This window comes from Thalassophryne amazonica, chromosome 8, assembly GCF_902500255.1.
Source record: "Thalassophryne amazonica chromosome 8, fThaAma1.1, whole genome shotgun sequence".
In the NCBI taxonomy this organism is placed as follows: Eukaryota; Metazoa; Chordata; class Actinopteri; order Batrachoidiformes; family Batrachoididae; genus Thalassophryne; species Thalassophryne amazonica.
In genome coordinates, this window is record NC_047110.1 from 36583619 (window position 1) to 36655707 (window position 72089).

Sequence of the window (72089 nt, forward strand, 5' to 3'; positions counted from 1 at the left end):
GACCCGGGGACTGGCCCCAAGAACAGACTGTACGTCCCACCAGAGGCAAGAGCTGCCGTATTGGACTTCTGTCACGGGTCCAACCTCTCCTGTCATCCCGGAGTGCGTAGGACCGTGGCAGTAGTCCAGCAGCGCTTCTGGTGGGTGTCCCTGGAAACCGACGTCCGGGACTACGTCCAGGCCTGTACCATCTGCACCAGGGGCAAGGCAGACCATCGGAGGACGACGGGACTCCTCCAACCCCTGCCAGTGCCTCATCGCCCCTGGTCTCACATCGGCCTGGACTTCATCACGGGCCTCCCGCCGTCCCAGGGCAACACCGTTATTCTCACGATAGTGGACCGGTTCTCCAAGGCGGCCCACTTCGTGGCCCTCCCGAAGCTCCCGACAGCCCAGGAGACGGCAGACCTCCTGGTCCACCACGTCATGCGGCTGCATGGGATACCATCGGACATTGTATCAGATCGTGGTCCCCAGTTCTCTTCGCAGGTGTGGAAGAGTTTCTGTAAGGAGCTGGGGGCACCGTGAGTCTCTCGTCCGGGTACCACCCCCAGACCAACGGCCAGGCAGAGCGGGCTAACCAGGAGTTGGAACAGGCCCTTCGCTGCGTCACCTCCGCGCACCCGGCGGCCTGGAGTCACCATCTGGCCTGGATCGAGTATGCCCATAACAGCCAAGTCTCGTCTGCTACCGGCCTCTCCCCTTTTGAGGCATGTTTGGGGTTCCAGCCCCCATTGTTCCCGCTGGTGGAGGGAGAGGTCGGTGTGCCCTCGGTCCAGGCCCACCTCAGGAGGTGCCGCCGGGTGTGGCGGACCGCCCGCTCTGCCCTGTTAAAGGCCCGGACGAGGGCCAAGACCCATGCGGACCGCCGACGTTCCCCGGCCCCCACATACCAGCCCGGGCAGGAGGTGTGGCTGTCAACAAAGGACATCCCCCTCTGTGTGGACTCACCCAAGTTAAAGGACAGATACATCGGACCATTCCCCATCCTCAAGATCATCAACCCGGCCGCAGTGAAGCTCCGACTCCCGGCTTCACTGCGGATCCACCCTGTCTTCCACGTGTCCCGTATCAAGCCACACCACACCTCGCCCCTCTGTGCACCTGGACCTACGCCGCCTCCTGCCCGGCTCATCGACAGGGAGCCTGCTTGGACGGTCCGCAGGCTCCTGGACGTCCGTCGTAAGGGCCGGGGGTTCCAATATCTGGTGGACTGGGAGGGGTATGGACCTGAGGAACGCTCCTGGATGAAGAGGAGCTTCATCCTGGACCCGGCCCTCCTGGCCGATTTCTACAGACGACACCCGGACAAGCCAGGTCGGGCGCCAGGAGGCGCCCGTTGAGGGGGGGGTCCTGTTGTGTGGGCCGCTGAAGAGGAGGTACTGCTGGCCCACTACCACCAGAGGGCGCCCTGCTTGGAGTGCGGGCTCCAAGCACGAGAGGGCGCCAGACCCAGAGGAAGTGACAGCTGTCACTCATCACTCCAGCTGTCACTCATCTACACCACTATATAAGCCGGACTGCAACTCCACCTCCCCGCCGAGAAATCGACTACCAGTACCAAGGTAATTTCTCTGCTGACTAATACGTTGTGTCCTAATCTGAACTTCTGTTGCAGCCGTTTTCCTGAAGTGTTGCCTTGTCTGGAGGATTGGCGTTTGGTGTGACAGTGACGGCTTCACCTCACACCCCATCCCAGATAAGTGGTTGACCAGGAGCTGCACGAGTGTGTGTGATTTGGAGGTGGAGGTGCTCCCTCCTAACGGTGTCTGGACTGTGAATTACTGAGTGTGCGGACTCACACTCACACATCTTATCTCTGCTTTCTGCCAGCAGTACCAGGGTCGACAGCCGAAGACAGAGGCCACCTGGGGACTCGGGACTTGGCGGCTCCGGTGTTCTTCAGACCGTTGGTGGTGGAAGCCGTGTGGGACGTGGCTTCTCTCTCGTCGGGCGTCTTCTATCTTCGAGCCTGCCCACACGTCACCTGGTGTTTATTGACTGTGAAAATTACGACACGTTTCGTTGTGTATTATCACAACATTAAATTGTTACCTTTTGGCTTACTCATTGTCCGTTCATTTGCGCCCCCTGTTGTGGGTCCGTGCTACGACACCTTCCCAACACTGCTGGCGTCAAAGCACCAGTGACGCACATCAAAATGTAAGTTCTGTTGTTTATAAATGAATAAAATATCAGATGACAAGGATCTATTTTTGCCATTATATAATACAAAAAAATGATTTTTTTTTTTCATTCTTTCCATGGAACAAATTCTTTCCTTCACCTCATGAAATATTTGTGCCACTGAACTCATTAAAAAAATTATTATTTGTATACCATGTCACTGAATATGTCTTGGACTTCATTTACATCAATTATGAAGAGTTACAGACAGTATGGTACTATATGGTAAATCTGTGTCAAGTCAGTAGTTCTTAATAATTGCGTGACCATGCTGGAAGTAGACCAGTGAGGGAAAGCCACCAAGAGAACCGTGACCAACCCCCCCCCCCCCCCCCCCCCCCCCCCAATATGGCACTTCTTGTGTATGACTAGGTCTTAATTAGTACTTGGCTGGGATATCACTTCTCTATCAGGAAGGGCATCTGGTGTAAACCTTGTGCCAAATACTAAAGCAGTTCTGTACTGGATCACCCGCAGTGACCCTGAGAAACTGGGAGCAGCCAAAAGACAAACGACAACATGCTGAGATGAGCTGCACCAGACCTGTGCGTAATGATCCACAGAAATGGGTTGGATTAACTCTGGGTGATTACAATGAAATTGTAATCAAAGTCTCAATTAGACTGCAGCTACAGTTAGATTACTCTCACACGGGGGCTGATTTTGTGATCTGTTAATAAATATGGAATTAAAAGTGATTATCTCCCTCTCCCTGAGGAAAAACCTATGTGTGTTTTCTGTTGGCCCAAGACAACAGGTCAGACATGATATGACATCAGGTACAAACTGAAGAATGGCAGCTTGCAATAACAATTAATGTCTGATTCAATTTAGTGTTCAGTATGACTTTACGTGTACACACGTCCATTCATTTGAAATGTTTTTAAATAGCTGAATGTTAGTTTCTGTGTTAATACATTTTGATTCTGAGCTTTGACTCATGCAATGCACATGGTAACACACACGTGTGAGTGTGTGTGTCTGTAAGGGTGGGTGGGACACACGGGGAAAGACCGAAGGGGCGGAAATTGAGGACATCTTGGGATAACACATGATGGCATCATTGCAAACTGGACCGCTGACCTACAAAACACTTTAGACTTCCCCACTCCTGCTCTAACATCCTTTTACTCACCAACCTCCAAAGGTTCTTGCAGGAAAGAAAGCCCTTCAGATGAATAATGTCCTCAAATAGCTTAATACTTTTCACAACCATGGCATGCAACCAACTGCTCAGTTTAAAAAATAAACCTTCACATGCATTCAAAAGGCATATTTTTTATGTATTTATTTTTGTCAGTCTATACATACAATATTCTGAATTATATCATCAGATATATATAAAGGCAGGCAAATAATCAGATGCATTAACTAGAGGTGGGCGATACCAGGAATTTTGGTCTTGATCCAATACCAAGTAAAGACAGGCCCAGTATCGCCGATATCGATACCGATACTTTTTCATATTTAAGCTTCATAGATCCAAAGGATCCAAAAGACCTAGGATAGCTTTTCGCCAAACATTGTATGTGACAACAAAATACTTTACAATCAACATTTTTTTGTTTAAAAAAAAATATATCACTCAACACAACTTAAAACAAAATCTCCTGAGGTAGAGGGCTGACAAACTACAATACAACAAAATTAACACACCACAACAAATACTGTAAACAGTTTCAAACTTATTCTGTTTTTCAATTCAAACAATACAATAAAATAATACAAAAAAATAAGGAATTTCTTCCCTTCAGTGCACTTCTCTTGAGTATCGATGTTTTTACACGAGGATCGTTCAATATCAATACCAGCATTGGTATCGATATTAGCGATATTAGGATTGATCCACCCACCTCTAGCATTAACCACCACAAGGCACCTCAGTCACCCACCATTTAAATATGTGTGTTTGGGCCCTGGAATAATGTGACTGTTTTTTTGTTACCCGAGGCCATCGGGTATTGCGAAGGCTTCCCATCCTTCCTTCTGTCTATGCTCAAAATAATTCCATTCCTATTACTTCCAAACTCTTGAAATTCACAAGGAACATTCTTGGGACACAGACCTTGGACAAGTTCAAAGATGTATTTTAAGAGGTTAAAAAGTCACATTCTCTTTCAATCTGATCTGTTTTGTTTTTGAGTGACACGGGTGACAGCCAATCAGAGTACAGCTGCACGTGTAGTGACTGACGTCACGGTGCAGCTGTACTGAGCTGTAACTAGCTGTAACAGCTGTATAGACTAGTGACTCACTAGTCTCTTTAAAACCACTTCGTTTTGTGTGTTTACATTTTTCTCATATATTATGTAAAAGCTAGCAAAAAATAAACACTGAAAATGCTGTTTTTGTAACCTAGTAACACCTCTGAACTTATTTACAAGACATTTTGCTGAGGTTAGCATGGCGTCGCCATTTCCTGGTGTAGCTACTTGCTGACAGCTTTGTTTCTGCTATATTATGTAAAAGCTAGTAACAAATAAACACTTCTCAAACTGAAAATGTTGTTTGTGGAACCTGATAACACCTCTGGAGTCATTTACAAGACTTTTTGCAGCTGTTAGTTTGTACACTAACCTTCACTAACTCATAGCTAACTTCCTATGGAGTTAAATTTGTCTCATTAATAACTGCCAATGCACAGAGGGTGATCAACAAATATTCTTTGATTTGCACAACATGAACAAATGATGATTTGATTTGAACATGTACAAACTGTATGTAAGACAATGGGATCTTAATAATTAATTAAAGAACTACAAATTATAATGCTATGGCTGGGGGTATTTTAGCATTGCATTATATTTTTGATTTTACTATTGTTTGATATTCAGTTTTTCAGGGTCCCATAAAATAATGGGGATTTGAAATAGTTCTGGTCTCATTGACAGCTGTGTTAACTGGTGTTAACATAAACATTGTTTTAGTGTTGAAAGACCAGTATTTTACGGAAGCATATTGCATTCACTGGATTAAAAAAAAAAAAATTCAACCGCGGATCTTGTAATTACAAGAAAAGATCTCATAATTACGAGAAAAGATCTCATAATTACGACATCAGGATCTCGTAATTACCATGGGCGCAATTTGGTGGGGGATAGGGGGGACATGCCCCTCCCACCTTTTCAACCAGGGGGGACAGAATATGGTATGTCCCCCCCACCTTCTGACATATATGTGTGTACTTGAAACATGCTATGCCAGTCCTATGTGCAAACCATGTCAGTCTTATGTGCAAAACCATGTCAGAATAGTATCTTTGTTTCTGCAAGTTTGTATTTTTAGCAGCATTGACTTGTTTACAACACCTGTTTCTTGTTTAAAATAAAATAAAAATAAAATAAAAAAAATAAATAAAATAAAAATAAAATAAAAATAGCCTGATCTTGTAATTACGAAATCATGATGTTGTAATTACAAGATCATGAGATCTTTTCTCGTAATTATGAGATCAGTTGTCTTTTTTTTTTTTTTTTATCCAGTGAATGCAATACGCTTCCGTAGATACGAAAAAACAGAATGAAAAAAAATCACTCTGATTTTTGGATGCGAATAAACTTCATGAACAAACTCTATGAATTGAATTGAGTCCAATTTAACTCCATATAACTCCTGAACTATATTTAACTTGTCTTTTCTGGTCTGATTACTGCACACAACAAAAATTCCCAACACCTGCATTGCTTCAGAAAGCTTTCGAGAGACCAGTTTTCACGCTTCTGTTCACAGCTGAGTGAAAGCAGGCTGAAACCAGAATCATCCTCTGTGCACATGGGTCCCTGAAAATAGGGAATTGTCTGAGAGTTATAGATGAAACCAAGTAATTATTCATTCTTTTTTCTGCCACTTGTCCGGGTTGTGGTGGAAGTAGACCAAGCGGCTCATTCCACGCTTCCCTATCCTTTGCCAAGTCCTCTAACTTGTTCTGGGGGTCCGGAGGGATTCCCGAATCAGCTGGGAAATATTATCCCTCCATTGTGCCGTGGATCTTCTGTGAAGCATCCTCCCAGGTGGACATGCCTGGAAGACCTCCCTAGGGAAATGACCAGGGAGCATCCTCAGCAGATGCCCGATTCTCCTCAACTGGCTCCTTTCAATAAAAAGAAGCAGTGTCTCTACTCCAAGTATCTCCCAGATACCCAATGAAGGAATTTCATTTCTACTGCTTGTATCTGTGACCTTGTTCTTTCAGTCATTACCCAAAACTCATTACCATAGTTGAGGATAGGAGTGAAGATAAACTGGTCTCACCTTGTGCCTCAGCTTTCTTCACCATAGCAGCCTGGTACAGCATCCACAAAACATCAGATACCGCCCCAATCCGTCTATCGAGCTCACATTCCAACTTACCCCCATTCGTGAAACAAGACACCAAGATACTTAAACTCCTACACTTGGGGCAGTAACTCTCACCTAACCCAAAGAGGACAACCCACTATTTTTCAACAGATGGCCAAAGTCACATATTTGGGGGTGCAGATTCTCATCCAGATCACTTTACTCTCTGCCTCAAATCTGCTTAGAACGCATCGGAGGTCACGACATGATGAAGTCAACAGAACTACATCTTCGGCAAAAAGCAGAGATGCAGGTCTGATGTCACCAAACTGGACACCCTTCAGTCACTGACCGCGCCTTGAAATCCTGTCCGTGAACATCACGAACGGGACTGGTGACAAGTGGGAGCCCTGACAGAGTCCAAAACCCCCTGGGAGCAGGTCAGATGTAATGCTGAGAATGCAAACATGATTCCTACTTTGGTCACATAGAGACCACCTAATTATGTGTGACCCATTAAAAATAGTCATCATCTTAATCTATAATGTATACAAGTATAATTGCTATTTACAGCCCCATACCTGTGTCAGGTGGAAGGGAGAGAATAATTTGAGGCACTGGAGACGGATTCACACATGGTTTTATAATTCACGGTAGTCAGATTCCTTTGGTATTTGTACATTTTTTTTGTCATGACCAGTGTGGGTATAAAATTTTGGAAATATCATGTCTTAAGTTTTAATATGTCACAGCCATGCTTATTTTCCTTATATATGGCTTTATAAGCGTATTATTTTAACAAAATGTACTTTTATTGCGCTCTGAAAGAATTTCAATGAAATGACAGACTTCAGCAATATGCATTGTAACCAGTAGGAGGCGACTCATTACAACAGTAAGACAACTTGCAAATAAAACAGTTATAATTACATTTACATGACTTATACTGGACATCACACGAAGAAAATGCAGCTATAGATTAACTATAAGTCTACATCACAAATTTAGCTGCAAAATCCACCAGCTGCAACAATAATATATATATATATATATATATATATATATATATATATATATATATATATATATATATATATATATATATATATATATATATATATATATATATATATATATATACACAGTGAGGAAAATAAGTGTTTCAACACCCTGCGATTTTGCAAGTTCTCCCAATTAGAAATCATGGAGGGTCTGAAATTTTCATCTTAGGTGCATGTCCACTGTGAGAGACATAATCTAAAATAAAAAAATCTGGAAATCAATGTATGATTTTTTTAATAATTTATTTGTATGTTACTACTGCAAATAAGTATTTGAACACCTGTGAAAATCAATGTTAATATTTGGTACAGTAGCCTTTGTTTGCAATTACAGAGGTCAAATGTTTCCTGTACTTTTTCACCAGGTTTGCACACTGCAGCAGGGATTTTGGTCCACTCCTCCATACAGATCTTCTCTAGATCTTTCAGGTTTGGAGTTTCATCTCCCTCCAAAGATTTTCTATTGAGTTCAGGTCTGGAGACTGGCCAGGCCACTCCAGGACCTTGAAATGCTTCTTACGGAGCCCCTCCTTAGTTGCCTTGGCTGTGTGTTTGGAGTCATTATCATGCTGGAAGACTCAGCCATGACCCATCTTCAATGCTGTTACTGAGGGAAGGTTTTGTTTGCCAAAATCTCACAATACATGACCCCATCCATCCTCCCTTCAATACGGTGCAGTCGTCCTGTCCCCTTTGCAGAAGAGCACCCCCAGAGTATGATGTTTCCACCCCCATGCTTCACAGTTGGGATGGTTTTCTTGGGGTTGTTCTCATCCTCTAAACATGGTAAGTGGAGTTGATTCCAAAAAGCTCTATTCTGGTCCCATGCCTCCTCTGGATCATCCAGATGGTCACTGGTGAACTTCAAATGGGCCTGGACATGTGCTGGTTTGAGCAGGGGGACCTTGCTGCCCTGCAGGATTTTAAACCATGACAGCATCATGTGTTACTAATGTAATCTTTGTGACTGTGGTCCCAGCTCTCTTCAGGTCATTGACCAGGTCCTCCTGTGTAGTTCTGAGCTTTCTCAGAATCATCCTTACCCCACAAAGTGAGATCTTGCATGGAATCCCAGACCGAGGGAGATTGACAGTCATCTTGTGTTTTTTCCACTTTCTAATAAATAATCATAATAGTTGTTGTCTTCTACCAAGCTGCTTGCCTGTTGTCCTGTAGTCCATCCCAGCCTTGTGCAGGTCTACAGTTTTGTCCCTGGTGTCCTTAGACAGCTCTTTGGTCTTGGCTATGGTGGACAGGTTGGAGTGTGATTGATTGAGTGTGTGAACAGGTGTCTTTTATACAGGTAACAAGTTCAAACAGGTGCAATTAATACAGGTAAAGAGTGCAGAATAAGAGGGCTTCTTAAAGAAAAATTAACAGGTCTGTGTGAGACAGAATTCTTGCTGGTTGGCAGGTGTTCAAATACTTATTTGCAGCAGTAACATACAAATAAATTATTTAAAAATCATACATTGTGATTTCCGGATTTTTTTTTTTTTACATTATGTCTCTCACAGTGGACATGCACCTAAGATGAAAATTTCAGACCCCTCCATGATTTCTAAGTGGGAGAACTTGCAAAACCGCAGGGTGTTCAAATACTTATTTTCCTCACTGTATATGTATATATATATATATATATATATATATATATATATACATATATACATATATATGATGTTTCATAATGAAAAAAAACACAAAGAGGGATGGAGAGACAAACAAAGAGGGCATAGGAAGTGAAATTTATTTAAATTTAATGATTTAATTTTATTTTTGTGCTGTGTTTGGACTTTGATTACATTTATGTGGTGGAGTATGAACCCAAGGTCACACCTTGTACACCATTATTTTATTTTATTTTTTTTCCACCTGAGCTTGCATGTTAAACGTGAAACCACTTTTCAGCTTTAAAAACCGACACTTTCAGAATTTTTTTTCCCCTTGAGCTTCTTCACATCTGATGATGTTCTGTAAGACATCTCATCTAAACACTGATTTCTTCAACTGCTAATTACTCATTAACTCATTCAGTGAACAGCTAAAAATGTAATGTGTTATGTTGTTGTGTACAATAAATTGGTTTATTGTGTTTTAATCGCTTTATTTTCATCCTTCAAACTAAGTTTACCGACGAGCAGGGAAAGGGATGTCTGTTCCCTGAGTATGGTCTGAAGGGTGTCCTTATCTACAGGTATCGTGCTGTTTTAGGGCGACACTGTTTTTGTTTCAGAGAAAATTGTGTGCCTTCAAGATTTAAATGAGGGAATAATACACCCTCACTGAGTGTGTGTGGTATGTCAACAAACTCTGGATCAAACAACGTGGTTTTGAATCTTCCTGTGAGCTTTAATGTTTAAAAATTCGTTACTTTTTTCACTGAAAGATGCTCACAAGACGGTTTAATGTTACGGTCAGCGTTTGTCATGTCTCTCGTGTGTCCGCCGAATCACTGAATGTCGCTAAGTGACGCCTGCTTCGAAACTCGATTCAATACAAATTGTGTCGATACGTTGGGGTTGTGAAACAAGACGATTTGTACCAGTCTAATGTAAGTTTCCACATTTTGTGTTTAGTATATACAAAAGAATATTTCTTATTTCGAGTGACTTTGGCGTCAGAGCAGCATTTGACCATCTTGTTTGCTTATGTGAGCTAACTGACCAGCTAATATTGCAGCTAAGCTAGCATTCTTTGTGAAGCGCTAACATGTTAGCGTTTGGTGCTAAACCATTGTTCCATATCATGTTGGTTTTAACGTGCATGCTGTTATTTCTATTATTGTTAAGTTAAATTTAACACATTTGCACATCTATGTCCACTGCCAGAGTTGCCGTTCATAGTGTTTAACGTTGGCGTTAGCTTTGGAAAGTTCGGACGAGTCAGCTTTTCATAGACATGTTTTGTATTAACATTAAACTCAACAGTAACAATTCAGTACTTTCGACCTTAAGACTGTCTTGTAGGCTATTAAGCTTATATTATCGTTGTGGTGGTTCAGTGATGCTCTACTACGGTGTCACGTCTCATTAGCATTAGTTTAGCGTCCTTTTAAGATCCCTAGTTAACATTTGTTTGGAATCACGCTATATAACCGACAATAATAAATTAGTAGAAGACGCAGCTGGCCATCTTACTACTAGTATTTTACAGATTTCGCAATATATCAACCACAGACACGTAAATTGATCATCAAATCGTGTAATGTGGTATGTGATCCAGCAGATGGCGATGTAGCATAGATTTTATGCCGTTCGTTCCATTTTTTTTTCCCCAACACTGCATGTTTCCCTTAGCTTTCTACTTTACTATTAAATCAGGAGTTTTCAGTGGATTAATGTGGTTTGTTTTTCCCGTTTAAGATAATCATGTTTATCAGAAAGATATTTAATATAAAAACACGGGCCAAATTGGCTGGTTTAAAATATAATACGTCAGAGACTTTTGCCATTGCATGTGGCTCTCACAGTCTTCAATACAATTTCTAAAACTTTTTGTTCTTGCTTATGCTCAAACAAGAGTTACCAAGTTTGTAGCATCTGGGTTTTCTTCCATATTGACATGCTTAGTGACACCTTTTACAAGTGTTGCTGTTGGTATTTTGTTTCTGAGAAGCTGAGCTGAAGCATTACAGTATTTGAAAGAAAACCCCTGCTGACCTCAAAATACTGTTGTGGGGGAATTTCCCCCTCATTCCACTAAGAAAAAGTACACTTTGTGGTAGGACAGCTAATTCCTTTGTGGCATTTCCCACAATAATCAGTGATGGGCAGAAACCACATCCATGACACAGAGACATTCCATTGAGTTGAATGAGGTTTAACAGGCTGCAGCAGTAATGTTTTATTGACTGTCCTGGACAGGTCCGATTTCCTATCAGAGTAGGACTGGGCTGTATGGACCAGGAATCATATCCTGGTATTTTAAGGCTGAGTGGTAATATACAGTGCAGCAACATGAAAAGTGGCTGTTCAGTTAGCCAACATCAGACTGAAGAAAAAGTGTTTGTGTACCATATTTCCTTGATTAATAACCTGGGCGTTAATTTTTTTTTCTTTCAAATAATGTGCAGACCCAGTGTCACCAACCAAACGGTCCCTTTTAAAAATTGGTCCGCCCTGCTTTCACTGTGCATACGTCACTTCGGACCACAGCAGCACGTCTTTGTCTGACTCTCTACACCCAAAGTGATCAAAGGGAATAATGTGATTATGAACCATCAGATGACAAAATAAAACCTCTTAAGTCATTCTAAAGTTAAAAAGTTTTAAGCAGAATCAAGGTGATAAACAGTGAGATGCTACTGATGCTCCGAAATGATGTAGGCGCAGCAGCACGTCAGACTCAGATGTGCTACTGTGGCGCTCTGATCGCTTCCTCCATCTTTTATCATGAAATAATGCTGAATTGATGTGGAAATGATTGTTGTACAAAAGCTTCAGATATCTGTCGCTGAGATAAATGATGACGAGTTCCGTTTTAAGCAGAAACGAGGTGATAGCCTAATTGGTGAATCGTTGCTGACGCTCCGAAATTACGCATGCGCAGTGACAGCAGTGCAGACCGATTTTTGGGGGGGGCGTTCAGTCGGCGACACCGGCGCCTAAACGAGGCAAGCTTTTAGTCAAGGTGGCGAGTATTAACAAAATGCCGCTTTCTGCCTGCCCTGTAATTTATAAGTCTCACACATATCCCTGGGTGTCGCAAACCAAAGACAACCACTTTACATCTGCTATGTAGTGTCTAGCCAGAGGTTCTCAATATCTTATAATGGGATGGTAAGAAGTCATTGCAGTGCTAAATCAAAATAATACCAGTGTGCCACCTAATGTCGTTCCTCTGCAACTGACACAGTGGCATGTCATTTCATCTTAGAAAAAATTAATTGTAAACTGTACCTACCTTGCTGTTTTGGGTTTTTTTTTGGGGGGGGGGGGGGGGGGCAAACGCAACAGCTTGCAGCTTTGTCTCAATGATGTAGGAATTGTACTTCCTTTTTCTAACATCACAAGGACAAGGAGTCACTCCCTCAGCAGTCAAATTACTGGTATCATGTATGTCAGCACATACGCTGGAGCAGGAGGCTGCCATTTGGACCCACGACTGTGCGCACGGACAGTCAGCCAGGCAGAGACATCTGGCGGCTAACATAAGTGACCCGGGCTTTAAACAAGACTGGCATTTATTTAAGGCAGGCCTTTATTTTTTCTGGCAGTCTTGACTCTGCAATTAAATGATGCAGGCTCATATTTAAGGTCAGGCATTTAATCAAGGAAATACAGTACATTTTTATCTGGACGTCATAGCAGACCCAGAAATTGTCTTGGGAAGAAGGCACCACAGAGAAAGAAGGTTGTTTGCTGTCCTTACTGTTGCAGCCACACTGAAGGCTGGCACAGTGGAGAAGGCTCTATCAGCACATAACTACTGAGGAAGTATGATGTCATGATCCCTGAGCCACATTTGTGTTCAGACCTTGATGAATCATGCTCAGGTCTGCCCCCAGCATGCATATATCTCTTGATACCTAGCAAATCATTTTGTTGTATGTAGCTCTTTGTGTTGCCAGTGGAAATGTGATGTCATCCGTCCATCGGAACCCTAAATCCACTGGAGACCAATGGGTAAGAGATATTTGCCACCGCAGAATTTTTTTAATCAGTTAAGTTAGTCCATCATAGTGTGACTACGCCATTAGCACCATTATACAAGGACTGCACTCTTATGGACAGAGACTGCTGATGTTGTGTTTGGAATCTGCTGGAACCATTCTTCCGGTTTGGGGTTTACAGCTCCTAATGCACGTATTACCGCTGGGACAACTTTAGATTTGATCTTTCATATTTGCTCCAGTTGTTCCTTCATCCCCTGATATTTGTTGATTTTCTTTCTGATGTTGCTGTCGGCTGGGATTACCATATCAATCACAACTGCAGTCTTCTTATCCTTGTCAACCAACATGATGTCTGGTTGGTTGACCAGCACCTGCTTTTATAGCTGGAATTTGAAGTAGCACAAAGGATTCGTCTTTCATCTGATTTGGGGACTTCTAATGTCCCCTGTCCTGTGTGGCACAGATGTTGCTGTATGATGTTCCCAAAACATGGTTGTGCTTCTCGGTGTACACTGTACCAGCTTGCATCTGGAATCCTGCTATGATATGCTGGACTGTCTCTGGGGCACATTTGCACAGCTTGCAACTTGGGTCCTGTTGGTTGTGCTACACTCCTGCCTATATGGATCTGGGCCCAGTTTCATAAAGCAGTCTAATCTTGTTTAGTTGAATAAACTCAGTGGATTAATCCTTTGACTTTAGTCATTGCACAAAGCACTCAGTCGACTAAAGTTTTGTTTTACCCAACTAAAGTTTTTAGCCTGCTACAGAGGAGGCTAATCTTGTTTACACTGACAAAACTTCAGTGTCTTACCTCAAACAATGGCATCTGTGGGACCATTCAGCAGGTTATTGGTGACACCATCCACCTGTCCACGTTGGCCGTGTTCCGATTCATGAGAGATGTTACTTCGGTACCTATGAGCGGACAGCAAAAGGTACACATACAGAGACAGATGCAGCCGTAGCGAAAGTTACTGTAGCAACACTGCATGCCCACATATGGGACACTTGTGAAACCATCTTTAAATTAAATTAAAACAATGAAATGGGAGCGCTATTCCTGACCAATGCATCAAAAGACATACAGGCCAGGGAAACAAAAGAAACAACCCCACAAATCGCTTTATTAATACCCTAAATGACATGTTTTCTTCTGTCGGAGGGGAGAAAATACAAAATCAATGCATCTCTGTTATTGCGCAGGCATTAATTCTCTGAGTTTCACGGGTGTGTGCAGGACTGGAGATGCACATTGCAGGAATGGGTGGGAGCCTAATGCACACCTTTTGGTTGTGACAAACCCAAAACTAAACAAACTCATGTGCATTTGAGGTGTTTCTTGGCAACGGCACTTGCGAGGCCGCTATGCCCGTGAAAATTGTCAACTAACATAAAATGGCTAATCTACAAGTTTAGCCATCGATGTCATACAGTGATTTGGATGCTAATGTTGGGCAACTAACTGTAGTTGAATAAGTAAGTTGAAACCGGGCCCTGATGTTTAGGCCCTGCTCTTGTGCTGCCATGATCACAACCTCTGTGCTGTCCTTGGCCCTACAGTCACATTTGTGTATGTCACGATAATCAATATAGCAACTTATCGTGCAATATATGAAGATGAACACCATCATTTTGCTGGCCTCAGTGCATCAGTCTTTACATCTATAGTTGTTTCCATAGGTCACCAACATTTCAGCAAGTTGCTCTGCTGATGTCCCTCTCGTCTTCTGCTCTGTGCAGGAGGCGGGATCAGCCTGCTCTTTGTGTGTGAGGTGATCAGAGGGAACAGTGAGTTGGCCAGTTGAAGTGAAACAATTGCATTATTCCACCCAGAAGCTTTGGAAGCATAAATGGAACTGGTTATTTTACCTTTTCCTTCCAAAATATGACCCTCAAAGTGAAAGCATGCCGATCCTCATTAGTGTTTAATCACTGTCCCTGTACGAGATCAGTCCGCTGCCACCAACTTATGACAAGTAATGTTTTACATGAATTACTGCAAAATTTCACAGATGAGATGGCCACCAAAAGTGACAGTGCATGCAATGATTTCACATCTGTACAGAGTGAGATTTTATGAGAGGCTGTTATTTATGCAAAAATCATAGACCTAGACCTTAAAATGGACAAAATATTGAAGGCGGTCATGTTTGATACATCACGTGACATAAAAAACAAAAAGCAAAACACTTAAGGTGCTGCGTAGTAAAGTCATGGGAGGCAAGACATGTTACGAATGTCATATTTGCATCATTCTTGGCTAGGGATGGGTATCGATAACCGGTTCCTTTCGGGTATCGTTAAGAAATGATTCGATCCACCGACATCAATAAGCTTTGTGCTTAACGATTCTGTTATCGGTCCTTCAAGTGGCCGTTGTTTTGGTGGGTGTTTGTCAGGAAATGATCATTTCTCTACATTGATTACAGACCCTGCAGTGGGTCCTTAATCAACTTTTCTGCAGCGCGGCTTTGCGTTGAACCTTGAACCAATCGAAGCGTGGTTCGCAGATTGAAGCAATGCTTCGGTCGATTGCTTCATTTATTTCTTTCTTTCGCTTAATTTTCCCCCGCTAAAACCCTAAAGAGTATACGTCTGTGAGTATTATTTACCTTTTCTATGTTAAACCGACCTGTTATGATCTTCTGAAACAGTTGAAAGATGTATTTTATAACTTAAAAACGGGAGCGATGCTAACGCGTTAGCATGTCTATGGCATTTTCAATGTTAAAAGTTAGCGTTTAGCAATTACAGCCGTCATCATGTTCGGGTGCATTTGTTTTCAAATTGTAATATTCCTTAAATTTATTTTTGCTTATATATTAATAATCTAATGATTATTATATACAATTTTAGAGAAAGAGACAAAAAGAACCTGAATAGAAACACAACAGAAAATATATAATAGCAATTAACAATGAACGTAAATAAATAAATACAGAAATAAGTGTTTCCTGTGAACACCTAGTGACTCTCACACCTCCATTTCATCCCTGTCTTATTTAAGTTTAATGACAGTTTATTTCGGTCAAACCATATTTTTAAATTCAGTTAATTTCTTCAGTGATTTCCTCCAGAACTATCTGCCAAACTAGAAAACTGCTGCATCCTAGTAAGAGCAGAATACTACTGGAATGAATCCGAATAAGGAAAGTTGTATTTTTTTTTCTCACCTAAATGGATACTGCACTCACTCCAGTTTATTGTCTGGAATAGTCCCAGATTGCATTTCAGAGCTTCTAGAATTCAAACATTTTCGTGCAGGTGGTGTTGGGGGGTAATTTTGGGTTTCAGCTTTTTTTTTTGTTTTTCACCACTTTCATCCCTGAATATGAGTTGTGATTCACTTTTGTGTGGATTAAGGTAACTAACTGGGACTCCTGTCTCGCGAGAAAGAAACGAGAATCATCCTCCGTTCTGTTCACACAGCTCCAAACGTTGCGCTGCTCTCTGACAAGTCAAGATAGAACGATAGAATTCAGTCTGAATTAATAACTTCAAAGTGAAACACAGTTTTGTTTATTTTTATTTATGTCCAGAGATCAAGGATACAGTGACTAATCTCATATTTATTTACTTTAAGACTCAAGGAAATACATAGAAAACCTGTAAAGCCTACTTTTAGTACAAAATTCACGAGGTATCGATAAGGGAATCGATAAGGAATCAGATCGATAAGCAGAATCGATAATGGCATCTATCGATAAAACCGTATCAATACCCATCCCTATTCTTGGCACATTCCTGACATTCTTAGCGTGAGTTAACGCATCTGAATAGGTTTCTTAATAGTATGTGTTGGTGCGTGATAAATGTTCGAGGCAAATTCTGTGCCTCAAAGCTTCGTTTAATGTTGTAGTACATATGCCAGGCCTGTGTGTGGCGCTGTAATGTCCCCAGAAAAACAAACAGAAGAAGTAGAGCAAGCACTAATCAAATTAGCACAAAAGCTACAGCTTTCCAACGCGGCAAACAGGGGGAAATAAAGCCTTTTAGGAAAAAGACGGTCCACGCTGTTCATCTGAAATAGCTTACTGTGCATTTAAAGCAAAGCAATGTTTGCTTTAAAAAAAACATAGTTTCGTCCGCTGGGGCCGGTTGCTGTCTCTCTCTGCCCGGTGTAAGCAGCTTAGCACTGCCCTCACACAGCTCCGTCCCGGCCACAGACAGCCTCTGGAAGAAGTCCACTCTTTCTTCTGTGTGACTCACAATGAGTGTTTCGCTTTTTAATTTTCGCTTTTTGGGGGGGCAACACACATTGCTTCACAAACACAGGAACTCAAATAAAATAATAATAATAATAAACCAGTGACTGTGAGGCTTGCATGTTCAACCTCCAGCTGAAAATGAAATGTTGGCTGAATCGCAGAGAGAGTGTTAAAAAGAAATTCATGCAGGGACCCAGTCCACCACCTTAATAAATAAATAAATAAAAATAGTTACATTTTACAAGTTGGGGAAAACAAAAGACAGAAAGCCACAACCCATCATCATTTCAGCAAAATGTCAAGACTTTGGCTGAGCTCCTGACACCAGGAAAGATCCAAAACTTGTAAAGATGTGAAAAAATAATTACCCAGGAAAACAGAAATGGATACACTAAATTTGACAATCTCCGTGATGACACAGTGACATTGTGCCACTACTTAGGGAGAGCCCTGGACTGTTAATGTTTTAAAACGCAAAAGTACTTTTTATCCAATTACTCGATTAATCGCCAGAATAATCGATAGAGTACTCGATTACTAAAATAATCAATAGCTGCAGCCCTAGTGTTGATCCGTCTTGATTAGTGATGATCCTTAATAGAGCGTGACAGCATTCTTCTCTGACATGCACACAATTAAACCCTGTGCATTCAGTTTCATTGCTGCAGTATGGCTAAAAGTTTTGTTCCAATGCTCATCAGTGCACTCCTGCAGGTGTTCCACCTGCTGCTGCTGCTGTGCCTGATGTTTGGGAAAACGCATGAGAGGAGAGCTGCGTGGAGCCACACATCCGGCTCTCTCCGTCTCCTCCTGCTCTCTGCGCCATTCCATGGCACAGAGCCCAACTAAGCATGCAGTCACAAAGTTCTTCAGCTGTGGATTTTGAGGAGCAAACTGGAGCAATCTGAGTTGTTCAGCAACTGACGATTGGATGAATATGGGAGTGTGTGTGGAGACAATTCGCCTCATTCACATTGTGACAAAACTTAACGATGCCCTAATAGCGCGCAACACCGCGGAGCATTATTCTTGACTGTGCGTAATGGTTTCTGATAATTCGTCAACAACACGTGCCATTTATCATACCGCATGGTAACAGGTTGCAGCAGTTCCTGAGGACACCTGACATCTCTGCCTCAAATAATCACATTCTTGATCAGCGGCCAAGAATGTATACTTCGTGGCATTCGTGACTTGTCATTATGTGTAAACGCAGCTTAATGCATATGACAAGAGATGTAATTCAGTTCATAAATGTTGAATGAAAAAAATGTTTTAATGCAGTTTTGTTCAATCCATATATATGTGTTGTGACACCCCTTATATTTGTGTGTGTGTATATATATATATATATATATATATATATATATATATATATATATATATATATATATATATATATATATATATATATAATATGTGTGTGTGTATGTATATCCTTGTGTGTGTAGAACCTTGAGTACAGGCTGCCGTCGGACACAACAATGTACTTATAGTAGTAGTTGCTTATAGTGGTAGATAAAATATTCTGTTATATTGCAATGGCCCTTTTTTACAATGATACAGGTAGAGCCCGACCGATATGGATTTTTTGAGGCCGATGCCAATAGCGATATTTGGATGAAAAAATGCCGATAATCAATAAATCGGCTGATTTGCCCATGGCCGATAAATCATATATATATTTTTTTTAAATGAATAAAATGTTCTTTTTTTGGACCCTTAACAAAAAAGGTATGAGCTAAAAGCTGAAGCTTTGTCCTCATATTGATTAACTTTGTAACAGAGAAGAATTTTCAAGTTCAAAAAATGCAAAAATGCATTTGGAGCAGTTAGGGGCTATTCAGACAGGCCAACGAGTAAGATATCACTCCTGAAAATGATCTTTGCCACATCACGTGAGGTAAATCTGCCCTGCGATTGGATTTTGGAAAACCAAGTGACGGAGAACCAATTCCGATTGGACACGCACATTGCGCATGTCATCACACATCTTCTGAGGAGTACCAAGATGGCCAACGGTGGATCCAAAGTCCGCGGAGTTAAATTCATAACTCTGTCAAAATAATCAAATTTCTTCCATATTTGAGAGCATTATGTGGTCAAGTGATTAGTGCACTTGGTTTTGGTGTGGAAGGTTCCTGGTTCAAATCTCACCCCTCTCACATTTCTCCATGTAATGTAGAGTTGCGTCAGGAAGGGCATCCAGTGTAAAACTTGTGCCAACTCAACATGCAGATCCACCTCAGAGCTGCTGTGGCGATCCCAAGTGGAAAAACAAGAGAGCAGCTGAAGAGACTTACTATGTAGGATTGTATCCTTTATCAACTGACAAAGTTTGATCTGGATCTGATCCAGATTACAGATTTTGTGGACATTAAATTTAACATTAAAAACCTAATTTAATATATATTTTACATTATATTTTAATCAATCACTCTCATATTTGAAAGTGAGGTGCATACTGGTGCTCACTATCATCTGACAAAGTTTGATCCTGATCTGATCCGGATTGTGGATTTTGTGGACATTTGAATTTAATATTGAAAAGCCCATTTGGTGTACATTTTGCATTATATCTCAATCAAAAGTGTCTCATTTATGACAATGAGGTGCAAACTGGCACTCTCAATGAATAGACTAAGTTTGATCCACATCTGATCCGCATTGTGGATTTAGTGGATATTTGATTTTAAGATTAAAAAGTCCTTTTGATCTGAATTTTGTATTTTATTTTAGCTTATGAAAAGCTACTTCTAACACGACTTTGGCCTTTAAAATTTTTTTCCAAGGTCAAAATTTGTGGAATTGGAAACTAGTGTTGGCGCAGGTTTGAGCTGTGCGAGCGCGGTGCTCTAGTTTTATGTTTTATTTGTAAAATAATGAGTTTTTATGACAAAATGTTTGAATGCAAGGTTGAAAGCTATTGGTAGAATTTATAGTTATCACTTACTGATAAATTAACCAAAGGATAATCAACTATTTAGAAAATAATCAATAGACTAATTTAAAAAAATTAGTTGGTTAATCGATAGATTAATTGTTAAAAAAAATAATCGTTACTTGTAGCCATGCTGGACTAGTTCACTGGTGATTGATGGCAGTAAGATATTTTCTGTTTCAGGAACTGTAAGACAGAGGAGGTTTTGAGCCAGTGCTGGATTGAGTTTGACATATAAACAGAACAAAGGTTCAGTTCTTTGGCTAAACCGTCTCCCCGGTGACCGTGCTTCCATGCCTCAGGAAAGAACAGCCATGAATAAAGTTTAAGACAGAAGCAGAATTTAAAAAGAAAATGCTCCCTGAAAACCGAAGCTACTGCACACCTGTTATCAGTCATTACACAGAACTGGTGCAGCTGTCGGCATCGACAAGCAACCCCCTGCCCTTTATTTTATTGTAGAAAAAGTTTTGGACCCTTTTCAACAGTTCAGACAGGCTGTCAAGTGAAGTGTGCCTTTGCTTTAAACCTCATTGTACTAGTATCAGATGTTCCTATTCTAACGGTGCGTCTCTCTCCCCCCCCCGTCCCCCCACTAGATCTTTTCTTTACGCTTAAAAGTTATGGATGAGCAGTCAGGGTCTCCTGGACGTAATGCCGACAGTAACGGCCAGAGAAATGGAGATGAGGTAAGGGGTGAAGACACATAGCGCACATTATTTCAGGTTTTCCGATTTAGACTCCAGGAATATTCAGAAAGCGTAGTTGCTCTCCACATATTTAAAAGACATCTGTTTTTGTGAACTTTTCAGAAAGTAAAACGTGGCAATTGGACCAAAGGGAAGAAGAGAAAGAAGCAAATGAAAGACAGAAATGCACCCAAAGCACCCCTGACAGGCTACGTTCGGTTCATGAATGACAGACGGGAGCAGCTTCGCGCAGAGCGTCCGGACGTGCCCTTTCCAGAGATCACGAGGATGCTGGGCAATGAGTGGAGTAAGCTTCCCCCCGAGGAGAAGCAGGTTAGCCTGAAAGAACTACTCATGATTGTGGTTATCACTGTGAAGAAAGGTTGTCTGTTTGGGATGACAAATGTACTGTTTTATGGATTTGGAACCACTGATTAAACACATATATTCAGTGTTTAGTGTGTGCGTATCCCTTCATCATTTTTACTTTAACCCATGCTGAAGAATATATATATATATATATATATATATATATATATATATATATATATATACAGTTTTTGGAACTTTGCCTTAATGCTTAAAGGGCATGTAGCACTCCAATCAAAACTCACACTTACACCAGTGCTGAAAGTTTTTCTGAAATTCCCAGAAATCCAGGTTCTTACTTACGTGGTGAATGTTTCCGGGTTTTCTTTGACAACGTGTCAGAATCCATTCATGTTGTATATCCAAACAGTTGGTGGTGGGAGTGCTCCATGTTGGTTTGCAAGCAGACAAAGTCCAGAGAAGAAGGATTATTTTGGTTTGGGTTCGGGTGTTTCTAAAATCATATTTTTGGGGACTGAGCGATGAGTCTAATAACGGTTTACTTTGTTGTGGAAATTAAAAGTTATGTGCAGTATATTTTTCCAGTAATCATAGTTGTATGATTACTGGATTACATGGTAGTGGAGCTAACAGGTGAAGCTAACAAAGCTGCTAACAATGCTAATGCCGTTAGCATACCGATGAGAGTTTAACCCTGTCAGAAAAACAAACAGGGAGGTAAGAAGATATTTTATTTGATTATCACTGGCATTATGCATAAGAAATAAATTTAGCATTAATGCACCTTTTAGAATATTTGTTAAGTCAAGGTCTAGCCAGATTAGCAATGATTTCCTCTATTTTTACATGAAATGAAAAGTGAATAAATTAATTTAGTACCTTTCAGCATCAGCACTATTTGTATTTCTTTGGCTTTTGTCAAAGAAAAAGATGAACACAGGCAAGAACTGGGATTCTCCCAGGGAAAACAACTGAAAACTCAAACTGTACATAAGGTGGCCAAGAATTTGAAAAGAAAGGTTATCAATAGCTCCAAAGCTCCTGCCAAAACTAGGAAAACTAGGATTAACTAGTTGATTCATTAATGTGCCACAAATACTTGATACTGAGAATTATTATTTTTGAGGTCTCTGAATTGTCATTTCCTTTACTATGTACCTTTCTGAGCCACAACATATGTTTTTTGTTTTGTTTTTTAAAGACAGCACAATACAAGATGTGTGAAAAGACTGGTGCAAAAATTGACCTGACCTAACAAAAATTTATTTTTTATTTTTTTGGAGGGGGTGCATAAATAGACCTCAAAAAAGGTCTATTTACGCACCCCAAAAGACGATGATGAAGAAGAGGAGGAGAACATTTCCACAAACAGCGGGAGAAAAAGAAAATTAGAAGGGTGGAAATGAGAGTGGGGACTTTGAATGTTGGTTGTATGACTGTAAAGGGAGAGAGCTGGCTGATATGTGCAAGAGACCAAGTGGAAGGGAAGTAAGAGCAGGAGCATCGACGGTGGGTACAAGTTGTTGTACTATGGTGAGGACAGGAAGAGAAATGGTGTTGGGGTCATTTTAAAGGAAGAGTATGTTAAAAGTGTGTTGGAGGTTAAAGACCCGGTCACAACCCACCGTGCGTTTTTTTTTTTTTTTTCGCCGTACGTTTTCTGCGGATGCCACGGCCACTACGTTTTTGTGAAAACGTACGGAGGCAGTAGCAAGAGGAGGGAGGGAGTACGTTCAACGCACGTCTCTAGGAGTGTAACGATAAAGAGAGTTGACAATAAAGCAGTGTGTGTGTGGGGTCGCTTTTCTTTTTTATGCGCGGGACCGGAGCAGCAGGTGTTTTTCGCCGTTGGCGATGCATGAGCATGTCCAGCCTGCAGCGGTCAGTTGTACGAGTGTTGCCTCGAAAAGTTACAGCTAGTTAACAGACTGAAGCTGTGGAGTGTCTGTGTTGCTGACGTTTGGAAATAAAGTCCAAGTTCAAGTGAGAAGCTGCGTCGTGCATGCAAGTCTGTCGGCCTCCATAGTATGTGGTGAGTGCCGTAATCCGTACTGCCTACGGTTGGTTAATTCAATAGTAATTGAATGAAAATGTGCCGCTTTGAATCCGTACTGAGGCAGTACTCACAACGTGCATCATCTGTACTGCTGGTGAATCCGCAGCCTGACCGCAGCGAAAGTTCTGCATGCACTAAACCCTCTACGCCGTGTCTGCGTGCTCCTAAATTCATACTGAGGCAGTACTTAAGACGTACGGATCTCCAAATTTAGCCCACGTTTTTGCAAGTAGACTGCACGCACGTGCAAGTACGACGGGTTGTGACCACGGCTTAAGCGAGTGTCTGACAGGGTGATGAGTGTGAAGTTGGAAATTGAAGGGGTGGTGATGAATATCATCAGTGCATATGCCCCACAGGTAGGTTGTGAGATGAAGGAGAAAGAAGATTTCTGGAGTGTGTTAGATGAGGTGGTGGAGAGTGTGCCTAAGCATGAAAGAGTGGTGATAGGAGCAGACTTCAATGGGTATGTTGGTGAAGGGAATAGAGGTAATGAGGAAGTAATGGGTAGATATGGTATCAAGGATAGGAATGGGGAAGGACAGATGGTAATTGATTTTGCAAAAAGGATGGAAATGGCTGTGGTGAATACCTACTTTAAGAAAAGGGAGGAGCACAGGGTAACATATAAAAGTGGAGGAAGGTGCACACAGGTGGACTACATTCTTTATAGGAGATGCAAGCTAAAAGAAATCAGAGACTGTAAGGTGGTGGCAGGAGAGAGTGTCGCTAGACAGCATAGGATGGTTGTTTGTAGGATGACTTTAGAGGTGAAGAAGAAGAGAGTGAGAGCTCAACAAAGGATCAGATGGTGGAAGCTGAAGGAGGAAGACTGTTGTGTGAAATTTAGCGAACAGGTGAGAGAAGCACTGGTTGGAGGGGAAGCAATTTTGGACAACTGGAAAAGTACTGCAGATGTGGTGAGGGAGACAGCTGGGACAGTACTGGGTATGACATCTGGACAGTGGAAGGAAGACAAGGAGACTTGGTGGTGGAACAAAGAGGTCCAGGAAAGCATAAGGAGAAAGAGGTTGGCGAAAAAGTTTTGGGATAGTCGGAGAGATGAAGAAAGTAGACAGGAGTACAAGGAGATGTGGCGTAAGGCAAAAAGAGAAGTGGTAAAAGTGAAGGAAAAGGGATATTGCGAGCTGTACAAGAAGTTGAATAATAAGAAAGGAGAAAAGGACTTGTACCAATTGGCCAGACAAAGGGACAGAGCTGGAAAGGATGTGCAGCAGGTTAGGGTGGTAAAAGATGCACATGGTAATGTGCTGACAAGTGAGGAGTGTGTGCTGAGAAGGTGGAGGGAATATTTTGAAGAGCCAATGAATAAAGAAAATGAGCGAGAGAAAAGGCTGGATGATGTGGTGAGAGTAAATCAGGAAGTACAAGAGATTAGTAAGGAAGAAGTGAGGGCTGCTATGAAGAGGATGAAGAGTGGAAAGGCAGTTGGTCCAGATGACAATCCAGTGAAGGCATGGAAATGTCTAGGAGAGATGGCAGTAGAGTTTCTAACCAGATTGTTTAATAAAATCTTGGAAAGTGAGAGGATGCCTGAGGAGTGGCGACAAAGTGGGCTGGTTCCTATTTTCAAGAACAAGGGTGATGTGCAGAGCTGCAGTAACTACAGAGGCATAAAGTTGATCAGCCACAGCATGAAGTTATGGGAAAGAGTAGTAGAAGCTAGGCTTAGCAAACAGCCTAGCTGTCTGTGAGCAGCAATATGGTTTCATGCCGAGAAAGAGCACTACGATGCAATGTTTGCTCTGCGAATACTGTTGGAGAAGTACAGAGAAGGACAGAAAGAGTTACATTGTGTGTTTGTGGACTTAGAAAAAAGCTTATGATAGGGTGCCAAGAGAAGAGGTGTGGTATTGTATGAGGAAGTCTGGAGTAGCAGAGAAGTATGTTAGGGTAGTGCAGGACATGTACAAGAATAGTGTGACAGCGGTGAGATGCGCACTCGCAATGACAGACTCATTCAAGGTGGGGGTGGGATTACACCAAGGATCAGCTCTGAGTCCTTTCTTGTTTGCAGTGGTGATGGACAGCTAGACGGATGAGATCAGACTGGAGTCCCCATGGACTATGGTGTTTGCAGATGACATTGTGATCTGTATTGAGAGTAGAGAGCAAGTTGAGTCTAGTCTGGAGAGGTGGAGATATGCTTTGGAGAGAAGAGGAATGAAAGTCAGTAGAAGCAAGACTGAGTACATGTGTGTGTGAATGGGAGGGAGCCCAGTGGAATAGTGCAGTTACAAGGAGTAGAAGTGGTGAAAGTAGATGAGTTTAAATATTTGGGGTCAGCTGTTCAAAGTAATGGAGAGTGTGGTAAAGAGGTGAAGAAGAGAGTGCAGGCAGGGTGGAGTGGGTGGAGAAAGGTGGCAGGAGTGATTTGTGACCGAAGAATATCAGCAAGAGTGAAGGGGAAAGTTTACAAGACAGTAGTGAGACCAACTATGTTGTACGGCTTAGAGACAGTGGCACTAACAAAAAGACAGGAGGCAGAGCTGGAGGTGGCAGAGCTGAAGATGTTGAGATTCTCTTTGGGAGTGACAAGAATGGACAAGATTAGGAATGAACATATCAGAGGGACAGCTCAGGTGGGGCGGTTTAGAGACAAAGACAGGCGAGATTGAGATGGTTTGGACATGTGCAGAGGAGGGACCCAGGGTATACAGGGAGAAGGATGCTGAGGATGGAGCCACCAGGCAGGAGGAGAAGAGGGAGGCCAAAGAGGAGGTTTATGGATGTGCTGAGGGAGGACATGCAGGTGGTTGGTGTGACAGAGGAAGATACAGAGGACAGGGTGAGATGGAAAAGATTGATCTGCTGTGGTGACCCCTAATGGGAACAGCCAAAAGACAAAGAAGAAGAAGTGCGTAAATAGACCTGAAAATGCACCAGAATGCATCTGAGATTTCAAATTTTTCAGACCCCCTGCCAGGGGCTTTGGGCCTTCGGCGCTCGCCAAAAATATTTAGGTTATTTTTTTTCATGGTCCACTTTATCACTGCACACTCATCTCCAACCTCTTATTCGAGATTGGGTCACAGGGGCTGGAGCCTATCCCAGCAGTCATAGGGTGTGAGGCGGGGTACACCCTGGACAGGATGCCAGCCTGTTGCAGGACCATCCAATCAACACTATCTTTTAAAAGAATTATACCAGATTATGAATCATTACTTGCAACTATTTAACGTGCAAGTCCTGATGTAGCTGATAAAAATAAAATTAGCCATATAGCATCTGAAAAATGCACACAGATTCAGAGACATTTCAGCCATAAAATGAGGTGCTGACTATCACCTGCCTGAAGGTCATGCCACCGGTGTTGAGTTGAAGTCCACTTCATGATTTGCTCCAGTACACACAGTCAGTCTGGACTGTTTTGGTCTCCAAATATAATATGGCTTTAATTTGGCTTTCAAATCAAATTCTTGTATTTTGTGATCAACAAATGTCCATCTCCACCTCTTTGCAACCTACAGTGTATTTAGAAAAAACTAAGCAAAATCACATACGTCTCAATAGGACTGAACAGTAATAATTATAATGATGTGTGAAAATGGTGTCTCTGATTTCACTCCTGTTGTGTTCATACACAGAGCCACATAGAATTATTGTTCTACTGCGTGGCACTCCACAGAAAACAAATGTCCCTTCATCAGCCTATGGATCCAGTGTTACTGACACTGGGGCTATGGTAACAGCTTAGCATGGCGCAGTGCCACTGTGTAATCTACAAACACTGCCAAGTCAACATTTTCGGGAGAGGAAACACACTTTAAGAATTTTCTCCAGGCCACACGAAAGGAGAGGATAAATTCTGTAATCTTTTATTATGTGCTGTATGTCCTACTGTCTTGAGATATGTCAATGGTGAAACCAAAGATGAATTTCCACTCTGGGCATTTTCCTGACAGCTTGAGGTTTCTGTGTGTTTATCAGAGGTGAAATTATGCTACTTTTCCCATGTTTTTGACTTAATTTCTCTGAGCATATGGCACCAAAAATTACACTATGTAACACAATTTTTGTTCCTGGCTTCTAAGTGTTATATTTCAACTGCTTATGTCTAAAGTCTATGGAAAAATGACTACATTCAGCACAAACTTTGATTTTATTTATTTTTTTACGTTCTAGAAAGTTCTAAAAGTTTCTTGAAATTTCTAGATAATTCTGGAAACTTCTAGAAAATTCTGGGCAGTTCTAGCAGTTAAAGAATATTCTAGAAGACTACTAAGTAGTAGTGAAGGCGAATCGAGAATATTCTTGAAAACAGACAAATTTCAAAATATCATTGTCCTGATCACAGAAGCAACGTTTCTGTGGAATAACAGCTATTTTCTATTTATTTAAGCATAACAGGTTGGGAAAACCCACTGTGTACCCAGGAACAAAACAAAAATTAAAATTTGTTACATAGTGTTATAGAGAGATTTATTGAGAATAGTCAGCTCATTTGACATTTTATTTGCTTGTGATGTGCACTGTTTTATGCCAGCATGAGAGCTCAATTGATTGCTTGGGTTTTTTATATGGCAAATTTTCTCTCAGGTAATAAGCAGTTTTCCTATTGACAAATGGGTCAAATTGTCCATTACTCAGCTTCATGGTGTAGTGGATTAGAGAATGTGAAATTTCAGCTAGTTCTCCCAATGCTACATAGTAGGCTTGAGCCTGGATTTGTTTTCCTTCTCTGTTCCCCTACACCATTAAGCTGAAACTGATTGGTGCAACAAACAATATTTGCACTCTGCAGTTTTTCCTTATCACAGTATCCAACAACTATTGGGTGAGGGGTGGTGGCTAAGCAGTTAAGTGTGCTTATTTCCAGTGACGAAGCTTCCTGGTTCAAACCCCACCCCTGCTCATTCTCCAATATGGAGTTGTGTCAGGAAGGGCATCCTGTGTTAAACCTGTGCCAAATAAACATGCAGATCCACCTTGGATCTGCTGTGGTAATGCAGGAAGGGACTTACTTTACAATAACCAGTAACTCCTTAGGGATGGTGAATGTGTCTGTCTGATTTGTCTCTGTACAAACAGCAGGTGTGTATTTTGGCAAGCGACGCAGTATGGTTTCAGGAACATAATGTAATTTAAACTCTTTTACCAAATCTTATATATATATATATATATATTTATTTTTTTTATTTATTTTTTTTTCTGATGTTGCCCCACCTTTTCTTTTCCCCTCTGCAGCGATACTTGGATGAGGCAGAGCGCGATAAGGAGCGCTACATGCGAGAGCTGGAGAAGTACCAGAAGACTGAGGCCTACAACATTTCACCAATGCAGTCCAAGACAAACAAAACTCCAAACGGCACAAAGGAGGTGAGACCTGATTAGAAAGGTGGAGAGTGAGGGTCCTGCACCTGTTTCATGCTTGTAAGTATAGCTGTGGTTGCTTCCCACTGCTGATGGTGTAAGTGAAAAAATTGCTGGAACTCTGCTGCAAGTTGTTCACTGTGTAAACTTTTTTCAGGGAACTCACAGTACGACAATGTAATATTATAGTTTTAATATTCTTCAAACCGCTTTTTTCGTTCATTAAGTTTGACAGTTTGTCTTATATGTGTGAATAAAGCGACTGGATTATTATCCTGTTTATTCTGTCAGTTTAGGGTCTAGGAAAATTATGCTGTCACAGAGGAAATATGAATCACCCGCTGTTCATTTAATTCCTTCCGCTCTAGATTCTGGGCACCAAGTAGCCAACGAGGCTCTCCATGAGGTCAGTAACTTTACACAGCCCTCATCACACCCACAGTCACATAGACTCTGGGAAGAAAGAATGTCATTATTACCCATCCAAAGGACGGGTCTATGTTTTCGATCTAGTTTTTTGTTTGTTTGTCTGTCTGTCTGTCTGTTTGTCAGCAGGATAACTTCAAAACATTTTGAACGGATTTTGATGAAATTTTGTGGAGTGGTTGGAAATGACAAGAGGAACAAGTGATAAATTTTAGCGGTGATTCTGGATCACGATCCGGATCCAGGAACTTTTTAAAGGATCTTCACCATTGCGGGATAGGGGAATTTTGACATTCTATGTTTCTACTCCACAAAAACAAGGCAGAAAGGCTTGAAAAAAGTTTAGGGTGTAACATAGTCAAATGTTCTATCAAACAACAAGTTTGGTGATGATCGGATCCGGATTCCGGATCTGGTGATCCAGAATATGCCAAAAATATAGGGAAAATAGAAAAGTGTCAGTGTGAGGTGACAAATGAAGCTAGAGATGCACAACTAACACCAGATTGTAGCTGAATCTGTACTGATTCAGTAAGGTGTCATCAGATTTGATGTAGCCTCAAATGTTATGGAGCTAGATCCAGAAGAAAAACCGCCCATTACCGAAAAAAAATCATTTTTATACAATAACTTTTGAACTAATAAGACATAAAAGTGATTCCAAGTTCTAGTGGTATGTTTTCATGGTCAAGGATGTCAAATATAAAGGAAAGAAAAGTGTATGTATCATAGTTTTGGTTGTAACACTGAATTGTTGAATAGATCACTGTGCCAAGGAGGGAATCTCTTCAGGGTCAGTGACCCTATGTCCTTGGTTAGCACATGCAACACTTAATAGTTCTATTTCAGAATGTACAGTTATTTATTTAGAGAAGTGTTTCATAAATGTTAAAAATTCATATACGAGGGCTGTCAATAAGTAACGGTCCTTTTATTTTTTCAAAAACTAAATGATTTCAGTCATATGTTTTACGTCAGACATGCTTGAACCTCGTGCGCATGCGTGAGTTTTTCCATGCCTGTCGGTGACGTCATTCGCCTGTGAGCACTCCTTGTGGGAGGAGTCATCCAGCCCCTCGTCGGAATTCCTTTGTCTGAGAAGTTGCTGAGAGACTGGCGCGTTGTTTGATCAAAATTTTTTCTAAACCTGTGAGACACATCGAAGTGGACACGGTTCGAAAATTAAGCTGGTTTTCAGTGAAAATTTTAACGGCTGATGAGAGATTTTGAGGTGATTCTGTCGCTTTAAGGACTTTTCACGGTGCGAGACATCGCGCAGCCGCTCTCAGGCGGCGTCATCAGCCTGTTCAAGCTGAAAACCTCCACATTTCAGGCTCTATTGATCCAGGACGTCGTGAGAGAACAGAGAAGTTTCAGAAGAAGTCGGTTTCAGCATTTTATCCGGATATTCCACTGTTAAAGGAGATTTTTTTAATGAAAGACGTGCGGACGGATCCGCGCGTCGGGACGCAGCCGACGCGGTGCAGCGGCACAGGAAAAACACCTCCGTGTTGATAACCATTTGTAAAATCCAGGCGGCTTTTGATGGCTTTCAGTGGAGTGAGTATATGAGAAATTGTTTAACAGGCAGGACATGTTCCAACTTGTCCTTAAGGCTTTCAACAGAGGTGTTTTTCCTGTGGCGGAGCGCTGCGGCGGCTGCGTCCCGACGCGCGGACCCGTCCGCACATCTTTCATTAAAAAAATCTCCTTTAACAGTGGAATATCCGGATAAATGCTGAAACTGACTTCTTCTGAAACTTCTCTGTTCTCTCACGACGTCCTGGATCAATAGAGCCTGAAATGTGGAGGTTTTCAGCTTGAACAGGCTGATGACGCCGCCTGAGAGCGCTGCACGACGTCTCGCACCGTGAAAAGTCCTTAAAGCGACAGAATCACCTCAAAATCTCTCATCAGCCGTTAAAATTTTCACTGACAACCAGCTTAATTTTTCGAACCGTGTCCACTTCGATGTGTCTCACAGGTTTAGAAAAAATTTTGATCAAACAACGCGCCAGTCTCTCAGCAACTTCTCAGACAAAGGAATTCCGACGAGGGCTGGACGACTCCTCCCACAAGGAGTGCTCACAGGCGAATGACGTCACCGACAGGCGTGGAAAAACTCACGCATGCGCACGAGGGTTCAAGCATGTCTGACGTAAAAACATATGAATGAAATCCATATAGTTTTTGAAAAAAATAAAAAGGACCGTTACTTTATTGACAGCCCTCGTATTTGCAGTTTAGTTGAATAATAAATTGAATTTTGTCTCATTTGTTTTTGTCTATAAGCACATGCAATATCAATATTAGTGCTCAGATGACAGTAGCTTCTGGGAAAGGTGCAAGTTGCAATAAACTGTGATGCCAGGCGCTAAGGATACATGCTATCCAGTCACAGCAGATGAAACTTTCTTTACTAGCAATCATCATTGTTAGACTTTTTTAGGTTCAGTGATTCCACGACGTGTAGATGTTATGGCATTAGTGACCCCATGGCCTTGGTGGAGGTTTGCACTCTCCGAGTGCTTCTAGTTATTTATAAAATGGTAGTAAAATCCTCATCGAACAAACTGTCATGTTTGTAGGGCCGTCCATTTCTATGAAACAAAAGCGCAAAATCAAAATGATTTTCCAGGTTTCATGCATGATTGAATTTGTCTTGATGAGCACTGTGCAGATACATGTCAAAAACACACTTCATAGTAAGATTTTCTGCAGAGATGGAGAAAATTCAATACGGCTCCTAATTTTACATTTAATTTGTGCGGCATTATGACAGTTTATTTCCAGTTATTTCAAAGGTACATTGTGCTTTTACCAAGTTGGGGGGTTTTTTCTCTTTAAGTTGTGACTGACAAATAAATTAATATTTCTCAGCATGTTTGTGACAGTGTAGTTTCTCACAGTAGAACCTAAATCTTTCCTCTCCTATGAAGTGTTTATTGTTTCAGGAAACATGGCTGATCCACTTTGGTCCAACGCCTTGCTTTTGACTTATTTTAATTATTTTTTGGCTATAATTAACCATCTGAACCCCATAACTTGGCTAGTGGGGTTGAAAGCAAGCAGTAAGCCACAGTGGTTTCTGATGAAGCCCATCTGGAAGAACAAAAAGTCGGCAGGGTCTTGGCTGGCCACTTGAATGGCTGAATCTAAAAGTGATCAGGTTCCCGTTCAAGTCCATTGTAAAATGTCCTATTTTAGAGCAGAAATAAATGTTTACAGTCTGGTGCAAAGACTTAATTTTTAATTCCTACACCAAAGCAAATCATGATGAAATATGACGGAATAAACATCCAAACCGAGATTAGCCTGTCTGAAAGATAGGAGCATGTTCAAGCTTCTTTTGTCACACACTGAGTGGGTCACACTCCACCTCTTGGTCCATTGATAGGCTTGTCATGATGTCGGCATAGTAATCGTAACCCACATATACCCCCAATCTCAATTCTCTTTTGTACCCCTTCCCCTTGGCCCTACCCCTACCCCTTCGCCTACCCCTTTAAAACAAGGGGTAAGGTGAAGGGGTATGCCTCTAGCCCTATGAATTGAGACACCCCTCCGCCTTAGGAGAAGAAAAAACTGCCCGTGTCAATCTGCCGTCTTCACTGTATAACATGGCTACTGAAATGCAACCTGTTGCAGTAGCCTGTTTGCTCTTTTCATTTTCTCGCCTTTCTGCGTAAATGCAAAGAAATAGAAGAAGTCGCAAATTTCTTCAACGCATCGCAATCATGTCAATTCATTTAATTAATTTATAATAATAATTAATTGTATTAATAATCAATTCATTAGTAATTAATTGTTAATAATACTAATAATAATTAATCGATAATAGTAATAATTAATATTTTTATTAATAATTAATTGATTGATTAGTAATTTATTTATTCATTAGTAATTAAAATAAACGACATATATGAGTCTGTGTGCAATGAATGTATACATTATACAAGTTTCACTTTTTGAATGGAATTACTGAAATAAATCAACTTTTTCATGATATTCTAATTATATGACCAGCACCTGTATGTATGTTATGGACTGCATCTAGTTCTGTTAACCTGATATTTCTTTTTCAAATTCTCCCATTTTTTGCATCCAGCCCTATTTCCTTTAGAAATTTCCTTGACAAATAATATCAGTCTATTAGGACATCAGGTTATGTGTTACACATATACATGTGTGTGTATATATTTTCCAACTAACTTCTCATTTTCTGCCTGAACGATTATTAGGAGACGAGTTTGCTCAGGGTTCCCTGTTTGTTTACAAAATACCCACATGTTACAGACCTTGAAATCCAACAGCAGGGATTGATATTATCCAAAGATTTATGAACATACAAATTAATGTGCTCATCATTTATCATGATTTTCTCCATTGTGAGAAATAAAAGTGTCTTATCGTAGCGTTCGTGTGTATGCACATTATAACGCCTCAGCACACGAGCGAAGTTACGATATTCTTCAGAACGACAATATACGCAACATGCATCCAGCAGCATACATGTTGCTGTCATAGACTACTGTCTGTAAAGTTTTTTGGCAAGTTATAACTTTCTAAACAGCATAATTTGTAATGAAAGCCGCTTCATTTGTGCGGCTCTTTTGGCACCATGTTTGTTTCTGTGGAGACAGCGGTAAGCTCCTCCTACCCCTCCAAACGGTGTGTGCATCCAGATTCACTCCGTTTGAAGGGGTTTGTAGCCCTACGCCTACCCCTCCGCCTTGCTCCAAAAAGAGAATTGAGACACCCCTCTGTCTCTCATGCCCGTGCAAAATGGAGGGGAAGGGGTAAGGGGAAGGGCCAAGGGGTAGAATTGAGATTCAGCCATAGGCTTCATATGGGCTCCTCTGGGTCTCTGTAGAAAACCTATGGGTGTTGTCACGTAGGCTATGTCCAGTATGTTTACAGTCTATATTTGAAAGGGATGTTTTCTTTAAAATATTGGCAAAATTACCCCATTTCATGGTTCAATTACCATCAGAAATTTCTAAACAATTTCTCATGTTCGTTTCTCACGAACCATGTGCACTGAAGACTTTCAACAGGAAAAATGACCAAATCTGAGCCAAGTTACATTCCATCAACACCACTTTATTCTTCATGTCTCATTTAAAAAAAAAATTTCAACAGAAAATTGTGTTTGTGCAGTCAAAATTCTGTGCTCCTCCGTGCAACTGTGTCATTTTGAATGACTTGACCAGAACAAACAGTCATGAGCAGTGATGGCTGGTGATATTAATTTTTAACAGGAAGCACCTTTACTTCTTTGTGAAGGAGAATTTGTAACAGAGCTGCCTTTCATTTCACTAGTTGTACTGAATAAACTGGAAACTGAGTGTATATTTGTAGCCAAATGCAGTAACCTCTCTCTCTCATTCTCACACACACACACACACAGAGTATCACCTATGATTGGTTGAAAATAACTAAACAGTGTATTTAATAATCACGGTATATAATCCTGTGTATTACTGTGTTTTATTATATAGGCCCATGTGTAATCTAATTGAACTATTTGAAATGCTTTAAAACTCCCCATTTGGTGAAGCTGTTGAATATTGATGAAGTTGTTTGGCTGCATGCTGTGTAACACCAGCTTCTTGTTTTGAATTGAACCTGTGACACTAGCTTTGAATACAACAGAGTGCTTCAGTTGCAATCTGTGCTTTGAATTATGTGATATCCGACCTTGATACTTATCAGTCAACAATTGTGTATCGTAGTTTAGTGAGTCAAAACCCGGCTTCTTGTTTTGAATTCAGGCTGCAAACTATTTTGAGTCAAAGCTTTGAAGCATACTTTACGAGTCCAAAGAGTGCTTCGTCCTGATCTTTGCTTCGGATTGCAATACTACACAGACGAAGTAAGACAAAAGTTGGACTTGGAACACAAATGCCTTGGCAATCATCGGCATACTAAAAGTTTACAATCTTACATAGACTTTCATACGTCCCGCAATTGTCACTAACCGAAATCAATCAATCAATCAATCAATTTTTTTATATAGCGCCAAATCACAACAAACAGTTGCCCCAAGGCGCTTTATATTGTAAGGCAAGGCCATACAATAATTATGTAAAACCCCAACGGTCAAAACGACCCCCTGTGAGCAAGCACTTGGCTACAGTGGGAAGGAAAAACTCCCTTTTAACAGGAAGAAACCTCCAGCAGAACCAGGCTCAGGGAGGGGCAGTCTTCTGCTGGGACTGGTTGGGGCTGAGGGAGAGAACCAGGAAAAAGACATGCTGTGGAGGGGAGCAGAGATCGATCACTAATGATTAAATGCAGAGTGGTGCATACAGAGCAAAAAGAGAAAGAAACAGTGCATCATGGGAACCCCCCAGCAGTCTACGTCTATAGCAGCATAACTAAGGGATGGTTCAGGGTCACCTGATCCAGCCCTAACTATAAGCTTTAGCAAAAAGGAAAGTTTTAAGCCTAATCTTAAAAGTAGAGAGGGTGTCTGTCTCCCTGATCTGAATTGGGAGCTGGTTCCACAGGAGAGGAGCCTGAAAGCTGAAGGCTCTGCCTCCCATTCTACTCTTACAAACCCTAGGAACTACAAGTAAGCCTGCAGTCTGAGAGCGAAGCGCTCTATTGGGGTGATATGGTACTACGAGGTCCCTAAGATAAGATGGGACCTGATTATTCAAAACCTTATAAGTAAGAAGAAGAATTTTAAATTCTATTCTAGAATTAACAGGAAGCCAATGAAGAGAGGCCAATATGGGTGAGATATGCTCTCTCCTTCTAGTCCCCGTCAGTACTCTAGCTGCAGCATTTTGAATTAACTGAAGGCTTTTTAGGGAACTTTTAGGACAACCTGATAATAATGAATTACAATAGTCCAGCCTAGAGGAAATAAATGCATGAATTAGTTTTTCAGCATCACTCTGAGACAAGACCTTTCTGATTTTAGAGATATTGCGTAAATGCAAAAAAGCAGTCCTACATATTTGTTTAATATGCGCTTTGAATGTCATATCCTGATCAAAAATGACTCCAAGATTTCTCACAGTATTACTAGAGGTCAGGGTAATGCCATCCAGAGTAAGGATCTGGTTAGACACCATGTTTCTAAGATTTGTGGGGCCAAGTACAATAACTTCAGTTTTATCTGAGTTTAAAAGCAGGAAATTAGAGGTCATTCATGTCTTTATGTCTGTAAGACAATCCTGCAGTTTAGCTAATTGGTGTGTGTCCTCTGGCTTCATGGATAGATAAAGCTGGGTATCATCTGCGTAACAATGAAAATTTAAGCAATACCGTCTAATAATACTGCCTAAGGGAAGCATGTATAAAGTGAATAAAATTGGTCCTAGCACAGAACCTTGTGGAACTCCATAATTAACTTTAGTCTGTGAAGAAGATTCCCCATTTACATGAACAAATTGTAATCTATTAGACAAATATGATTCAAACCACCGCAGCGCAGTGCCTTTAATACCTATGGCATGAAATGAAAACACTGAAATGAAGTGTTGGAACACATTTAAATGCGCATGGACACTGACGGACTCTGAGCAAACCATACTTACGTACTCATATTTCTTCTTTGTTAATTATGTTGTATGTTTCCTTAATTTTTTTTTTGAGGGGGCAGCACCACAGCACCCTCTAGTGACCAGCCACCCCTGGTCACAAGACAAAAGTTCAGTGAATCTTTGAATTTCACGCTGAGGAAGTGAGAACAGGCCTGAAACAGTGGAGATTATCTGTCCATCTGTCGCAAGCACTAACACTCGAGCTCATATTTTGACCCCAACCCGGAAGTCAGAAATATTGTCGTTCGTTGGCTGGCTCCAAAACAGAGAACTTTCCCATAGGAATCCAAGTTAAAATGTCCAACTTTCGAGCAGAAGTAAACATGTTTACATCCTGGTACAAAAATGGTCTGGTCTCTATAAGTAAACATGTTTACAGCCTGGTACAAAAATGGTTTTGGTCTCTATAAATAGTTTCTTCCTCCATGACAACTGTACGGCAGGTGAATTATTGTTATTATTTTTAACTTATTAACTTAAGATATTTTAAGCCATAAAGTTTTGTAATTTTGTGGGCGTCGTTGCTTTGAGTGACAGAGACTGAGCCCAGTGACGTCTCCTCTTGTAGCCTCTGACCATAAATCAGAGTCTGCTGTGTTGTTGCTGTCTGTTTGGAGTATTTTATTACAAACACCTGGACTAATACGGCTTGTTGTGCAGTGAAATGCCCTGACGTATCATCTAAGACATCTTTGCTGCAATATTCACGTTAAGTGAAAGAGTCATCAGATTTAATGTTGAATGCTCACGGAACTAGCACTTTTAGCAGCTGTCAGTAACTTCATCAGTTAGGTCCACTTAATGTACAAGTACTGAGAAAATAAGTGACTCATAACTTTCAATGTCCACACCAAAGTAAATCCTTATGCCGCGTTCACACCGGGCGCGACGCAAGCGACTGCAGCCACAGGTTGCCATGTAATCCCTATGTAAGGACACGTTTTGGTGCCAAACAACGCAGCGCGACTCGAGTGAAGCAACGTGAGTGAAGCGATTTTGAGCATTTTGCGCGATTGCGTCGCATCATGTCGTGTTGCTCTCCTCCCCATGTTGAAAAATCTGAACTTTTTCGTCTCGCCGTGCCGCGATGACCAATCAGGGACTGAATATGTAGTGACGTGGAGATGTCTGGAGTTTGACTGAGGATGTGAACATGTCCTGTATCTGGTAGCAGCCTGTGAGCAGGACTTATGTCTCTTTTGTCCTTTATTTCACAATCATGACAGAGTTTTTGGAGTGAGCAGCAGTACCACAGCAGCTGGAGCGGAGTTTCTTTTTATTTTTATTTTACGTGCGCGCACGAGTGAATCGTCTGTGGAGATTATTTTACTTATTAACTATACAGATGTATAATAAAACAAATGGTGGCTGGTTTCTAAATACAACTAGGACTGCAAGCATTCATATACGGGCCCTCGTTCCGCGTGACCGCCTACCCAGGCCAGTGGGTGCCCTTGTGAGCACATGTGGGCATGTGCATGCAGGGGCAACCACTCATCACACAGTTAAAATTTTAAACAAATCACACAATGCATCAAGGAGTTATGACATGTTGATTGTTCATCCACTAGGGGGCACTCAGTGTACAAATAGAGGGGCTGGGTGTGTTCAGGGACCAATCATCATCATACATGTGAAGTTTCAAGTCAATCAGGCAAAGCATGAAGGAGTTATCATAACTTGATGTTCCATGGCAAAGGGTCAAAATGGCGGCACCATAGCGGCCACACCCTTCAACATAGAGAAAAGCTTTCGATAACTTTTGGTCAGTATCATCTTTGGATGTTGTCAAAGAAATTTTAAGTGCATTGGACAAAATCCCTAGGAGGAGTTCGTTCAAATACAACATGTGGAAATCATTTCAAAATGAGAAGAAAATTCAAAATGGCCGACTTCCTGTTTGGAGTAGACTCATGGTGCAAGAGACTTTTTTGTACGTCTATGCAAGTCACACATATGTACCAATTTTCATCTCCCTACTCCAAAAAAACAACTTTGGAAAGTTTGGTGAGTTTTTGAGCATGGGAAGAGGCCGAAATTTCGATTTCAAGAATGAGAATAATAATAATAATAATAATAATAAACAGCGCAATTACAATAGGGTCCTCGTAGGACGTTGCCTACTCGGGCCCTAATAATAATAATAAATAATAATAATAATAAACAGCGCAATTACAATAGGGTCCTCGTAGGACGTTGCTTACTCGGGCCCTAATAATAATAATAAACAGCACAATTACAATAGGGTCCTCGTAGGACGTTGCCTACTCGGGCCCTAATAATAATAATAAATAATAATAATAATAAACAGCGCAATTACAATAGGGTCCTCGTAGGACGTTGCCTACTTGGGCCCTAATAATAATAATAAATAATAATAATAATAAACAGCGCAATTACAATAGGGTCCTCGTAGGACGTTGCCTACTCGGGCCCTAATAATAATAAATAATAATAATAATAATAAACAGCGCAATTACAATAGGGTCCTCATAGGACGTTGCCTACTTGGGCCCTAATAATAATAATAATAATAATAAACAGCGCAGTTACAATAGGGTCCTCGTAGGACGTTGCCTACTCGGGCCCTAATAATAATAATAAATAACTAGGACTGCAAGCAGTCATATACGGGCCCTCGTTCCGTGCAACCGCCTACCCAGGCCAGTGGGTGCCCTTGTGGCCACATGTGGGCATGTGCATGCAGGGGCAGCCACTCATCACACAGTAAAAATTGTAAACAAATCACACAATGCATCAAGGAGTTATGACATGTTGATTGTTCATCCACTAGGGGGCGCTCAGTGTACAAACATAGGGGCCAGGTGTGTTCAGGGGCCACCCGTCATCATACATGTGAAGTTTCAAGTCAGTCAGGCAAAGCATGAAGGAGTTATCATGACTTGATGTTCCATGGCAAAGGGTCAAAATGGCGGCACCATAGCGGCCACACCCTTCAACATAGAGAAAAGCTTTCGATAACTTTTGGTCAGTATCATCTTTGGATGTTGTCAAAGAAATTTGAAGTGCATTGGACAAAATCCCTAGGAGGAGTTCGTTCAAATACAACATGTGGAAATCACGCCAAAATTAGAAGAAAATTCAAAATGGCCGACTTCCTGTTTGGAGTAGACCCATGGTGCAAGAGACTTTTTTGTAAGTCTGTGTAAGTCACACACGTGTACTAATTTTCATCTCCCTACTCCAAAAAAACAACTTTTTGAAAGTTTCAAGGGGGCGCTATTGAGGCATTTTGCCCGGCCCATGGGCGAATTGTAAGAGGTTGTCGTGCTCGACCTGTGTATCAATTTTCATGATGATGTGACAAAATTAAAGCCGTCAAAAGGAAGAACGTAATTTCATGGCGAATGGGCAATATTCGGCACGCCGCCACACGGACGCCGTTACTTGTAACTTCACGGCGTTCATCGCCTACATTCACCAATTTGTTGTGCATGTTTTAGAAGTGGAATGAAGTTGATTGAGTTAAGTATGTGACTTCAGGACCTCTTAAAGTAAAAATAGTACATTTCCCGCCACCACCGGGGGGCGCTATATCGAATTTCGGATCCGGCCGGACGACTTTGGAAAGTTTGGTGAGTTTTTGAGCATGGGAAGAGGCTGAAATTTCGATTTCAAGAGTGAGAATAATAATAATAATAAACAGCGCAATTACAATAGGGTCGTCGTAGGACATTGCCTACTCGGGCCCTAATAAACAGCGCAATTACAATAGGGTCCTCGTAGGACGTTGCCTACTCGGGCCCTAATTATGACAGAGTTTTTGGGGGAAGAGCAAGCTGCAGTCGACAGCAGGCAGCAGAGTTTCTTTTTTTTCTTCTTTCTTTTTTTTATTGTTTACATGTGCGCGTGTGAATGGGACAGGAGGTCCTGAAACTGGGTCCCGGAGAGGAGGAAAGACCGCTGAAAGCAGCCGTCATCCAGACGCAGCTCCTGCAGCAAATACTCCCTGTATTGCAGGGGTGGGCAACGAGGGCCGAGACACTGCAGGTTTTGCTTGCAACCAGTCACCTCAGCAGGTGGGTTGCTGATGAGCTTCTCCCTTGAACATAACCACCTGGTTGTCAATGAAATCACCTGCTGAAACACCTGAACATTAATGAAATCACCTGCTGAGGTGATTGTTAGCAAGGAAAACCTGCAGTGCTTCGGCCCTTCATGGCACATGATTGCCCACCCCTGCTGTATTGGGAGCTTTCCACAACAACTCGCTCCGTGTGATCAAGGTCCGTCATGTTAACTTGACTGAAAACCGGAGCCAGCGAGCGGAATGGAAGCTCCTCCTATTTGATGACGCACCGGGGCGAATTTTCGCAGCAAAAGCAGAGCGACACACCGGGCGAAGAAGGCGCATCCGTCGCCTGGCAACCCACGCAAATTTGTAGCGTCTGATCGCACCCGGTGTGAATGCGGCATTAGGACAACCACAACACTGTCCCCAAATATATGATTTAATAAACACACGAACTGATGCTAGCCTGTTAGCTGGCGGTTCAGACTCAAAGACAGGGGCGTGTTCAGGCTTTTTTGTCACACACTGTAGCACCCATGTGCTGCCCCTTTATGCATTCAGCCAACATCAATTATCTTTAACATTATTTATGACTAATATATAACAAATTACATGAAATATGAAGTGTGCATCATATTTCAATTAGATTGGCTCACTTTGTGGCTTTTACAATTGATTAAAAACATTACAAATCTTGAATTATTTATAAAGTATTTTTATTTTATTCTGCCTTGCTATAACAAATTTCCAGTCAATTCTGAACTTGCCTTTTGAAATGTTTCATTTCAAAACACCTGCACCCCTACAAACAATGTGGATTTACAAGAAAACAGAATTATACCTGACGGGAAGCTTTGTGGATTTAAAATATCAGGGAAAAACAGCACAATCCTTCAGTAATTCAACAAGTGTATTTTGTCAGATAATGATAGCATTCATTATTTGAGATGTGTGAAACACTTTATTGACTGAAATGGTAATCAGAAATTATCCAATGTGTTTTTACCAGAAAGACTCTAATAACAATAATAATAATAATTGTAATAATACATTCCATTTATAGGCACCTTTCAAAAAACTAAAGGACACCATTACAATGCAGCAATAAGCAGGTTTAAAGCATAGCAGTAATGTCTCGACTGAAACGAGACTAAAATGTGTTCAGTTCTCTTTTGACTAAAACTAGACTAAAATTAACAGACTTTTAGTCAACTAAAACATGACTAAATAAAAATGGTATGTGAATGACTAAATATGACTAAAACTTTTAAGGACATTTGACACATGACTAAGTTGACAAGAATTAACATTATGTGTTGGGCTACAGGTGCAGTGAAAAATGAGCCCACAGTGAATAAACGCCAGACAGGAGCAAAAAGATAAATAAAATCACCCAGAAAGTGCTTTGGGTTCAGAGGATTAACGGGAACCTTTTTTTTTTTTTTTAGTTTTCAGTGCATGCTGAAAGGTGCTGCTGTTGTCAGCAGTGATCCTGTTGGAATACATTCAGAACAAAATGCATTTTATTTAGATATGGGGGGAGTATGGTGCATTCAGTCATAAGGGAAAATATTTAACAGAAAGCCTGCACGGCATCTGTGCTGCTGTATTGAAATCCATTTTTGTTGCACATGCAGTCTCTGATCAGAGCCATAGCTTCCATTGGATCCATCACCTCAATTACCTGATATGGAATTTGTTCCTCAGACTTGATCAGTTTCAACCTGTTTGCATCAGTCTTTGTGATCGTTTGATTTCACTACTTGCCCTGTTTTCTGTCTTTCATTGTGTTGTCTTCAGGACAGAGAGGGAAAAGACAGAACCGTATTTGACATACCGATCTTCACAGAGGAGTTTCTCAACCACAGCAAAGGTAAAACACTTCAGCTCCGATAACCGCCAACTTCAGAAATATCTCAGGTTGCTTTGCGATGACTTTTTTATTATTATTTCATCCACCTTTTAAGTGTTTCTGAATATATTCCTCTGCCATCTCAGGAGAACATGGTTTTATTGTGCTTCTTCATAGACCTCCACACCAATGCACTAAATTTAGGATGAAGCTCCCTCTCTGCTTCCCTTAAATATTAATTGAGTCTGCTGCTACAAACCCATAAATATTTGGACACTGACAAAGCTGTTGTTGCTAAATGTGTAATTCATGAATATGAGGTCAGACATTCTGTAATTTGAATGTATTTGCAACCACATTATGTGCCTTCAGGTCTCTTATATGTGGCCCCACACATTTATCTATTTATTCATTTATTTAAGAACTCGATGTGATTGGTGTAACTGGCGCGATCAAAAATATTACTTGCCATTTTTGCTGTGTTGTTGCCCATTCTTTCTAGTCACTGACTGCCTGATGTCTAGAACCCTCCAACACCCCAAATGCTTTGTTTATTCCTTGGTGATGCTCTGACAGACTTTCATTGTAACTATCTTTAGTTCCTGGGCCATTTTGCCTTTAGCAAATGTTCAGCTCGATTCAAGTCAAATGATTGACTTGGCCACTTCATAACATTCCTCTTCTTTGATGATCCTGTCTTGGTTTGCTTTTGGTGCCAAAGTGTGCAATATGTTCTTTCTTTTCTGACGGTACCAAATAATTGATATGACCCTGCCTGATGTTGTTACTGTCTTTAGCTCTATTTGGATGGGATTCATTTTACATGGGGAGGTGGAGTAATGTAATTTACCACAGGACGTCAATAATATTTCAAGCCGATTTGTATGGGATAAGTAAGCTCAGGATAAATGTCAGTGATGGGAGAGGCTTCACATTAAAATGTATCTGATGTGCTGGTGTCAGTTCTCAAAATAAAAAAGAATAAAGTAAAATTACAAGGCTGAATCGATTTGTCACTGTGTTCTGGCCTCTGTGTAGTTACTTGCCAGCTTTGTGTTCCCCCTCTCCTCTGTTGTCTGGGCTCCATGCTTCACGAAGCGGCATGCGCTCAATGTGCAGATGGTCCGAACTCTCCTCTTACAAGCACAAAACAAGCATTTCCCATCCCTGGAACTTTGTGATGTTTTTAATCTGTATGCAGAGGTGCACAGTCTGTTTGTTGTACGGTTTGTCCCTGTGTCATAAACAGAGAATGTGGTCCAAAGATGTACAGAGGTGAGGTACTGACATAAGTGTAATCACATGATTTTGAAGCCATGACGTGTGAAGAGATTGATACAGAAATTCGATGTAAATAAAAGTCGAGCATCAATGTAAAATCTCTGCTGCTGGCATGATGATTGTCTTCAAAACTATTCTTTAAGAGCCTCCGTACTAGACATAAACAGGAGAAAGAAAACTCCTTTCACACGCAATATTACTGAATTTTCTATTCTTACAGGTTTAAGATAACATGAAGTCATTTCTAGGGATCATTTTATCCTCTGTAAAAATGAAATTTTTAGTAACGCATAAAAATGGCTGGCCCATTCAGACGAAAAGAAATGACTCATATACTCTGATAATTATTTTACCCCATTTCACCATATGAAATTAATCCTGTCCAAATAAGGCTTTTTGATGCTTCACTATTTTCAAGTACTGATGATGTACTTGATCAGTGGCAGCTCCTAGACCAAAGCAAATGAAGCACTTGAAATCCACTTCAGACATTTTATATTTCCACACAGCTGCTTATGAACCAGCTGAGTGGCCAGTAGTCCAATTACATTTGGACCCTTAAAAAGGGGAAGACCATATGCTTCCTGCTGTACTTCGAGTGTGAGTGACTGCTTGATGTAGAAGGTCTCAAGCAAAGCTGAGAATCTGAATGTTAAGTCGATTTATTTGGTCTCCAATACAGTAGTGTTCAGAGTAATAGTAGTGCTATGTGACTAAAAAGATTAATCCAGGTTTTGAGTATATTTCTTATTGTTACATGGGAAACAAGGTACCAGTAGATTCAGTAGATTCTCATAAATCCAACAAGACCAAGCATTCATGATATGCACACTCTTAAGGCTATGAAATTAGGCTATTAGTACAAAAAAGTAGAAAAGGGGGTGTTAAACAATAATAGTAGTGTGGCATTCAGTCAGTGAGTTTGTCAATTTTGTGGAACAAACAGGTGTGAATCAGGTGTCCCCTAGTTAAGGATGAAGCCAGCACCTGTTGAACATGCTTTTCTCTTTGAAAGCCTGAGGAAAATGGGACGTTCAAGACATTGTTCAGAAGAACAGTGTAGTTTGATTAAAAAGTTGATTGGAGAGGGGAAAACATACGGAGGTGCAACAAATTATAGGCTGTTTATCTGCAATGATCTCCAATGCTTTAAAATGGACAAAAAAATCAGAGATGCGTGGAAGAAAATGGAAAACAACCATCAAAATGGATAGAAGAATAACCAGAATGGCAAAGGCTCACCCATTGATCAGCTCCAGGATGATCAAAGACAGTCTGGAGTTACCTGTAAGTGCTGTGACAGTTAGAAGACGCCTGTGTGAAGCTAATTTATTTGCAAGAATCCCCCACAAAGTCCCTTTGTTAAATAAAAGACGTGCAGAAGAGGTTACAGTTTGCCAAAGAACACATCAACTGGCCTAAAGAGAAATGGAGGAACGTTTTGTGGACTGATGAGAGTAAAATTGTTCTTTTTGGGTCCAAGGGCCACAGACAGTTTGTGAGACGACCCCCAAACTCTGAATTCAAGCCACAGTTCACAGTGATGACAGTGAAGCATGGTGGTGCAAGCATCATGATATGGGCATGTTTCTCCTACTATGGTGTTGAGCATATATATCGCATACCAGGTATCATGGATGAGTTTGGATATGTCAAAATACTTGAAGAAGTCATGTTGCCTTATGCTGTAGAGGACATGCCTTTGAAATGGGTGTTTCAAGACAATGACCCCAAGCACACTAGTAAACGAACAAAATCTTGGTTCCAAACCAACAAAATTAATGTCTCGCAGATGTGAAGAAATCATGAAAAACTGTGGTTATACAACTAAATACTAGTTTAGTGATTCACAGGATTGCTAAAAAAGCAGTTTGAACATAATAGTTTTGAGTTTGTAGCATCAACAGCAGATGGTACTGTTATTGTGAACACCCCCTTTTCTACTTTTTTTTTTACTAATAGCCCAATTTCATAGCCTTAAGAGTGTGCATATCATGAATGCTTGGTCTTGTTGGATTTGTGAGAATCTACTAAATCTACTGGTACCTTGTTTCCCATGTAACAGTAAGAAATATACTCAAAACCTGGATTAATCTTTTTAGTCACATAGCACTACTATTATTCTGAACACTACTGTATGTTGCAGCAGATGGCGATAATAAATATTGCTGTTGTTTCTTCAGTGTCTGATACACCATTATTTCTGTGCTTTCCTATATTCCTGAGTAGCACGTGAAGCTGAGATGCGACAGCTACGTAAGACCAACATGGAATATGAAGAGCGCAACGCAGCGCTGCAGAAGCACGTGGAGGGCATGCGAGGTGCAGTGGAACGCCTGGAAGGTGATGTGATGCAGGAGAGAGGACGGAACGGACTTCTCCAACAGCATCTGGAGACCCTGCGCCAGGCCCTCACCTCGAGCTTCTCCTCTGTACCACTGCCCAGTAAGAACAGTCTACTCAGGAACTCTGCTCTTCTGTCACTGTTTTGATCCCACCTCTAAATGCATGCATGTATTACTAACTTTAGATTTAATAAGTGATGATTTTTCCCTAACAGTGTTCTATTGTCGTCACACTTGTTAAGTGTGACTTTGTTCATAGTCAGCATAGATTGTGTGAATACAGAGTGTAAATGCCTGAATGTTTTTTCTGAATATGAGAAGATTTGAAATGTCACCACAGCTTTTGTGTTGATCTATTGTTTTAAAAAAAAAACACATTTACACCTTGAAAATGTTACGATCAGTTCTGAAACAGCCAAGGCAACGGGTTAGGACTAGAACTGGTCCAATACATTTGGAATAGAAATTTAAAAGAAAATTGCTTTCAATCAACTTGTCTGCCAGTTTATCAGTATAATGTGAGGCAGATACAGTGCATCTGAAAAGCATTCACAGCGCTGCACTTTTTTCAGAATTGAGCTCAGGTGCATCCTGTTTCCACTGATCATCCTTGAGATGTTTCTGCAGCTTAATTGGAGCCCACCTTGGCTAAATTCCATTGATTGGGCATTATTTGGAAAGGCACACACCTGTCTACATATAAGGTCCCACAGTTGACAGTACATGTCAGAGCACAAACCATGCATGAAGTCAAAGGAATTGTCTGTAGACCTCCTGGATAGGATTGTCTCGCGACACAAATCTGGGGAAGGGTACAAAAAGAATTCTGCTGCTTTGAAGGTCCCAGTGAGCACAGTGGTGTCCATCGTCTTTAAATGGAAGAAGTTTGGTCCACCAGGACTTTTCCTGTAGCTGGCCGCCCGTCTAAACTGAGCGATCGAGGGAAAAGGGCCTTAGTCAGGGAGGTGGCCAAGAACCCGATGGTCGCTCTGTCAGAGCTCCAGCATTCCTCTCTGAAGAGAGGAGAACCTTCTAGAAGGACAACCTTCTCTGCAGCAATCCACCAATCAGGCCTGTATGATAGAGTGGCCGGATGGAAGCCACTCCTTAGTAAAAGGCACATGACAGTCCACCTGGAGTTAGCCAAAAGGCACCTAAAAGAGTCTCAGACCATAAGAAACAAAATTCTCTGGTTTGATGAGACAAAGAATGAACTCTTTGGTGTGAATGCCAGGTGTCATGCTTGGAGGACACCAGGCACCATCCCTACAGTGAAGCATGGTGGTGGCAGAATAATGCTGTGGGGATGTTTTTCAGTGACAGATTGAGGGAAATGTGAATGCAGCAATGTACAGAGACATCCTGGATGAAAACCTGCTCCAGAGCGCTCTTGACTCAGACTGGGACGACGGTAAATCTTTCAGCAGGACAATGACCCTAAACACACAGCCAAGATATCAAAGGAGTGGGTTCAGGACAACTCTGTGAATGTCCTTGAGTGGCCCCGCCAGAGCCCGACCTGAATCCGATTGAACATCTCTGGAGAGATCTGAAAATGTCTGTGCACCGACGCTCCCCATCCAGCCTGATGGAGCTGGAGAGGTGCTGCAAAGAGGAATGGGCAAAAATGCACAAAGAAAGGTGCACCAAGCTTTTTGTTTTTTGTTTTTGTTTTTTAATAAATTTGCAAAAAAAAAAAAAAAAAAATCATGTAGCCATTATGGGGAGTTGTGAGTAAAAATGTGAGGGGAAAAATTAATTTCATCCATTTTGGAATAAGGCTGTAACATAAAATGTGGAAAAAGTGAAGAACTGTGAATCCTTTCTGGATGCACTGTATGAGACTACCCAGGTGGTACACAACAGGTTGTGTTCTTGGCTCTATTTCTGAAATTAGAGTAAATTATGTAAAGTATTGCCATGTATCTCAGTATGTATTATATCGTAATAGAGTCTTATCATATGGTTAGGTTCATGTCCAGCTCTTGACATTGATCTCCTATGAAATGATGAAAGACTTGTTTTCTGCAGGCAGTGGAGAAACACCCACTGTTGACACCATCGACTCCTACATGAAGAAGCTCCACAACCTCATTGTGAGCAACCCCCAAGAACACGAGGCTCTGATTAACACTGTGAGAGATGTCGTCAATCGTTTGGACAGGTGAACGCTGACGGATACTGTGCAATCTCACTACATCCAGCAATTAAAAAAATAAACTCAAAGCTTTGTTTTTGGAATTAGCAACACTGATTCAAAATGGGGTTGAAAATGCATGTGAATTGAAAAATTAATGCTAAATAAAAGAAGGTAAATCATTCATTTCAGCCCATTTGTAATATGAAAACAGCGATGTTTCATTATTTTCCCAGGTTTACCTTAATTTTTGCATTAATTTGTCATTGATGCCACAAAATTGCTCGTTATCTTTTAATGAAAGTGTTTTTACAGACATAAGTAACAAACTTTATGCAAATAAATGCAGTGATAAATAGTACTGGTGCCGAGGATCACTTTCTACTCTGAAAAAGTTATTTTATTATTATTATTATTATTATTATTATTATGGAGCTCAGTGGAGTCCCAGCCTCCTTTATTGCCACTCATGCTTAGCTTGGTCGGGTCAAGATGCACTCAGAAAATGCAGCATGCACTCCTTCCTCTTGACTTTTTGGAGTGATTCTTTCCATGTCTGGATAGCGACATGCATCGGTCCTGCACCAGGCTGCCTCAAACTGAACCAAGTGCAAGAAGCCAGAGCCTGCCTGATTTTTTATTTATTTATTTATTTTTTTAATTCTCTTGAATGCATAACTTTTTTTCTCTCTCTGCCACGTGAACATATTTTTGCTTTGATTTCAGAATTACTACTTTAAAAGCAAGTCACCATGGCAATATATCTGGATTTTACACTATTCAGTAAACTTTGCAATTCATTCGTGGTTTATATGTGTGGCCTGAACCCCTAACAAATACTGTTTACCATTCATCATGCACAGTGGTGGGCACAGTTCCGATAATCCGATAACTGATAATTATTGAAGATAACATTTTCATTATCAGATTATCTTTTCAGATAACTTTGAAAACCATTATCGGACTAATTATCTTCCGATAATTTTTAGACCGTTAAGGTGGTAAACAAAGGTGAACAGATGTGTAGTTCTACCCTCTGCAAACAGAGGAGAGCTGCTTCTAGAAACCGCTCTATCCTCTGCAGGCAAAGGAGAACTTGTCACAAAAAAAACTAATTTCTTTTAACCCCATACTGATACGCAGGCAATATCACAGTCATTCAGAGGCATACATTTTTAACTTATGGTTCAAATTTTAACCAAACTTATTTCGGACAAGTTATTTAAATTAACATCACTTCTGAAGTTTTATAAAGTGAAAATATCAGATATATGTTTTAGTTTTAAAGTAATGCGCTAATTTTTAAGGTTCTAATGTGGGCATGCTGTATCCAGGTGCATTATGGGTGATAGGGTAATCTCAGTACGTTCACGACAGGAGAAATGCATTTAGACACTCTGATCAGGCTCCACGGACAACAGCATTAAACTCTAGTGTCTAAAACTCTTGTTAATATATTCTCTGGTTTTATAGACATTGTTATTGTGTTTGCTTTTATTAAATTCTACGCATCTTAAATGTAGCAAGTAGCAACACAGATTTTCTGGAATTTTGTGTTTGCAAGTTTTCAAGGTCTCTAGTGCTGTCTACTGGCCAGTAGTGTTCATGGCAGTATTCAAACTGAAGCTGGGCAGACTCTATATTTTCAGTCGCTGTACTCGATTCCAGCTCTAACTGTACCACAGAACCACACGGTGTAAAAGTTCAGAGCACACGAATTATGTTCTCACACACATTGTACATTCAAAAACCACACGTCAAATACGTGTTTCCAGAAGCAAAACGTAAACAGAAGCTTTTTTTCAAACTTAATTTACAAAAACTCTTGATGGGAGACATCAAAGTTTTAAAAAAAAAAACATTACAAGACAGGTCTGCGGTGTTTGCACATGCACAGTGCAAGAGGTTGGATGCTTGTAGTGCTTCAGCTCGTTACTCCATGTATACTAAACGATGCAGGACGCGCCATTATCCTAAAACTCTGTGCGATCCAAAAAATTCTCGCACAAATGAAAAATAAGCTGAAAAAGGGCCAAAACCCGCGCTGGCACCAGTAGATCATGGCAGTGTTCTATTTATTTTGACACCAGTTATATCAGAAGGTTATCTAATTACAACTTGGCTTTTTTTTTATGCCTTTTTTTTTTTACAAATAAAAAATGGCATATTTTACAAAAGCACATTTATCTGTAAACACCAACACACGACACACCTCACATTAACATGTTGGTTTACATAGAATCAATCAACCAATCAGTGTGAGCAGTGGCACATTTTACCCAGAATGCCATCTGTCAAAAACTTCAGAATTAGTGCATTATTCAACATTAAAAGATGTATGTTATATCTTAATTTTGCACAAATGACAGAATTGACATTAATGGAGTTATTCTATCAGTATTCATTTTATTTATACACCAAACCATAACTCAGCACTGCTTTATTTTCCAAGACCTCGGCCTGACGGCAGCACTGTGATTGGGTAGAGAGTTGAGCTTTGTGGCGCCTCTCAGTTGCTTCTGTGCTGGAAGCCATGTAGTAAACTGAAGCTTCCAGCAGGGGGCAGGACGTTCAAAGATAGAAGTGCTGACTCATTGTTTGGGTCTGTTAAAGCCTTTAATTACAATTTCATTTATTTTGGGTGTGACACATTCGCTCTGGACATTTTTGTGTGCTCATGTCTGTGCAAATGTTTAGTTTTTTTTTTTTTATTGTTTCTTTGGGGATTTTTTTGTTTGTTTTTGAATGGTCATTTGGCTGATCAAACTATCACTCGACTGCATACCTCATGTTGTTTTCTGGTTTATAAACTTCCATGCATTCATCCATTTTCTATACCCACTTAACTCCAACTACAGATCACGGAGGGGCTGGAGCCTAACCCAGCATTTATAGGGTGTGAGGCGGGGTACACCCTGGACAGAACACTAGTCTGTTGCAAGGCCACATATCGACAGGCAAACATTCACACTTGCATGCACACCTACAGAAAGTGTAAAGCTTCCAATTCACATAATCTGCATGTTTTTGAATGTGGGAGGAAGCTGGAGCACCCAAAAGAAACCCAGGCAGCAACATGCAAATTCCACACAGAAAGGGGGGGTAGCAATTCCTTGACCTTCTTACTGTAAGGCAACAGTGCTAACCACTAAGGCACCGTGCTGCCCTGTATAAACTTTAAAATATAAATAATATCAACACATATAAACTCACCAGCTTTAAATATACGTAATATATATATCATGAGTCAGAGCTCTGTAGCTGCAGCATTCAGGAACTGCACCGCAGTCATGTGACTGGCATGTGTCGTGTGACTTTCATTACTGTAGCAACCAATGTGGATTATACAGTAGATCAAGACTGCATTATGGACACAGAAATCAGATCTGGTCACTTGCTGTATTTAATGTGATTCATATTTGAATCACAGATACTTTAAATCCCATTTGAATTCGCTGTGTGAACAAAGCTTTTATCACTGTTTTTTTGTTGCTTCTGCCTATTAGAGCACTTCTCTGAAATTATACAGCAATTTAGTGTTATAAATGTTGAATGTATGACAGGGCTAATAAAACATGGGCACATGAGCCTTGTTTTTAGGGATTTTTTTTAATCATATCATGACTTTTATTCACATTGTCTTTAAATTGCGCCTTGGGGCAACTGTTTGTTGTGATTTGGCGCTATATAAATAAAATTGATTTGATTTGAAATTGCTCAAATCATTTGCTAATTTGTCACTTTTTAACTTTCACCCCTCATGCTTAAAGAAAATCAGCAAATTATTTGTTAGAAATGCTGAAAATAAGTCTCTTTCTGTGTTCAGATAACTGGGCCACGTATGAGTGATTGGACGGACATTCATGGTCACATCGGTGGAGGCTGTTCCCAAGGTGTTTCCTGTGTTGTGCATCTTCTGGTTATACGGTTTATGTATTTTATTCATTTAGTAAGATGTTGGTTAAGGTTATTTCTCTTATTTATTTACTGTTTTGTACATGTTAAAAAAATCTAGTAACACTTTGTTACAGCTGTGTGTCCCACCATGAAATGTATAACATGACAGGATATTAAATGTTACGCACTTCCGATTACTGCTTCTGCGTTTTTATGTCTTGAATTATTTATGTACTTTCACATCATTTTTCATATCAATAAAATGTCAGTGGATCAGTATTTTCTGTGTTCAAGAAATATTGTTGAGGTGATTATTTAAAGTGTCTTTTTATTTTAATGCACTGAATATTCTCAGAGCGCACACTCCCATAGTTGAGTGCTGATGTAGAAATGTTGCTGTGATGAGCAAACTTTAGGCCTGAACGGTTCGATTCAGACGTCTGACTTGCATTATTTAGTCTGTGGATTCCATGAGACACACCCACAGAGTCAGTCTGAGCACACGGTCTGTGGCTCAGAGACAAACGCCTCCTCCAAACGGTCAGTCTTTTAAAGCAACAGGCTGATTAAACTGAAACTGATTGTGAAAAAAGGTTTTGTCTTTAAATAAATTTGCTGTACTTTTTATGAGCAGTTGTCTTTACTAAAATAAAGTGAGACATCATTGCTGTAGATTTATGAACATTTCTGCTTCAAATTTATTAAAATACAGTTTCTTCATCCCAAAGTTGAATTTAGTCTTGTCCATTTTAAGAATGTAGACACAATGGAGGAATGAGCAGCAGTGACTGTCCAGCATCACGGGGGCCAAATCCAGGTTGTACTTTCAGCCACAAAGAAGGAAATGGTCTTCAAGGAGAACTGCATCAAATAAATGTCTCCAATCTGCTGTCTTACATCATGAAATGAAATGGTCTGATGTGCAACATATGTGAACTCAGAAGTATTTGAGTTGTTTAAAATGCTTAGAGGGCAGTGTGTTGGCTTTGTGGCAAGCACTGTTACCTCACAGCCAGAAGGTCCCAAGTTCTCTTCCGATCTGGTCCTTTCGGTGTGTAGTTTTCATGTCGTTCCCATATTTATGTGGGGTTCCTCCAGGTGTTCTGGTTTCCTCCCACTTGCAAAGATGTTAGGTGAATTAGTGACTGCACTGGACATAGGTGTGAGTGAACATTTGTCAGTGTGTCAGACTTGGTCCTCTGTCCAGGCAGTACCCCACCTCAAAGTTTGATGGGATAGGGCTCCAACCCCCATGACCCTAAACTGGAATAAGCAGGCTTTAAAAATGGATGGAAGATACTTGGAAGTATATATGTCAGGACCTGCAAAGACCGACTAGTTGGATGCCAGACAGTACTGCACGATCAAACCAGCACAGACCGCCTTCTTGACTAAAGGAAATCGCAACAGGTTTCGAACCACAGAGGACCACCTCTTACCTAGCAGACACAGCAGCAGGATCAGGGACGAGAGCACGACTGATTCTGTTGCAGGCACAGGAACATGATCTGCACATGCAGGTACCTCTACTGAATTTGAGGGCTTGTGTTGATATTAAGAAAATTGCAGTTAGCTTATTGGAAGCGTAGCATTAGTCAGTGAAAGTGGGGTCCACCCATGGGCTCACTGCAAGCATACCTTGGTGGGACAGACCCTGGACAGGAGTGACTGGGTGGTAGATTCCTTATGTGGCACCAGTTAGGTTGGCCTTACAGCTGTTGAATCTGACCATGATGGACTTCACCAGGTGGATGCAACATGAAAATGTTTCAGGGATGCATGCTGTTACCCCCACGTCCTTTTGTAATTGGATGAGAGTTGACCATCTCTTCAAGAATTAATGATGAGGCTTAGTTTGTGGCCAAAAACCTGGAACGTACATATCTCTTCCCCTCTCTCCCAGTTTGTCATTTTTGTATATAAAAGGCAAAAGCCATGAAAACAAACTGCACGGTTTGTTGATGGAATAGAACAGGACAAAAAACTTGCACATGCTGCCACAAGCACCAGCACTGGACCTTCAAAGATTCCCAAAATCTTTCTTTTTTAAGCCAATTTTGACAATTCAAGAACAACAACACTGAAAACACAATCCAAACACAAAAGACACACAAAACACACAGAAAACCACAAAGACACTGCGGGGCAAAAAAAATAAAAAATTTGAAAAAGAAAAGGAACAAGCGGGTACATGTACTCAAGGGGTTTTCATTGAGGTTAACAGTCTTTAACAAAATGATGTAATTTTATGCCATTTCCATTCTTAATAAATTTAAGTGATTGAAGGAATAGACAAAGCTCTTTGTGAAAAACATTGAAGTTTGGTTTGGTCTTCATATATTTGTTTTTTGTGAATGAAAAACTTCCCCAACATTAATAAAACATTCAAAGCTAAATCTTGCAGTCTATCATCTACAGCTATACCAAAGAAAACATTCTCTTTGTCCAGATGAGACGGAGATGGAAATTTTGATGAACAGCAGAAACAAAAGTCCTCCCAGAAACATTCACAAATACACAGTCAAAAAACAAGTGATCAACAGTCTCAATTTCACATTAGCAAAAGGTGCAATAATTCTCTTCGAGGGGAGGGGTTCTGGCAGCACTCTTCCAATGACGGAGGGAGGGGACTGGGTCCCACTGACACCGGCTGATACATGGTGGTGGTATTTAAGGGTTGGTGGGTTGTCCAGTAGACCCTGCAGCAGTTACTGGTGGAACTCTCAACTGTGGAATACAGGTTTTGAAAGGTTTACTGCTAAAGCCTGTCTGAATCATGGAAAAAATGTTTCTCTGGCAATGGTGTCACAGCCTTTGGGGTGTGGAGATTAAGCCGTGGGTCTTGTCTCATCATCAGAGGAGTCCGTGTCTTTGGGTTTCCTGCAATGACTCTCAGTCCTACATCACAACCAAAGATTGGTTGAAACTTTGGTTGTTTCAACCAGTCTGTTTTTAGGGGGTAAACTCTGCAAAAATTTCTATGTAGCAGAAAAAAGAGTGTGCACATCACATTTTTCAAATAGTGATAAATAAATCACCTGGCCTGTCAATGAATATTGTTTTATCTCCTATCCAGTCATATTGTCATGAAAGAATTTGGAATTCTGAAAAAAAGGGTCTGATTTTCATCATCATGAGGTTTATATCAGTGTGATGTCATAATAGAGTAACATCATACCTGTAGAATTTATAGAATTTAAAAAAGAAAGAAATCCCAAAATGGAGCTCAGAACAGATTTTCTTTTCCAACAATAAACACGTCAAAAGTATGGCTGATGTAATGCATGGACTGCAGCGCATAAAGAAAAAAATATATAGAAAGGAAAGAAATCAAAGCAAGAATAAGCAAACAAAAATAAATTACAAAATTCTGTTCATTGCTGAAGCTCTAATTTTCATAGTTTTAGAGTATGTACAGTAATTTAGAGTGTCCACGTAGGATATTATATATAATATATGATATTATATAAATAATTGGACATAACATGAACACAAAAAACATTAGCGTGTTTTGCAAATGTGCTAGTGTGCATATGAAATTTTGTTAATAAGAAAAACAGACACACTTTTTCAAAAGAGGCATTTCATCAGCAAGGAAACCAAATGTGAAAACCACGAGTCCTGAGCTCACCACTTACATTTTAACATTTGATGGCAAAATAACATATATTTTGATCTAGTGAGCCTGAGAGAAATAATCAAAAGCCACATGGAACAAGTCAAATATATTGATTGACATGCAGAGTTGATAAGAAGCCCTTTTATGCCTTTAAGGGCATTTACGTTTTGATTGATATGTCATGATATGAAAATAAAAAGGATTCATAGTAGTTAGATAACTTGAAGGGCCTCAGACTGTGTTTGAAGTCCTGTCAAGAGAACACACCACAACAGGAAAATTAGCTCCATACGGTGTCAGGGTGTCAGGTTTTTTACTAGAGTGTGCCATTTTAATAGAAATATGATGGACTTTCCCAATTTTAACATAAATATGATCACAGCAGACAGTGATTGTGTGATGTTAGCTCACTGTGGGAGCAGGGTCATCGCTCAACTAAATGACTAAGTACTGACATATGCAGCCATATGGATAGAAACAGGAACAGCCCACAAACTGTGTGGAGCTCAGAGCCTGTTCATGAGTTTTGTCCTTTTTTTCTATTTTGTTTTAACTGTATTTATGATTTATTAGTTGGAGAATTTTGTTGGTTCTTTCTGCCTTTCTTTCTGCATTCTCCACTGCCTTGACAAGGATTTTGAGACATTCAGCCGAGCAGCTGGTTTTGTTTTTTTGACACCATGAGGGAAAAAAGGAGGCGGCAATGGGTGGGGGTTTGTTGTTACTGTGGGTTTGCTTATTTAAATATTCCAGATGTTAAGTGTTGTTATCTTACAATATAGAGCAGGTATCTCAGAGAGATCCTGGGTTGAATTCCCAGCCATACTACCTGTCTGTGTCCTTGGACAAAACACTTCATCTGAAGTGTAATTGAGTACCAGTCTTTGAAGGGACAGTAACCTCTGTTGGACTGCTGTCCCATCTATGGGAAGATATAGACTGTCATGTGCTTCACGCTTAATGGGCCTCAGGGCCTATATACAACCCCAATTCCAGTGAAGTTAGGATGTTGTGTGAAATGTAAATTAAAAACAAAATACAATGATTTACAAATCCTCTTCAACCTATATTCAGTTGAATACACCACAAAGACAAGATATTTAATGTTCAAACTGATAAACTTTGTTTTTGTGCAACTATTTGCTAATTTTGAAATGGATGCCTGCAACACGTTTCAAAAAAGCTGGGACGAGGCAACAAAAGACTGGGAAAGTTGATAAATGCTCAAAGAACACCTGTTTGGAACATTTCACAGGTGAACAGGTTATAATTGTAAACAGGTGAGTGTCATGATTGGGTATAAAAGGAGCATCCCCAAAAGGCTCAGCCGTTCACAAGCAAAGATGGGGCGAGGATCACCACTTTGTGAACAACTGTGTGAAAAAATAGTCCAACAGTTTAAGAACAATGTTTCTCAATGTTCAATTGCAAGGAATTTAGGGATTCCATCATCTACAGTCCATAATCAGAAAATTCAGAGAATCTCGAGAACCTTCTACACGTAAGCGGCAAAGCCGAAAGCCAACATTGAATGCCCATGACCTTCCCTCAGGTGGCACTGCATTAAAAACCGACATCACTGTGTAAAGGATCTTACCACATGGGCTCAGGAACACTTCAGAAAACCATTGTCAATTAACATAGTTCTTCGCTACATCTACAAGTGCAAGTTAAAACTCTACCATGCAAAGCGAAAGCCATACATGAACAACATCCAGAAACACCGCCGCCTTCTCTGGGCCCGAGCTCATTTGAAATGGAGAGACGCAAAGTGGAAAAGTGTGCTGTGATCTGATGAGTCCACGTTTCAAATTGTTTTTGTAAATCATGGACATTGTGTCCTCTGGACAAAAGAGGAAAAAGACCATCCAGACTGTTACCAGCACAAAGTTCAAAAGCCAGCATCTGTGATGGTATGGGTGTTGTGTTTGTGCCCATGGCATGGGCAACTTACACATCTGTGGTACCATCAATGCTGAAAGGTACATCCAGGTTTTGAAGCAACATGCTGCCATCCAAGCAACGTCTTTTTCAGGGACGTCCCTGCTTATTTCAGCAAGACAATACCAAGCCACATTCTGCACGTTACAACAGCGTGGCTTCGTAGTAAAACAGTGCGGGTACTAGACTGGTCTGCCTGCAGTCGAGATCTGTCACCCATTGAAAATGTGTGGTGCATTATGAAACACAAAATACGACAATGGAGACCCCGGACTGTTGAACAATTGAAGTCGTCCATCAAGCAAGAATGAGAAAGAATTCCACCTACAAAGCTTCAACAATTAGTGTCCTCAGTTCCCAAATGTTTATTGAGTGTTATTAGAAGGAAAGGTGATGTAACACAGTGGTACGATGTTCGTAGGGATACCATGCAGACGTATGACGTGGTGGACCAGGAGGTCTGCAGTCTCCTGGGCCGACGGGAGCTTCGGGAGGGCCACGAAGTGGGCTGCCTTGGAGAACCGGTCCACTATCATCAGGATGGTTGTCATACCTTGGGACGCAGGGAGACCCGTGACGAAGTCCAGGCCGATATGGGACCAGGGGTGATGAGGCACAGGCAGCGGCTGGAGGAGTCCCTTCTCCGGTTGGTGGACTGCCTTGCCCCTGGCACAGGTGGTACAGGCCCGGACATACTCCCGGACATTGGCTTCCAAAGACGCCCACCAGAACCGCTGCCAAACAACTGCCACGGTCCTCCGCACCCCTGGATGGCAGGTGAGCCTGGAACCATGGCAGAAGTCCAAAACTGCAGTCCTAGCGTCTGGTGGGACGTACAAACGGTTAGGTGGTCAGGGCCTCCCTGACGATGTTCTCCACGTCCCACGTCAGTGTGGCGACGATAGTGGACTCCAGGATGACTTCCTCTTTCTGACTTCCTCTTCATGCACCTGGGACAGTGCGTCTGACCACTGGTTCTTAGTCCCAGGGTGATAGGTGATCCTAAAGTCAAAACGGCCAAAAAAAAAGAGACCAACAGGCTTGCCTGGGGTTCAGACGCTTAGTGGTCTGGATATACTCCAGGTTCCAATGGTCGGTGAAGACCGTGAATGGAACCACAGCTCCCTCCAACAAGTGTCTCCACTCCTCCAGGGCCTCCTTCACCGCCAGGAGCTCCCGATTGCCGACGTCATAATTCCGCTCTGCTGGGGTCAACCTGCGGGAGAAATAGGCACAGGGGTGGAGTGCTTTATCGGAGTCTGAGGCATCTACTTCCACAACAAACTGGCGGCTAGGATCAGGCTGCACCAGAACTGGCGCAGTAGAGAACCGGCGTTTCAACTCCCTAAACGCGGCTTCGCACTGATCCGACCAGGTGAAGGGAACTTTTGGGGAGGTCAGGGCTGTAAGGGGACCAACAACCTGACTATAGCCTTTGATAAACCTCCGATAGAAATTAGCGAAGCTGAGGAACTGTTGCAGCTTCCTACGGCTTGCCGGTTGGGGCCAATCTCTCACCGCCGCTACCTTGGCCGGATCTGGGGTGACGGAGTTGGAGGAGATTATGAATCCCAGGAAGGACAAAGAAGTACGGTGGAACTTGCACTTCTCGCCCTTCACAAACAGCCGGTTCTCCAACAACCGCTGCAGGACCTGACGTACATGCCTAACATGGGTCTCAGGATCCGGGGAGAAGATGAGGATATCGTCTAGGTATACGAAGACGAACCGATGCAGGAAGTCCCGCAAGACATCATTTACTAATGCTTGGAACGTCGTGGGGGCATTAGTGAGGCAGAACGGCATGACCAGGTACTCAAAGTGACCTAAGGGGGTGTCCTTCTTGCCCACAAAAAAGAAACCTGCACCCATCGGGGAGGTGGAGTTCCGGATCAACCCGGCAGCTAATGAGTCCCGGATGTAGGTCTCCATTGATTCTCGCTCGGGGCGTGAGAGGTACAGTTTACTGGACGGATACTCAGCACCCGGGATTAAATCAATGGCACAATCGTACGGTTGATGCGGGGGTAGAGTGAGTGCCAGATCTTTGCTGAAAACATCAGCAAGATCATGGTACTCAACAGGCACCGTCGTGAGATTGGGGGGGACTCGAACCTCCTCTTTAGCAGTCACACCGGGTGGAACCGAGGATCGTAAACACTCCCGGTGGCAGGTTTCGCTCCATTGAGCCACAACCCCAGACGGCCAATCGATCTGGGGATTGTGTTTACTAATCCATGGATAAGCCCAAAATTACTCTGAAGGTAGAAGGTGTCACAAAAAACACAATCTCCTCCCTGTGATTCCCAGACACAATCAGTGTTAAGGGCTGTGTCTGGTGTGTGATTAATGGAAGAAGGGTGCCATCTAGTGCCCGTACTCTCACTGGTGAAGGAAGAGCCACTAGAGGGAGCCCTACTTCTGTAGCCCATCTGCTATCAAGCAGATTCCCTTCCGATCCCGTGTCAATCAGTGCTGGGGCTTGAAGGGTTAAATCCCCACAGAGGATCACAACTGGGATTTGTGCGGATTTTCGTGCAGTACCCACATGTGTGTTATGGCCCACCCTTAGCCCAGTTTCTAAGGGTGAGCATTGGTGTTTGACCGCTTGGGGCATTGTTTCTGCAGATGCTCATTAGAGCCGCAGAAAAAGCACTCTCCGCGGGCCAGCCCTATCTGGTGCCCTAAATGTGGCCCTGCTCGTGTCCATAGCTTCGTCAGCAGGGGGAGCTGTAACCACACGGAGCGTAGGGGCCGTGGAGCGTGGGGAGGGCGGGACGCGGTCGGAACCGGAAGGGAGAGGGACGGCGCGTGCCCGGCCACGCCCTTCGTCTCGTTCCCGACGGCGTTCTTCTAACCGATTGTCTAATCGTATAACTAGATCAATAAGCCCATCTAAATCCCGCGGTTCGTCCTTAGCCACCAGGTGCTCCTTTAGGACCAACGACAGTCCGTTTACAAAGGCAGCGCGGAGTGCAGTGGTATTCCAGCCGGACCTCGCAGCCGCTATGCGGAAGTCGACCGCATACTCAGCTGCACTCCGACGCCCCTGTCTCATTGACAGCAGCGTTGTAGAAGCAGTCTCGCCTCTGTTTGGGTGATCAAAGACTGTTCTGAACTCCCTCACAAACCCAGTATAAGAGGTAAGGAGCCGTGAATTCTGCTCCCAGAGCGCCATAGCCCAGGCGCGTGCCTCGCCTCAAAGCAAATTAATTACATAAGCCATCCTGCTGGCGTCCGACTCGTACATCATGGGACGCTGTGAAAAGACGAGCGAACACTGCATTAAAAAATCTGCGCACGTCTCCACACAACCCCCGTACGGCTCTGGGGGACTTATATATGCTTCAGGGGATGGTGGGTGGGGTCGTTGAATGACCAGTGGAATGTCTATATTCGACACCGGGTCAGCAGGAGGAGGAGCTGCAGCAGCGCCCTGAGCGCGCGCTTCCACCTGTGCGGTGAGAGCCTCCATTCTACGATTGAGGATGACGTTCTGCTCGGTCATTAGATCCAACCGAGCAGTAAAGGCGGTGAGGATTTGCTGCAACTCACCAATCACGCCACCTTGCAGACGCCTGTGCACCCTACTCTTCCACTGGCTGTTCAACTGGTGGTTGACGCCCCTCGGGATCCATGACATTGGCCAAGATATCCTGTTGGGGAAGTGTAATGACACGGACCCGCAACAGGGGGCGCAAATGAACGGTCAATGGGTAGTCAAATAAATACAATTTATTGTGGCAAATGTGCACAACAGGTCGAATACTATTTTTAGACAGTCAATTACAAATGTCAACAGGTGACGTGTGGGCAGGTCCGAGGGTAGGAGACGCCTATCCAGAGAAGAGCCGAGGCCCACAAGGTTCCGCTGCCAATGAAGACCTGCAGCAAACTGAAGCCGCCAAGTCCCAAGTCCTCAGGTGGCCTCTACTTCAGCTGTCAGATCCGGTACTGCTGGCAGGAACAGAAGACAGGTTAATGGTGGGTGTGTGCACACCCAGTAGAACAATCAGCAATTCAGTTCAGTTCCTTTTGTGGGAGAATCTCCACTTCCGACACAAAAACACAGAAATGTGCAGAGACCAACTGTTACTTCTGTGGTTTGGAAAGAGGAGTGAAGTCCGTCACTCTTCTACATCCAAAACCCAGCTCCCAGCTGACTGAAGATAACTGGTACTCCTGCAAAGGTTTTCAAAAGACAATGATACGTGCGTTCAGCACAGACACGGCTGAGAGTTTTACCTGAGTGGTAAACTGATATCTCGGCAGAGATGTGGTGTCTCCTCCAGTCTTATATGGGATGGGATGATGATGAGATGATTTCTGACAGCTGGTAGCCCTGGCTCCTGGGTGGTGACTGTGCCCTCTGGTGCCTGAAACCCGACTACAGGCAGGGCGCCCTCTGGCGTTGGCCAGCAGTACCTCCTCTTCGGGCGGCCCACATAACATTTATTTTCTTTTTAATTTTTGTTTTAAATTCAATTACAGAAAGTATTCACAGCACTTCACTTTTTCCACATTTTATGTTACAGTCTTATTGCAAAATTGATGAAATTCATTTTTTTCCCTCAAATTTCTATGAAAAATACCCCATAATGACAATGTGAAAAAGGTTTTTTTAGATGCTTGCAAATGTATAAAATATAAAATAAAATGAACCAACTCAGAAATCACACGCACGAGTATATAAGTATTCACAGCCTTTGTCATGAAGCTCAAAAATTGAGCTCAGGTGCATCCTGTTTTCACTGATCATCCTTGAGATGTTTGTACAGCTTTACTGGAGTCCACTGGAGTAAATTCAGTTGAATGGACATGATTTGGAAAGACACACACCTGTCTACATATAAGGTCCCACTGTTGACAGTGCATGTCAGAGCACAAACCAAGCATGAAGTCAAAGGAATTGTCTGTAGACCTCCAAGACAGGATTGTCTTGAGGCACAAATCTTGGGAAGGGTACAGAAACATATCTGCTGCTTTGAAGGTCTCAATGAGCATAGTGGCCTCCATCATCCATGAATGAAAGAGGTTCGGATCCACGGATGCTTCCTAAAGCTGACCGCCCGTCTAAACTGAGTGATCGGGGAAGAAAGGCCTTAGTCAAGGAGGTGACCAAAAACCCGATGGTCACTTTGTATTCCTCTATGGAGAGAGGAGAACCTTCCAGAAGGACAACCATCTCTGGAGCAATCCACCAATCAGGCCTGTATGGTAGAGTGGCAAGACGGAAGCCATTCCTTAGTAAAATACACATGACAGCGTGAAGGACTCTCAGACCATCAGAAACAAATTCTCTTGTTTGATGAGACAAAGATTGAACTCTTTGGTGTGAATGCCAGGCGTCATGTTTGGAGGAAACCAGGCACCATCCCTACAGTGAAGTATGGTGGTGGCAGCATCATGCTGTGGAGATGTTTTTCAGTGACAGGAACTGGGCAAATAGAGAGGATTGAGGGAAAGATGAATGTAGTAATGTACAGAGACATTCCGGATGAAAACCTGCTCCAGAGCACTCTTGACCTCAGACTGGGGCAACAGTTCATCTTTCAGCAGGACAATGACCCTAAGCACACAGCCAAGATATCAAAGGAGTGACTTCAGGACAAGCAATGTCCTTGAGTGTCCCAGCCTGAGCCCAAACCTGAATCCGACTGAACATCTCTGGAGAGATCTGAAAATGGCTGGGCACCGACGCTCCCCATCCAAGCTGATGGAACTTGAGAGATGATGGAAAGAGGAATGGGATAAACTGCCCAAATATAGGTGTGCCAGGGTTGTGGCATCATATTCAAGAAGACTTGAGGCTGTAAATGCTGCCAAAGGTGCATCAACAAAGTACTGAACAATGGGTGTGAATTTATGTACATGTGATTTCTTAGTTTTTTATTTTTAATAAATTAGCAACAAAAAAAAAACCTTTTCATGTCATTATGGGGTATTGTGAGTGGACTTTTGGGGGGAAAAATGACTTTGCTCCATTTTAGAATGAGGCTGTAACATAACAAAATGTGGGAAAAGAGAAGTGCTGTAAATACTTTGCGGATGCACTGTATTTGGCAGAATGATGCACTTTTGCAAATCCCTGTGCATAGAGTGTATGTGCACAGTGAATCCACCTGTATCTACATATTGTTCATTTTAAAACTCTCTACTAGACTTTAGACCAGGGTTTTGCTGGTCTAGAGTGCAGTTGTTTTCTGCTATCACACAATAGCGATGCATCAGCACTACGCATGTCCACATCTCATCTTAGACCAGCACAGTCATGAGCATGGAAATGACTGTAAATGTACGTGGTATTTACACCAAGTAGGTGCTGGCTGTGCACCAATTACACTTGTGAAGTGCTGTGTATTGATTTGTGCTAGGTGGAAGATTGGAACATTAGAATCAAGACCAGATTCTCAGCGTAGGCATCCTCTTTGTGCTGAGTGAGGCCATATCTCCATCTGGGGCTGACTCCCTGGTTGTGGTATGGCAGCCTACGAGGTCCAGCAGGTTCTGGACCAGAGAAATGAGGGTGTGACTCAGAGTGGATGATGAGTCAGACATAATGTGTTGAAGTGGCTTTCAGTGGGATCTCATGCTGAGTGCTGTCTGTTCACTCACTAACATGCTCCAGTCAGAAAGAACCACCTTATAAAGTGAAAGTACTTGAGAATGTAGCTTTGCCATGATTACTTTAGTTTGCTAACCTATATGTGTACTATCTGATGCTGTGTACAACCATTGATTCTTTTAAAGTGTCTGATGGCCATCCCCTTTTTATGTAATCAATAACGCATTTTGTTCAATAAAATCCCACTAATGGAGGATATTGGTATTGATATAATGGAGGAGATAATGGAGGTATGTTACTATGCTTTTTACCCTTTTAAATTCATTTTATTAGGAAATGGAGTGTGCCGCGGCTTCAACTTTACCTAAAGTCTGTGTCTTTTAGTGAAGCGCTAGTGGCCGGTGATCACCTTAGTATTCCTTCAGTTTTTCTTGTGGCTTAATGGTGACAAATTATACTGTATTTGTTGTCTTTCCGATGCCTGATTCTGTTTTTCTCTCTGTTTGAGGTGTGGCTCCATCCAGAGATGGGTGTGGTGTCTGTTTCTGAAACCCTCCTGTCCTGTGCACCGGCAAAATTTCCTGTATATTCGTTTTGTGAATTGTTTTGTCAATTGTGTCGGTAGCATGGCCCAAGCAGAGGGTCACCCCTTTGAGTCTGGTCTGCTTGAGGTTTCTTCCTGAAATCATCAGAGGGAGTTTTTCCTTACCACTGTCACCTGTGTGTTTGCTCTGGGGGTTGGTAAGGTTAGACCTTACTTGTGTGAAGCGCCTTGAGGCAACTTTGTTGTGATTTGGCGCTATATAAATGAAATAAATTAAACTGACCTCAGTTTATGGAATGGGAAGGAATTGATTAGGCTTATTTTGTATAACTTAAAATGAGCATTTAAAAGTTACTTTTTGGGTACATTTCGACAAATTCACTTTCTTTGAATTGTGTCAGTCTTATGATCATTTAACCCTCCTTTATTTTTAGGGATGGCACAGTACCATGTGTTCATATCTGATGAGATAGCAACACTGGAATGTTCCGTCTGTCTGCAAATATCGAGACACTTTCCTGTCTTAAAACAACTGCAAAAACTCTGCTTTGAAAAACAACAACAACAAAAAAAAAACAAAGTTATAATTTAACATGAGCAAAATTATCTGCCAACAGAAAAGAAAATATGATCTGTCAAGTTTTTTTAACAAGTAAATATATGTAGCTTTTTAAAGACATGAATATCTTATAACTAGTGTGTTTTGTTTTTAAAACAAGTAGAATATCTTGGAATTACTTTCTCAATATTAGAAAATGTTCTTAAATTCAGTATTATGTTGGTGCTATCATCTTTAAATAAGGATATATGGTTGATAATTTATCTCAAATCTAGTACAGCTAGACTTAAAATAAGGTAACAAATAGTAAGACAACAAATATGGAATGAAATGCTTGAAACAAGTGACATACTATAATACAAAAACTGCTGAGTAAGAAGAAAATTCTTACCAGTCTAAAAAATAAATATATTTTGTCTTGATATAAGATATTTCATCTTAGCAAGATTTCATTTTTTGCATTGATGGGTTAACAAATGTACTTTGCTAATGTACTTAAATGTACTTTATCTCAGAAACATCAATTCAAACTGTGGAACAAATGTTCTACTCGCCTAAAGAGAGAAAAAATACATACATACATAGCCCTCAACATGACTCCGATGTGCAACAGGATACTCAGATGAGATTTCTTCAGTATCCAAAAGTGCGTAGATTTTCTATGACTTTATTTTTGTGGCACTTTTTGGGGACACTCCGTATTATACCAAAGCATTCCATTACTTATGCAACCCATCATCTTGGCTTTTATATTTTTAATGAATTTATATCAAGTTGTTCAGATTTACTTTCAGTTAGAGTTTAAAGAACATAATTTTATATAAATGTTTGTTTTTTGTTTTTTTGTTTTTTATATATTTTTGCATTTGAAATGGCACAAACAAATTAAAATGTGTGAAATACTAATAATAATACTAATTAAAATGTGTTAATACTAAGTATTATCACATATTACAACAAACATTTGCCCTATACTCATAAACCAGCCCTCATGATACAAGAAAAAATAGGGCTGATAAATCATACACTTTTCCTATAAATTTTCCTGCCCTGGAAACTGTGTCAATAAAACCAGGGCGATACAAATCTTAAAACAGGGCGATACAAAAAAAATAGACATTGAAAATACCAGGCTTTGTATCGCCCCACTTTTCATCCAATCAGGAGTCCCCATTTCTCAGCCCCACCAATGCCACACCCCATTTTGTGTTACCCTGGTGACAAGTGCAGGATCCTGATACAGGATCCAGATCATTTCATTCAACCAAGATGTCTGACCAAGGTGAGAGAGTTTGAGCCTCCATAGCAGGAAGAATTCTACAAATTGAGTCTCGTACTGAAGCTGTGAGACACCAAGAAGTTTGTGAAGAGGACACTCATGACTTTATAGAGAGACATAAGAAAAAGAACACCACCAAGAAAATGGAGAGTGATATGAACTGAATGGCTGAGGTAAACCAAGAAGGAGAAGAGAGAGCTCCTTGTTCTTTTTCCGGTGGAACTTGACAAATGGAGTTGATGATAATTATTTGGTTCTTGTTCTTTATTTTTGTTGTAATATGTGGTAAATATCTTAGTACATGTCTGTTTATGTATTACACCCTGCATCATGCCCCGATGTATCTGTATGAGTCCTCGTCCTTTGGACTCGGGCGGCTTCAGATATATCGGGGCATGATACAGGGCCTGATACATAAACAGACATGTGATAAGGTTTACTTCTAATACTTTTGGAGGGCACTGTACGTTACAACAATAAAGTCTGTAGTTTAAAGCCATGGTGCACTTTTATTCTATACATGCCTCACTCAACGTGACTACGTTTGACTCGGTTTCATAACTCAGCACACCTCGGCTGATTTTTCCCCAAGCTACCTCTGGGAGAACTTGGTGAACACTCCATCTTTAACTGCTCATATCTTGGAGTAATTCTTTCCATGTTCGGCATAAAAATTAGACAGTGAGTGAAGCTGAGGCTGCACCAGGTGACCTGGAGCCGAGTGCAAGACAGACTGGCCGGGAGTTCAGCCAACCTCCCAAATAATTTAAACATGTTCAAAAGTAGCATGAATCTAGCCAACATTTCCAAACTTGTGCTGATGTATGCTGAGCAGCATGCTGATCTTTTGTCAGGACACACACAAGCTGTGCCAATGCACTATTCAGGAAAACTCAACCTCAAACTCAGTCAGATGGAAGAGCTCCTTAAGACACTGGCTGTCCCTGTATGCTTGAAGTCCAAGAACTGGAAAGTTAGATCTGTAGTCTATAGCTGCTGCACAATGTTCTGGGGACAATAAAGATGAAGGAAAACTGTAATTCAATTCAATTTATTCAATTTATTTATTCAGCACCAAATCACAACAAAGCTGCCTCAAGGCACTTCACATGGTAAGGTCTAACCTTATGAACCCCCCTTGAGCAAGCAGACAGGTGACAGTGGTAAGGAAAAACTACCCCCGATGCTGTTGAGGAAGAAACCTGAAGCAGACCAGACTCAGAGGGGTGACCCACTGCTTAGGCCATTTTAACAGTTACAAAATTTTACGAAGTTTTTACCCAGCTGAAGAAACAGGAAACATAAAAACCAGAACAGCATCAGAAACAAAGTGCATTGTTGAGGTGAGCGTGCAGTCATTGGTGTCATAGGCAGAGCATTGTGAGATAAGACCAGTGCCCTAGGGTGCAGGGCCAGCGTCCATCCACTGCCTCATTAGGTTCACTCTTGTAAAACCTGTCTTCATGGAAGACTACATTCCAAAAGCAGACTGCAGTGGATCAGAGAGGTCGCCCTCAGCAAGGTGGTCCATGGGCCGCTGTGTCAGCTTTAGCCAGGGCATTTCATGGTTGGCCCAGCACCCTGGGGTGCATAGCCATCATCTGCAGGAGGTGTCATCACTACCTTGGACAGAGAGAAAAAGAGCAGAATCAGTTGGCTGGAAATAACTGCACCAAAGGTCACATTGGACAAAAGATCCCGTCCCATCGCAATGTATTTCCATTACAAATCCCTCACATGTACCGGACAGAGCAGTCTGGGCACAACAGTGGTACGAAATGAAGTTCAGCATTGACACTCACCGATTCGAGGAAAGTGACTACCGTATTTCCTTGTTTAAAAGCCCAGTTGTTTTTTTGTTTGTTTGTTTGTTTGTTTGTTTGTTTTTTAACCATGCTCAGACCCAGGCCCTAAATGAGGCAGGGCTTGATTTAAAGCCAGCGATTATTAACAAAATGCTGCATGCTGCCTGCATTGTAATATGGTGTTAAGTTTCACACAGATGTCCCTGGGTGTGGCGAACTAAAGACAACCACTTTACACCAGAGCCCTCTGCATGGCTGTGAACCCTCTCCGTAGCCCGTTCTAAACGGCGGAGACCTCAAGGGCTGTGATTGGTCAATTTTCCGCTTTCACTCCTTCCTCTGGCTTCATATTTTAAAAGTTTTTGTTGTGCGCAAGGTGATTAAATTTCAATCATGGATCAAATACAGGAACATTTGGCAGAAAAGCCCGCAAATATGAGCAACTTTACAACACAGACTCGTAAATGACCTGCAGTTCATGGAGAAAAATTGTATGTGCCGTATCATTGGTTTGGAGGTTGATGATCGTTTTAAGAAGCAGAGCTCGTTGAGGGACAAATTGATCCAGAAAAAGGCCACTGTTCCTGTGGTAAATTGTATTATGACAATGAATTACACGAAGTGGAAAAAGAAACAGAATTCGAGCTGCATTTGTACAGGACAGACATCCGTACAGTCGTGTATGACTACCCAGAATGTGGTATGGTCATACAGCAGTACAACCGCTGTACAAATATTCCCCAGCTTGAATGTAGCATGACAGTAGTGTGTCTATTCTCTACATTCGTGCCGGCCTGGCAATTTGGCATATTTCCCGAACTGCCACATGAATGCTGTCCGAGGAATTCAAATACTGGACTTGCACAAAAGCAGAACTTGCATGAATGTCGTTTGAATGTCCATTCTGACAGCAGTACAAATGTATGACTGACTCCACCGCCGTTTGGATTTTTTCCAGCACAAGTAAGACACAAATGTGCTGACTACTGTAGGAATGCTGTACGAGTTATTCGAGTGTCATTCGAATTCTGCACAAATTGCACAAATGTTGTTCAAACGTCAATTTGTATGGCATTCGTGCAATTCCTGCTCTAGTGTGACAGGTGTGTAAGTGACCTATTGGATTTGGTGGGCAACATATGAAAGCTGAGAAAAAATCTTGCCTTAATGTGTCAGGTGTCCCATTTTAGGTTTATAGAATTTTGAGGCCTTATACATATGTGCCAGGAGAGATAATGTTGAGATTTCTTTTAAATGCTTCATGCCCTGCATATTTATTTGAACACAATTGAGTATAAGAATGCCTTAAAATTTTATCATAATTCAACATTTAACTTAAAACAGTGTTTCAAAAGCATAAAAATGTTATCTGAATACAAACCTTGTATGCTGGCACTGTGATATCCTTTATAAGTTGATTTTGAATTGAATTGGGGAGATGATGGTGTAGTGGTTAAGCAATGGGCTTCACAGCAGCGGACCCTCAGTTCAAACCCCAGTCTGGCTGGACAATCACTACAGACCCTTGGGCACGGTCCTTAATGCTCAAGTTGCTCCTGGTGTGTAGTGAGCGCCTTGCATGGCACCACACTGACAATGGTGTGTGTGTCTGTGTGAATGTGAGGCCTCATTGTAAGGCACTTGAGCTTCTGATATAGATGGAAAAGCACTATATAAATGCAGTTCATGTACCATATTTGAAAACTAATAATGCATCAGGACTGGATGAAATACATCCTAATTTGCTGTCAGAATTAAACAACTCAGTGCTTCATCAGTGGTTGCTTGTTAAGAGCTATGGTATTAGAGGAATTGTATTCAGCTGGTTAGAAGTATTTCTGCTAACAAGACTGAAAAAGGTTGTGCTGAATAAAACAAAATCTTCTTGAGTGCATGTAACCAGTGAGATACTCTAGGGCAGCGTCTTGGGGCCACTCCTCTTTATTTTTATAAACAACATTACAGAAGCTGTACCTGTACCTGTACCTGCACAGATGACACAAAAATATATTATCCAATTGATTTGAATATTGACTGTCTCCAATTTCAAGAAAATACTGACAAATTGTTACAGTGGCCATATTAATGGCAACAAAATTTTGATCTGGAAAAATGTCATATCTTCCATCTTGGCAAGAAATGGATGCACCAGTTTTAACATAAGTTGGGTATGACTGCACTAGCTAAAACAGTAGTGGAAAGGGATCTTTGGGTGTACATTGATTTGGATTGGTGTTTTCAGATCTAGTCTTAAAATAGCAGGTGCTGCCAACAGGCTAATAGAGTTAAGTCACGGGTTATTTGCATATATGGATCAGAATATGCTTAGCGCCCTATACCAAGGTTTGATTAATTCAAAGTTGGAATATGCCACATCAGTATGGTCACCTCATTAGAAATGTGACATTGATACCACAAAAGCTGTGCATAGGCATGCCACGAAATTTGTGCCAGGATTGTTGGATTTATCTTATGAGGAAAGACTGAAGATATTGGACTTGCCCACATTAGTATTTCATCAACAGAGAGGGAACATGATGCAAGTTTATAAATTTCCACATGGGGGTTATAAAATGTACTGTGAAAACATGTTGCCTTTGAAACATGATACTGGGACTAGAGGACACTCCCTGCACTTGGAGAAATGACAGCAGGTGAAGGGGGCAGTAGGATCAGTACAATCTCATTTTTTCTCCCAGCATGTGGAATAGAATTCCTAAAGAAGTTGTATCTGCAGAGAAACTCAATACCTTCAAATTCAGACTGGAAAAACATTAGAGAAACTATACACTTCACTTTGATTATAAAGTCAGGGGCAATGTGTATTAGAATAATGGGTATTGAGAGACCAATCTCAAGTGTATCAGCTGTCGGCTGATACAGTCATCTTTTTTTTTTTGTTTATTCAGGTTAATTCATTCACCTTCTTTGCAAAGTAATTTCAGCTAAATTAAGAGTTTGATTTGTGAATTCTGAATCATTTTGTCATGGATTTACGGGAGATATGTTAATTCATGAAATGTTCAAGCTAGTTCCACTGTTAAAACTCAGGAGACCAAAAACAGTTAAATATTTAATAAACAGTGATGATTTACAGAATGCTAGAACAGTCTTTGGAGGTGGTGCCAGTGTTGACAGTGAAGGGGTACACTGATCTCAAATCCTGCCATTGGAAGAAGGCTGGGGTGCCTATCCTGGGCTTCAGACAGGAACCAACTGGTGACATTAGGTTAAACATATCCCACCATGCCTTAACCCAGCCACTACACCTCTGCTGCTGAGGTGGGTGCCATCACTGAGGTTTTACCGAGCTTTACAGAATTTGATAGTATCACACTAGGTGTGCTGACAAAACTCATAACGTCACCAAAAAGCACAACCAGCTTATTTGATCCGATACCAACAAAACTGTTTAAGGACCTGTGGCCCACTCTTGGACCGACTGTGCTGCAAATTATTAATCTCTCATTAGCTTCTGGATCTGTTCCTAAATGTTTCAAATCTGCAGTGATTAAACCATTACTTAAGAACTCTAATCTTGACCCTAGT

The 72089-nt window shown here is 41.4% G+C and overlaps 1 protein-coding gene across 1 annotated transcript; it reads left to right on the plus strand.

Annotated features, from left to right (window-relative positions):
- Positions 1-9850: 9850 nt before the first annotated feature.
- Positions 9851-52516, plus strand: hmg20a (high mobility group 20A). Its single transcript, XM_034175993.1, is given in 10 exon segments — positions 9851-10077; positions 20892-20981; positions 21105-21314; positions 28576-28654; positions 28657-28707; positions 29070-29107; positions 42517-42589; positions 46079-46294; positions 48226-48358; positions 52158-52516. Coding segments are annotated over 9 exon segments (870 nt in total). The 5' UTR covers positions 9851-10077; positions 20892-20915; the 3' UTR covers positions 52162-52516.
- The last annotated feature ends 19573 nt before the right edge of the window (positions 52517-72089 follow it).